The 68,797-nt window shown below is 40.3% G+C and overlaps 3 protein-coding genes and 2 long non-coding RNA genes across 8 annotated transcripts in view; 3 read left to right on the top strand and 2 right to left on the bottom strand.

Annotated features, from left to right (window-relative positions):
• The window catches only part of LOC108244633 (probable E3 ubiquitin-protein ligase HERC6), a 13,306-nt gene extending 9,319 nt beyond the window's left edge, over positions 1–3,987 (top strand). The window contains exons 18-23 of the mRNA XM_037974541.1: positions 756–922; positions 1,107–1,173; positions 1,299–1,369; positions 1,593–1,776; positions 2,639–2,741; positions 2,852–3,987. Coding sequence (XP_037830469.1) covers positions 756–922; positions 1,107–1,173; positions 1,299–1,369; positions 1,593–1,776; positions 2,639–2,741; positions 2,852–3,072 — 813 coding nt within the window. The 3' untranslated portion in view covers positions 3,073–3,987. The remainder of the gene's footprint in view (positions 1–755; positions 923–1,106; positions 1,174–1,298; positions 1,370–1,592; positions 1,777–2,638; positions 2,742–2,851) is intronic.
• A 92-nt stretch (positions 3,988–4,079) lies between these two features.
• yif1b (Yip1 interacting factor homolog B (S. cerevisiae)) lies at positions 4,080–9,193 on the bottom strand. Of its 2 annotated transcripts, none has more exons than XM_017439099.3 (8): positions 9,048–9,193; positions 7,642–7,744; positions 7,350–7,479; positions 7,097–7,201; positions 6,635–6,771; positions 6,064–6,219; positions 5,877–5,970; positions 4,080–5,160 (listed from the first exon to the last, which is right to left on the bottom strand). In XM_017439099.3, the coding sequence occupies exons 1-8, from the start codon at positions 9,091–9,093 to the stop codon at positions 5,005–5,007; spliced, it is 927 nt and encodes a 308-aa protein (XP_017294588.1). In that variant the 5' UTR covers positions 9,094–9,193; the 3' UTR covers positions 4,080–5,004. The 2 variants fall into 2 exon arrangements, with proteins under 2 accessions (XP_017294588.1, XP_017294589.1); XM_017439100.3 differs by having other exon boundaries at positions 9,057–9,193.
• A 10,249-nt stretch (positions 9,194–19,442) lies between these two features.
• LOC119616792 lies at positions 19,443–25,256 on the top strand. Its single transcript, XR_005232833.1, has 2 exons — positions 19,443–19,536; positions 24,698–25,256. It is a non-coding gene; the product is annotated as an uncharacterized LOC119616792 (long non-coding RNA).
• A 3,776-nt stretch (positions 25,257–29,032) lies between these two features.
• On the bottom strand, positions 29,033–59,555 carry LOC112449784. Of its 2 annotated transcripts, XR_003038323.2 has the most exons (4): positions 59,439–59,555; positions 44,213–44,363; positions 30,760–30,933; positions 29,033–29,727 (listed from the first exon to the last, which is right to left on the bottom strand). It is a non-coding gene; the product is annotated as an uncharacterized LOC112449784 (long non-coding RNA). The 2 variants fall into 2 exon arrangements; XR_005232832.1 differs by lacking the exons at positions 44,213–44,363; positions 59,439–59,555 and adding an exon at positions 31,531–31,609.
• On the top strand, positions 37,049–57,550 carry si:ch211-136a13.1 (HHIP-like protein 1). Of its 2 annotated transcripts, none has more exons than XM_037974277.1 (16): positions 37,049–37,278; positions 37,426–37,620; positions 38,935–39,348; positions 44,189–44,453; positions 45,748–46,027; positions 46,155–46,280; positions 46,366–46,509; positions 48,298–48,410; positions 48,668–48,808; positions 49,635–49,709; positions 49,919–50,045; positions 50,778–50,923; positions 51,392–51,473; positions 52,535–52,617; positions 52,849–53,154; positions 55,765–57,550. In XM_037974277.1, exons 3-16 carry the CDS (start codon positions 39,037–39,039, stop codon positions 56,511–56,513), a joined length of 2,949 nt encoding a protein of 982 aa, XP_037830205.1. In that variant the 5' UTR covers positions 37,049–37,278; positions 37,426–37,620; positions 38,935–39,036; the 3' UTR covers positions 56,514–57,550. The 2 variants fall into 2 exon arrangements, with proteins under 2 accessions (XP_037830205.1, XP_017294587.1); XM_017439098.3 differs by having other exon boundaries at positions 37,426–37,624.
• Positions 59,556–68,797: the final 9,242 nt, after the last annotated feature.

Here is a 68,797-nt window from a genome sequence, read left to right as displayed (position 1 = left end):
ACCCTAACCCTAGCCCAGAGCCAAAAAGCCCTGACCAGTCAAATCCTGAGGAGACCCTAACCCTAGCCCAGGGCCAAAAAGCCCTGAACCCTCACATCCTGAGGAGACCGTAACCCTAGCCCAGGGCCAAAAAGCCCTGACCCCTCACATCCTGAGGAGACCCTAACCCTAGCCCTGAGTCAAAAGGCCCCTGGCGCTAAAACCCTGAGGAGAACCTAACCCTAGCCCTGAGCCAAAAGGCCCTAACCCTCCTAACGAAAGAAGCTATATGACTTTACTGTACGTCTCCACAGGAGGCTATATGACTCTGTAAACAGGTGCTGAGTTTGGGTTTTACGTCCTCACCCATCCCCTGACCCTGCTTCCTATTTATCTTTAATCATTGTAGTTTTTACCCCTAAAGGCTGTTCAGCTCTTAATTGATTTTTCTGATTTTTTTTTAACCCTCCGTTCATCAGCTCATAAACCCAGAAGATCCCACTTTCTTTTTCTCTACTGTGTGTTAGTTTCACATTTATTAAAATTGTACCGTATTTTTTCTGTCGCTTTCATTGTTGGGTTTGTGTAGTTGTGATGCAAACCATGTTTTTTAATGCAGATGGTCATTTAGGGTTGTGCCGTGCATCCATTCAAGACAAAAACAAAACAGGCTTCAGATTTTATATATTTTATTTAATTTCTCTTGTGCTCACTTTTAGTGTTCTGTACCTTTTTTCTGTACTTAATCAGAGTTTGATTTTTTTTTTCCTAAAAAGCCAAAAGTGGAGGAGAAGAAGTACTTCCTGTTTGGTGTCCTGTGTGGCCTGGCTCTTTATAACCACAACATTATACACCTGCCTTTCCCTCTGGCTCTCTTCAAGAAGCTGCTCCGAGTCAAACCTTCACTGGATGACCTGAAAGAGTTCGAGCCTGTTCTGGCAGAGTAAGGCCAATTTCAAAATATATAACTGAGCAACTCTCGAAGTACGCTAAACACTTACAAAAGGTTGCATCTGATTAAATGTATATTATGTGGTTTTAAATATAAGAATAAGAAATTTAAAAAAGGCTATTTGTTCGAGCATTGCAAGTGAAATAATCTTTATCGATGTTTACGGTGTGTTCAGGTCTTGGAGGTGCATATTGGAGGACTACAGTCCTGATCAAGTTGAAGACCTGGAGCTTCCTTTTACTGTAGGTTTACAAAATCAGACCGGTTCCCTTCCTGTTTTCCTTCCATGTTTAAATAACAAGCACCTACAAGTGTGGGGAGCGGTATCTGAAACGTAACGTAAATGTTGTCTGTCATGGTATTACAGATGCCTTGGGGTGGTGAGGACATCGAACTAGATCCAAATGAAGCTGGAAAATGTGTCACGTGGTCAAACAGGTGTGTTTGAAACATTAAATCTCAGTGTAACAATCTTCCTCAGTGTTTAAAAGATCTGGAGCATTGCTTTTCGGTCCATTTGGGTTCAATTTCTGTGCGAGTTCAGCTCAGAAAGCGCAGCTCCTTCTTCTAGAAGCTGTTCAGGATATTTTGCTACTGATATAAAATCTACGTCACACTAGGCACCAACTAGTCCAACTGATGAGCTTGTTTTTGTCGACAGGCATGAGTTTGTTGCCGCCTGTGTCAACCACATCTTCAACAAGTCAGTGGAGGGACCGTTTGAACTGTTCAAGTCGGGTTTTTTCAAAGTGTGCAACATAGACGTGGTGGAGTTCTTCCAGCCGGAGGAGCTGCAGTCAGTGGTGGTGGGCCATGAAGACTACAACTGGGAGGTCTTCAAGCAGGTGAGCTGAGAGCCACGCAGACAAAAAACACCTTCCCCTTTAACAATGTCATACATTTTGTTTGTCTTGTCTCATGACAGTGAACTGTGTATATAAAATATTCGACTTCAGGCACACCGTTGAGTCGTTCTATGCATTTTAATCCCGTCTGTCATTTTACAATGAGTTGCCGAATGCGACGCAGAGCAGGCTGTCCCCCTTGCACAAATTGTGAAATAACAAAAACCTCAACAACAACATTAGTGGCACCAACACCTGACGTGATCTTAACTACGTCATTTCATCGCACTGAGTCACAGCAACAACCTGAACATCTATTACAACTTTAGGGTTTGTCCTGTTTTAGCTGAGTTCTAATTTCACAGGTCAGTACTCTTTGGTAGCGTTGTTCACAGCATCACAGGACAACTAGATGTTATTGAACACTTTTACAACTGTGATATGACATCAAACAGAAAACCCAATGTTGTTGGTTACATCTTCATGCATGTTGGGTTAATTGGTGACTCTAAATTGACCCTGGATGTGTGTGTTAACGGTTGTCTCCATGTGGCCACGTGATGAGCTGGCAAATTGTCCAGGGCGAACCCTTCTCCCCCCCAACGACTGCTGGAGTCACCTCCATGTATTCTTGTTTTTAAATGTATCCTCCAGCTCCCTGCAGCCCTGAATGGGCTCGAGTGGGTAAAGAAAATGGATAGATATGACTAACAAATCAACACTGCAGACTTGGAAAGAATATTTTACATAAATCACTCTGATGTGAAGCCTATATAAACTCAAGCGAAGCACTGAGGCAAATAAGCTTGTTTTTCATTTGGAGTCGCTAAAAATGTGACGGTGCTTCTTTTTTTTGTTACAGAACACGGTTTATGAAGGAGACTACCATGCCAGCCATCCGAACATCATTACCTTTTGGGAGGTGTTTGAGAACCTGACAGCAGAGGAGAAGAAAAAGTTTCTTTGTAAGTTAAACATGCTTTTTACGACACGACACGATCACTTCTGGACTCGGTTGCTTTTGTTCTGTTACGTCACATTCCACACTTTCTCCGTGCGCCGTTTTCGCCTCCAGTGTTCCTCACAGGTAGCGACCGAGTGCCCTTCCTGGGAATGGAGTACGTCAAGATGAAGGTGGCCGTGCTGCCCGACGCCACCGAGCGCCATCTGCCAGAATCGCTCACCTGCCACGCTTTGTTGCTGCTCCCCATCTACAAGAGATACCCGGTGGAGAGGACGATGGAGGCCAGGCTTCGTCAGGCCATCAATCACAACAGAGGCTTCTGGAGGAAGTAGATGTTAGCGGCCGGAGCTATGAGGGCTTTCCTAAAAGTTGTTCTTAGTTTGTGCAGCCAGGAGAAAAAACTCAACCTGCCTGTTTTCTTTTCAGTACAAACACGTCACCTTAATCGTTTTAAAACCCATACCCATGTTATCATTTAGTATTTGCTCAGAGCACCGCTGCATATTCTTGTTTTTAAATGTATCCTAATGTTAGCTGATGCTGCTTGCACATATTTAAGACTAATCATGTTTGATCACATTTCTCAGTTATTATGTAGCACTGAGGAAGCGCAGTTTAAGGTTTTAATGACATTTAAGACATTTTCTACACAGACGATGTGTTTTCAAAACTTACAAACTAAGTTTGATTTTTTTTAAAAATCTGACCAGTTACTCGTGTAGATTTGCTACATGTCAAAATCTCTCATGGAGGAAATTCACCTTAATGTTTGGAAACAAATGTTACAAGTTTGGATCTTTGGCAAAGATTTACAAAAACAAATTCTTTGAAATCACTTTGTCATTTATGCATTATCAATCAACCGAATAAATGTTCTTGTCTTTCAGCTGCTAAGTCTGTTCATCTGTGAAGCACAGAGTCAAATAAACAAAAATATATTTACATCAAGTTGTCTATAAAAACACAAAACTGTCTTCATGGTTTTACTATTTATTGGGTTTTGTAAATTCACAATTTTTTTTCTCCTAGGGAAACTTGATCTCTGCTGCGTTCAAGGACGTCTTACCCATGGTGGAACAGAAATTTAGCTGCAAACATCGGGGATATGAAAAACAAATCTTGTGGACACGTAGCAAGTTTGTTTTTTTTAGCCACTATGATGCTTAATTTGTACTTGGTGTCAAAGATGATTGAAAGCTGAAGTGAAGCTGTGACTGATTATTAAAAAACTACTTTCTAAAATGTTAGTCTTTAAGGTCGTGTGTCCTCTTTAAAGAAGGACTTCCTGTATCAAAAGTAGCTTCAGCTCCATCGAGTTGAAGCTAAAGGTTCATCCTTTTCAGATAAAATGCAAAACTTCTGTTTTTAATTTTCCGAAATAATTTATGTGAATTATGAAAAAAAACAAACATGTATTAGCAGAAGATTACAAACACAAAGCTACATCAAATTACAGTGTTTCCAATTTCCAAAGACTAAAACCATCTTTACTCCTTCTGACTTTCAACCTGAGCAGCAAATAAACTTCATTTCTAAAAAAAACAAACAAAAAAAATATTGAAACCAACTGGTTGGATCTTTTGAGGTTTCCAACTAACGTCTCCATAAAAGTGATCTCTCTGTTCGAAAGACGCCAGGCAGAAAAAACTTACACGAATGACGACAAAGGATTAAATATTTAAAACTGTGGTTTCACGCCTCCGCTCGAAAACCCTTTTTCCTCCCGGTCAAACTGTGACAGGAAGAGCGATTCGCTTTAGTTCGCACATTACGGTCGAGCTAAACATTCAGGCCAAGCCAGCTGATCAGTTTTTAGCCCAGATCAGAGTTCCTTCACGGCCTCAAAAGTCCTGTTTGTGGGAGGTTAATGTGCTTTCTTCCTGTTGGCTCAAAAACATCAGCTGTGACGATCGGACCGAAAACAAAACCTGCCACGATAGTTTAACTATCCATAAACGCACATAAATATTTATATAAAAAAAACAACATAATTAACATTTAATTACAGTTTAGAAACAAACTTAAAGCAACTTGCTACAAACGTTGAAGACATTAAATATAAAAAAAAGGCAAAGGCTAACAGGGCTGTGCTGTGCGACAGAAGGTAGTAAAGTTTCACCTCTTCTCTGCCGTCTTGTTGCTCGGCTCCATGAGGGACTCAGTCTGTGTGTGTGGAGTGGTTTTTTTTTTGTTTTTTTGTTTTAAAACTGGCTGATATGACGTGCAGACAGCCGAGTCCATCCTCCGCACGAGGGCCGTAGCTCTTATCTGACGAGATGGTAGGTGAGCCAGTACATGAAGACGGGCTGCGCTGCCGCGATGGACATGGTGAGGTACATCCTCAGCTGGTTCCTGGCTCCTCGCACCAGCTTCCCTTCAGCCGCCGCCTCGGACAGCAGCTTCAGACGCAGAGTGCGGATCTGGCGAGAAACATCAGAGGAGCTTAAAGCCACCGAGGCGTCATGTGGGCAGGACTGACTCATGTGCCGCTTGTGCAACAATTGACTTCTTGTGTTTGGAAGGTCAAAAAAAAGACACAAGTTCAAACATATTGTTGGTAAGAAACTTTGTGTCTGCGTTTATCCCTTGTCCTTCAAGCTCCAAACATCGTCACACAACGAGAAGTAAGCTCACGAACCCCTGGACGGGTTCTCCAACTAATCAATTCCCAACACAAAATGGCTATAACTCAGTTGATTTAGCTAAAGCTCATATTAGCTGCACACACATTCTGAGCGTGACGTTTCACAATATCGCATGAAGCAAACCTATTTGGGTCAAGTTCTTTTTATGGCACCCTGTAAGGTCGAGAGCGACGCAGGAGAACTCTGCAAGACCTGACCCAAAAATCTGAAGGAGCAAACTGACTGAAAATAAGACAGCAGGTCTTGCTCTGGAATCTATAAAAATAGGTTTACTTATAATTATTTATACCGTATTTTCCGCACTGTAGGTCAAACTGGATTATAAGACGCACTGTCGTTTTTTGAGAAAATTCAAGGCTTTTAGGTGCGCCTTATAGTCTGGAAAATACTCATCAGAAATTCCACATCAGCAACGATCACTCAATCTACAGACGAATGTGATAACATCATTCCCTGCATTTATTACCAGAACAGAAAACGCACGCACTCACCATAAAGACAAAGATGGCTGCACAGCACCACAGCAGTGCGAGGTAATACGCTGGCCTCCCAAACAAAAGACCCGCTACGACACCGACGATCATTCTGTCGGCACAAAGAGAGAGAGAGAGAGAGGCAGTCGTAAGTCAACAGAGTAAAAACCCTAAGAGGCTAACGTTGGCAGAGACGTGTACATACCCAACGTATTTGTACCCAGAAAAGGCTAAAAGGTCTATGGTGGTGAGGTCTGTGTTCACAGTGACGAGGTAAAGGGACAACAGGACTGCCAGGACCTCCATGATCAACCACACCAAGGCTGAGCTGGCCTGAACTCCCAGCAGCTCCGGAGAAAACCTGGCCGATGCAAGCATGAGGAGGTCAGAAGTCTACACACCAGGAACTTTAATGTAATCATTAAACTATAAAAACTACCATAGTCCTGATGAACCATTTGTCTTTGGCTAGAATAAACGTACAAAATGACACCCAAGACAAACAAATGATCACATAACTGATTTTTTTGCTCATCTATACAGTTTCTGACGTAGTTGAGTTGTACTGCAATTTCTTCAGGTGTACAATTCATCTGAGCACCTTTCTGTGGCCCCGTTGGTCCTCGCTTTTTAAATTCAACACATGCTAAAAATCACTCTATCCGCTACTGAAAACAAAACAAAATGGCTGCTACTTGAAAGAGCTCGATCATTCGTCAGATTTGTAGGAGGCGTATCGCTCAGCCCAGACGTCCGGAGCGCAGATTTGCGCGTACCTGTTCTGTGTGCCGAGAGCCAGCCCAGCCACCAGGATGTATGTGATGAAGCCCATGGTGGGAATGTAAAGATCCGGGGCGTTGACGTCAAAACGTGGGGCGACGGGCGTGTCCTGCTGGTAACTCACCTCCCAGTTCTACGAACAAACACACACACACACACAAAAAACAATCAACCCTTTAACGAATCTGCGCCACCAAAACTGAACATTTTATAGTGAGATGTGCTGAGTTTGGGCATAAAAAGGAGTTCAAGACAGAGAGAAAGAGGTGTATCCCAAGGAGAAAAAACGCAACATTAGAAAACATTTATGTAAGAGGTTGTTTGCTTTTCCTGACACAACTGGAAGGACGTAGTTTATTTCAGTCTGAACCTATTTTTTAAAACTTCTCCTGACTTGTACTTCTACAATTCAATCAGCCTAACAAGGAGATTTAAACGGCACAGACAAACAAGCTTACCTTGTGCATGTAAGGAAAAACCAACAGGCCAAGCTTCTTCCCGACGTACATCGTGTCAACAGCGAAGTAGTATTTCAGTTTGGAAATGGGGATGAAGCGGTCCAACTGTAACAAGCACACGCACAGACGTACAGACGTACGGGTGTTATCTGGTGCTGTTCAGGCTGCTTTCAATGCAAGGTTCATCATGACAGCAATACTTTACAGGAGCCTTTTCCTAGTAAGTGGAATTGAATTTATGAGCCAGGCTTACATTCTTATCCACCATTTCCCTCCCCTGAGATGCCAGTGAGCTGCCGTATGCCATGGCCAGGTTGGACATGGGGTCTGACAGGAAGGACTGACCGGATAATCCTGGGGCCTGAGCGCCGGCATGCTGGTTCCTGCCAACAGGAAGTCAGATTCATTGGTAAAAGATACAAGTATGTGATGCAAATTAAGCAAGAAGCAAGGCTGATGTTGGAAAATACTGTATTTCTTCACAATTGACACAGAAGTTTTTTAATAATCAGCCAGGTTTCAACCTGGACGGGGACGGCTCTCACCTATAGGTGCCCTGAGACGCAGGCCCAGCTCCACTTGTGTCCTCAAACAGCTGGCTGCCATCGGGACCATCCACAGAACTGTTCCTCAGACGCATACTTGGCTCTGGTGGAAAAAAAAAAAGTTTAGAGAAAGAGATCCGACAACCCAAGAGGCAGTGAAGTGTTTTTTCTTTCTACCTTCAGACGATCCATAAAAACAGACAAAAACACAAACAGAAAGCCAAAAATAAAGAAAAATCCTATGAACGAGCATGCATATCTTTGTTTTTCTATCCTAAAAAGTCACCTAAACAGTTTTTTTTCCCTCCACACCTGATATTTTGTTGAATTTGTAATAAACTTAATAAATAAAATCACTTCTACATTCTATTTTTAAGGTTCTTCACTAATAACAACAAAGGTTAACAGGTTGTGACAGACTGCTTTACATCTGCAGCAGACGGCTTATTATACAAATGTGAGTATGACAATGACTCTGATTTGTCTGATTAATGTGCCCTCATTCATGAGCTGCGCTCTCTAAGAAGAAAGAGCTCTTCAATGTGTTTCCCAGAAACAAAGAGCGATCACATCATCACCCTCATCATCGCACCCTCATCACAAGATCACATCAGCTGCAACTTGTTGTTTGTTTACCATGTACGGTAAACGCACAAAGTTTTGAAATCAAACTGTTAATTGCAGCTGTGTGACTCTTTCATTAATGTTTTTTTAAAATCGCATAATGAATATTAGCACTTTTTAATGCCAGTCAAAATCTGGTGGAGCTGTGCAGTAAACTAATATGACAATAACATTAAACTGTAATAATAATGATAATAATAAAAGAAATAATAATGGTGTCAACCTAAATTAGAATTAGAACACCTTAAGTATAAAATACAATATGAACCACACAAGCTTGGTGTTGTGTATGACTTCGTACCCTCGTCTAGGTTTCCTCTCGGTATGTCGGCCGTTAGGAGATTGTACTTTAAGTAAAAGACGAAATATATATATTCGTCCTCCCTTGTTCCCTTTTTCTCTATAGTAGCAGCAAACACACCCCGATGGCTAAACACTGACTATAGTCTACTACGGCTGTCGAGGAAACGGATCTCAATTGCCGGGATAACAAAGCTCAACACAACACCGGATTCCACGTTCAATTAGCCAACTAGCACTGTTAGCATACCCGTACATTAAGTTCGTACAGAAGCTACGAGCCCCGTTTGCGCACCACATAACTTACTACATAGGTTTTGTAAGGTGTTTGAGTAATTGTAAGCAGTTTATTTCTTATTCATTCGCCTTAACCGGTTAAGCACAACAAGCTAGCCTTACAATACAGTAAACGCCGGACTCCAGACAGCTGCCAGGACACGCTACGTTCGATCTAACGCTAGTTTCACGGCAGATTCACGTACGTAACTTACGCTGTCTGAAGCCGCTTTGATTCGCGGTGTAATCCATGTGAAAGCAGCAGCTGTCAGCGACCCAACTCTGATGGGTTGAAGTTAAGACAAGTTGTCGGGCTACACGGCGAAGCGGAACTCATTCATACAAGGTCACACGGAAGTGAAACGCGTTTGTTTTCCTGTCGCTTTGACAGGAGCCGAGAGAAATGATACGAACAGGCAACAGCGCCGCCTACCTGCGTGGAGGGTCCATCGTGCTCATTCTCAACATAAAACATGGCGCAGGAATTAAAAATATATGTTTAAAGCCCAGTTACTTTATTTCTCAAACGTAAACACTTTAACGTCCTAATAAAGTTTCGTTCAACATTTTCTCCATCACATATTACAACCCTAGTTATCTGATAGCTTCATTTTTCCTAGTAAGCAGGTACATTTAATCAAATACACATTTTCTTTTATGAACAATAAATGACAAACTGGTTTTATGGATTCCGTGTGAGAAGCTTGGCTTTCTGCTATAAGTATACTTATTAGCAATGCCACTAAATGTGATACATTTACCTGTATTTTATTTTTACTTTAAATCTATATGATATGCTTGATGAACACACTTACATACTGTAGATGTAGTAAAGGTATAGTTTTTTTGTTTGTTTTTTTTTTACCACAGAGGGTTTTTAACAGTTCACAATATGCCTCTGAATTTAGGCTCACCCATAAAGCTAAAGTAGGAGTTGCATGATTTCCAGAAACAAAAAAATGTCACTTCATGATTTCCTCTAGTCTCATATCGCCCTTAAGGCTATAACTAAATAATAAAGGCAGCTTAATGAAATGAACTATTTAGGTCACTGCATAACCAGTCAGCTACCAGTGGATGATGACATCACCTGAGGATGGTGGACGTTTGGCTCATACCTTCAGTGTGTAGCCGGAGAAGGAGAAGCTCTTTTGAAGACCCCACACAGATCGCTCAGACCCACACTGAGTTTTTATAACGATGTGAGGCTGCTGCTGGAATCCCCTGGAGGCTGGAGGGCAAGCCAGATGTTTGTAAATAGGACAGAGTTACAGATGTGTTTAATTAAATAGAAAAAAAGGGGGGGGGGGGATGGGGGATGAATCATCGATGTATAAATGTTAATATTGGGTAAACTTTTAAAGCAAAGGAACAAAATCTGAGCAAAAGGAAACAGAGCTTTAAACTGAGGCACTCTTTAAAGTTAGAATATCTTTATTTAAACTGATCTTCCACTTGTTTTTTTTTTATATAAAAAACAAAACAAAACAAGCAACAACACGAGAGTCCTGAATCAGCATCATATTTCTGAGCTCAGTGATGGTGGTGGGAAAGGAGCACCAAGTGCATCCACAGATCAGCACAGCAGCACCACAGAGACGTGGATGCAGGCCGGGGTAATGCAGGCCATCTAGTCTGTACGTCACAGACTAGATGGCTTCATGAGATGTTACACATGCTGTTCCCACTCCATGAAATGCTGTTTTGTTCCAAAATAATATAAACAAATTGTAATAAATATAAATTCTTCATATACAGCTTGTGAAATGAGAGATAAGATGACTTGTTACTCACCTACCGTGCACAAAATACGATGAAAATGTATTTAGATGTTTTTCTGCACAGAAAACTTACATTTTAGCGAGACAAAAACATAATGTTTGAGTTACTAAACCATCAAGGAGCATCTCCAACAATATTTACTGCATTATTCACCGACTGGAAGTCACAAAAAAAGAGCTTGAAATGTTGTATCATATCAGAGTGTTCATTCGTTCATTATAACCAGTTACAGGGGCTGAAAATAAAAAAGGCAGAGGGGCACTTTCTGTTCCCGAGAAGGTGGACAGAACACAGCGAGATACAGAAAACAACCATCATCTCTGTTGTTGCGGTTCGTTTGCTGACAGGTGGGGTAATTATGGGGCTTCTCACAAACAGAAGACACAGAAGTGTCTCAGTGCTCAGCAGTGAAGGTGCTAAAGAGAAGTTGGAAATGGAAAAACAAACAATACCAAAATACAACAGTAAAAAGCTGATCTCATGGCAGCAACTTAAAGGCTTTAGACAAGTTGATGCATCGAAGACGGCTTGTTGAAGTTGTAACCGGATGTCAGAACGGGGGAAGAGATCTATGATCTGGTTATCTCCCAGGTGTGACAAAATATACAATTCAGACTCATTTTAAAGTTGAATTCAGTTACTGGAGATTATCCCAGCACTGGAGAGGCCCATTTGTGTTGACAGGCAACAGAAACAACTTAAGCAACCAATTTGAAACCGGATCTTCTTTGTCACAAAGAAACAAGCCCGCAGCATCACACAGCTGCCTGTCCTGCACGCCAAAAACCATTTAACGGTGAAAAAGAAGAAACTTTCCACGAGAGGTGAGAGTTAAGCATCTATACCGGAGGTTAAAATCTTCGCCTGTGTCGAAGTGTCTGCCCTGTGAAGACACTCAAGGTGAGCAGTTGGGTAATGCTTTGCATCGAGAGGTGCAGCACGTCTGCTCCCGACACGAACCCTGTCCAGCTGAAGGCCTTTGATGGAGAGCCTCATCTGACGGCCATCTGCTCTCAGACAGTTCATCAGATACGCTCGGCGTCTGCTCCTTAATCACCCCCCCCTCCTGCACAAACTGCCTCGGAGGAATCTGCAGCCAGCGCTGAAAGAAAACAGGAACCTGTGTTGGGAATCTTCTTTGGCTTTGGCTTCTCTCCCTCTGAAGCTGAGACGCTCTGGGGTCATCCTGGAGCTGAGGAGGGATGTCACGTCTTCACGCCATTAAATGAGGCGTAAAACAGTCAGAAACCTGAAAGAAGTGGAGTTTTGAGACGAGCAGATGCTTTGAATTTGAATTTCTGTGTGTGTGTGTTGACGGTCAGATGATGCAGATGCTCACTTTGGAGCTGATAAGAGAGCTGCAGCTTCTCAGGGCCTGATGTTATCTCTGCGACTTGGTTCTTTTTTTTTCAAACTTGAACCTTTCGTCAATCTGAGGCTGATCAGCTGAAGGGTGTGTGAAACCTCGCTCAGAGTTCTCCCTGATAAAGAGTTTATTGAGTGCCTCTGAGGTCACCTGCTGGACACCAGACTGAATGAATCACGAGCACCCCTTTCTTTTAGTCGTTTAGCATATCCAAAAAAGTATTTTCTTACAAATTTAAGCTGAAACTGAGTCACAATATCTATAAAATCTCCTTGAAAAAAAAGAAATCAAAATACAAGCAATGTCTGAGAGTTTCATTGCTATAACTTTGTTGTTTTTTTATTGAAGCTTGTCACATATTTATCTGCGTGTTTCTTGGTCGGTCTGTTAGCAAAATATTTCATGGCCCACTGGATAGATTTTAGTGAAACTTTCAGAAAGTAATTACTGGATGTACGTCGACAACTGATTACCTTCTGGAGTCGGTACAGTTTAAGATGGCTGCCGCAGCTAATGGACCATAGCAGACACAAAAACTGCTGTAACTCAGTCACTTTTACAGCTATTGAGCTTGAATTTGGTGTGGTAGTAGCTGAGAGTCATTCCCAGGACATACATCAAATGCTTACAGATCACACGAGTTATTGCAATAAATAGTGAGATTGAGCAAAACAATATTTTCAAGGTTCGCCATATAACTGTCATTATTAACATCAGATGATCTTAGTTTAAAACTCCGGCATGAAAGCAGATCAGATGTTCAGAGGTACCTGACAGAAAGCAACTACAAAATATAAAACGCAACAATTCCAGTCAAACTTTAATCTGTTCTGGTCTAAATGACAAAAAAAAAGCACCAAAAAAACTGAAGCCAGTGAGCAGACTTTGTTTCAGGACGTTTTGTTCACTGGTGTTTTAGTTTCCTCATATGGCTCAATAATTTGAAAAGTATCTATATATATAAAAAAACAACAACATTTGAATGCGTCACTATGTTCTGTTTAATTTGCATGGTGCTCATTATTTCAGGGAAAACACTCAGCTAATGAGAGTGAGAGGAAAGTTAGACCTCAACACAAAACCCCACTGAAAGCAAGAGGGCTGGATGTTAAAAAAAGACATCGTTATTACATTAATTTACACAAAGAGACTTTAAATATTTAACTGAAATTGGCGACGTCGAATCAGATTAAATGACTGAAGCTTCACAGATTTAAACAAAATAAATCCAGATGGTTGGATTTATTTGTAAAGCAAGTTCTTGATTTTGACTTTTAATTGCATTTCTCTGGCACACTGCTGTGTTTTTTTTTTATTTTCAATTTTTTAAGATGAGCTCATCAGTTTTGTGGATCGCTCAAGGCTCCTGGTCCAGTTGTGCTGAGGCAGAACGAACATATTTGTCACAGGTCATGATGTGTCACGCTGGCTCTTGTTGGGAACTTCTGTTGGCCTTGTTAGCGACGTCGCTTCTTGCTCAGAAACGTTGGCTGACAAGCCATCCTGGTCGAGAACAAATGTCTGATTAAAATCTGAATGGATCGCTGTGAAACGCTACATATCTGTAGTTCAAAAACAGTTACTCGCCCATGAAGAGCCAACAGGCATTTAAACATGTTTAAAGTGTAAATAGTGATGGTTAAAGCTCATTTACTGTGACTCAGTTGGATGCTCTCTGCCTGACAGGAAGTGCAGACAGTTCAGGTTTAACAAACATATTTATATATATAAACTAATAAAGCTCAGATGCAAACACAGCATACTCTGTGTATTCATCATCTCTCCAGCTTCACCTTTTCATGCACTTGAATCTGCTCCTTCCTGTCTTGTCTGTATTTGCTTTCACCTATGTTCTCGCTCACGAGTTTCCACTTTTATGACTCGTACGTCTGACAAAGAAGCAGAACAGCTGGCTGCTGGGAGGCTGTTCATTCACCCTTTCGTTTCTCTCGTTTCTGTCATTCTCGACTCCCCCCCCCCACCTCATCTTTGCTCAGTTAATGCGGTCACAGATGGAGACCCGCAGAGACTTAAACGCCGCAGCATGGAAACAAAGAATCTTGACCTCAGCTGCATCTAATCAGAAAATGTTTTTATTCTGTAAATACAGATTTTTTTAATGATAATAATATTAACAGGCCTATCAGTCTTTGAAAGAATGTGTATTTCCTGCCACCTTTCATGCCAGAGTTTAAGACTAAGATCATCTTATGTTGAGAAAAGGCAGACTTATAAATGTTTTGGTCCAATCGATCTTTTGCAGTGCTGTGAGACTGAGTGTGACCTGTTAGCACCTAGACTGTGTGTTAGGAATGACACCAAAGTTCAGCTCAATATCTGCAAAAAGTGGCCGCGTCGGACCCATTTTTGTGTTAGCTAAGGTTGATCCGCTGTGGCAGCCATCTTCAATCCAGTTGGCCCCAGAAGATAATCAGCTGTACGTGCACACACGGTGACTACTTTCTAAGAGTGTCAATGAAATACATGCATGGGTGTTTGAAAAAGTGTAAATACTTGGAAGATAACAGGGATAAACAGGTGATTTGGAGTAAAAACAGTCTGTATGGAAATGTGAAACAAAAACAAACAAAAAAAATTGATGAAGATGGACTGAGTCTGTGTGCTTGTTTCTAAAAGGATGCAAACAGATCTACAGATATAACCAAGACCCAGAACTGCACGGAGCAGACTTTGACCCAGAAGTTAAAAAGGGGGGATTCCAAAATACAGTAAAATAATAAACTTTCTGCTGTTTAGCATTTACTTCGAGAGCAGTGGCTTTCAGTTAAAATTCTGTGACATCTGTGACGTTCTTCTCTAGCAAAGGTCCAGGATATATTTCAGTTCTCTCTTAGCGTCAGCCATGCTGGCTTTCCTCACTCACCGTGTTGTCCTTTCAGGCCTGCACCTCTTTGTGGGCTGGCGGCAGAGCGACGCAGAGGGAAACTCTAGAAAAGCTGCGCCGCATAAAATGAGTTCCCGTAAACGCTAGAAAAGCTGCGCTGCGTGAAATAAATGACCTTCAGTGGGGGCAAAGGCTGCGAAGCAGGAAATGAATAAATGAAAATCCCATTCAAGGCTTTCAATAAACGTTTTACACATGTCCACCAGGATGCACGGCTCATTTTGACATGTGGTAGAAACTGCAGCTAAGTAATAAGCAGTAAGTTCTGCCTCCTTCTTACTCCCCCTCCATCTTGAAGCACACACATATATATAGTTTAGCCCAGTCAAACTTCCTTATTATGCTAAGTTTTCCCTCATTTCAAACAACCCGCAGCCTCCAGCATGTGGTGCTGCATGTTTCAGTGATTGATGATTGCTTGTTTTGCAGCAAATTGATTTGTGTTTGGTGCATGCGTGTGAAGGGAAACACCAGAGGCAGTTTCTTCAACTCCTGCCAACTTAAGAGAACGTTATATAATTTTCTAAGCCTTTACTTTCCTCGGCACACACACACACACACACACACACACTTTCTCGTAACCACATGGAATAATCCTTTAAATACATACAGGAAATAAACGCGGCCATGGGCTTACGAGCGCTACAGTCACATGTATGCTTGTATACGTGTTCATAGATGCGAGAAACTACGTAACGTACCTTAATATATCAAAATGTTTCAAGATTTTTAAGATGGAGCTGTGGTTAGAGCTCACAGGAAAAGTCTAGAGATTTTATTTTTGAGGATGGCAAAGGTGGGCCATGAGGTTCCAGCAGGGAGACAGAGTTTACTGTTGCAGAAAAAAATAACTTTTAAACCTTATTTTATGAATTCAGATTATCGGACCACATCTGAATTATGCAAATGACATAAAACCAAGTGCTGTTTGACAGCAACCTAATTCACAGTCAGTTGTTTTTTCTTAAACATTTGTATCAATACACACAGTCCTGAATTTCATTTTTAACATTTTCCCTAATGTTTGAGATGCATTTGAGATGAAACAGTCTCAACGAAAGAGGTACAAAGTGTATAATTAAGGCGTCAAACTCATTTTCACAAGAAGATGAAATTAAAAATCTGATGCTGTTCCATGGCCAACCTCAGTCAATATGTTTTTGAAAAAGGAATAAATTAATAAATTTGATGTCAAAATGTCCTGAAGACTCTCCAGACTGACTAGAGCTGTGCCTCGGGGGTAGAAGAGCACCAGTTAGTTAGTTGCCACTGAAATTTCCCTGTTTCAGTTGTTGGGTGAAAGCATTTTGAAATTTAAGGGGTGTGTGGACTCTAAACTGGTGAGCTAGAGTTGACTCTCAGCATTGTACAATCTGTACAAAATTATGCAAACCAAAGAAATGACAAATACTTTCATTCCTTTTTCTATAGGAGCCCAAAACTCCTATAATTTAAAGCAGTGGTCTCCAGTCCTGGTCCTCGAGGGCCACCATCCTGCATGTTTTACTTGTTTCTCTGCTCCAACACACCTGATTTAAATCAGTGGGTGATTAACAGGCTTCTGCAGAACATGAAGAGGTGATTTAACCTCTGAATCAAGTGTGTTGGAGCAGGGAAACAAGGTAAACATGCAGGATAGTGACTCTCGAGGACCAGGGTTGGAGACCACTGCTTTAAAGATGCTGTGCTGCATATAAGCAAGACACTTCAACTAATGTCTGATGTTCTTTTGACAAGAAAAGTCTTAAAACCTGACTACGAGGAAAAGTTATTTATTGACAGATATTTCAGGATTGTTCACACGTTTGCATCTGCATTCATGCACACAAACTAATTCGTCCCATTCATTTCTGTAAAGAAACACACAAGAACATTAAAAGTCTCTTGAGAATGGGAGCCCATCTCTCTGTGAGAATACCTGAATGACTACAGGTGAAATGAAAACACGTGTGCATTCAAGAGGTCCCGTTTTAACTGAACTACTCGCCGATACCTGCAGGTCTCACATGCAGGTCTCACATGCAGATGAAGAAAGTCGTATCATGCTTTTGCCCAGTGTTTAAATTTGCACGTCCACTCTCTGATGTCACCACAAATCATTCAGTCTCACAAAAGAAGCACGTTCAGCAGTGTGCATGCTGTGACTCGTAGTGACTCACAGCATCACTGCGAGTGACCAGACAGCTCACCCTCGTCTTATGCAAGTGTGCTCGACGACTCTTTCATAAGACCACAACAAACACGATCACACGCCGACATTAACTCCTTCGGAAATGGGACCAATTACAGAATCAAACTGAATAATTCATCCATAATTTAAGGCTTTCCAAGCTGGATGGAATGATCTCACGGGTGTCTCCAATTGATGGTCGGACGAGGGCTTCAGGGTCAAAAGGTGACGTCCGAAGCCATTTTTCAGACAGCTGAGGCCCCTTATAGCCAACGCTGAACTCCTCCTTCAAGCTGCCACTGCTTGTTCACATTAAAACAACCAAACGGGTCTGTCCTTGACCCCGAAAGAGATTTCACAAAGCATCCTGCTGCTGCGCGTTCAGAAGAAGGATAACATAAACTGCGGCACCACGCGAGCGTTGCAGTAACACTTCATGCCATCAAAGTCAAGCTCTGAGCCTGAGTCAGACATGACCCTGGTATCAGTGTGTTTCCTCCAGACGTGCTCGCTCTGTTGTCTGCGGGACTGTGACTTTGACTAAGTTCTTATGACTCGCGCGTGTCGGTGATGCCGAAACCTGTGGCAACTCCGGCCCACGAAGACAATTGAGAGCACAGCGCGTGGCTCGTAGGACGAACATCCTCAGCATGTCGCTGTCACTGCAGCAACGTCTTGCATCGTTTTGGCTCCACTCAGTCAGGATCTAAGAGGAGAAGCTGCAGCAGCGTTGAGCTCACACGGGTGGATGTCAGAAAACAGTTTAGAAATTCATTTGCTTCTGACTTCCTCTTTTCTTTTTTATCACCATACACACGTATCAAGAAGTTTGAAAGCACAGGCGATGAATTTTACTTCTTCTCATGGGAGTTTTGTCACACAGCGCAGCACTTATGGAATCAGGGTTTTAGTGGAACAGCAGCCTACAAATTATTTAACAGTGGCGCAAATTGTTTCCTGAAAATCTCAGCTGTTTTGCTGTTATAGAAGAAAAAAAAAAAAGGTAAAAAACCAGCAACATTATTGTCAGCTACACCGACGTTAGTATAGGTAAGGCTTCCTTCATATTAAACAACAACCCCATGTACTGCAAACACAATGGGCTCCCCATTATATATGATAGAGCGGGATAGTTTGTGAATGGGTTTTTGAGCATGCACGAAGCCTATGTAGCGAGCTTGATATGGCAGCATATCAAGATGGAGTGTGATGGCAGCAGTGGCAGAGTATCCATGACGTGGGGCCAACACACGCCGGTGTGGCTTGGTCATGGAGGAGTCGAAGCAGAACTGGCCACGCTGGCCTCGTGTCTCGGCTACGACCAGGACTGTGACAAGGCCGTGGAAACAACCACATTACAGGCGTGATGCCTTTGACAGTAATGTTCTGCTTCTGTGGCTTGAGCTTCTAGTGCATCAGTCTGAGAGAATCGTACCAAGGTGGGGCCCGGGGTGTGGCGTACATGGTATCATCTTCATGAAGGGTCGGCACAAAGCAGAATGTAAAAACTACACAGTGACATTAAAAGTATGCTAATTAGCATTTTTAACAATATCTAATTACATTATATTTAAAAGACTTAAGTAAAAAGAAGAAGAGGGCACATATCTGCTGATGGTTCATCAAAACCAAACTAACTTTTACCTATTTATTAAACATATTTACTTATTTCCTTGTTTTTTTTCATTTAATATTTGCTGACATTCTATTGTTTTATTTGCATTTCATTGTATTCAATATTTACCTGCTTACATTCTTGTTCAATTAGCAAAACTTTGACAGCATGAGCTCTGTGGGCTGTAGGGCCGATCGGACCTCCTGTCCGGTGGTTCACGAGATATTTTACTAACACACGAACAAGCACACGTACACACAGGCAGTTACGCTGAGTTACACGGAGGATGGTGATACGACAGAGCATGCTAATTGCCATCTTTTTACAAGAGCAAAAATTAGAACGAATGGAACAGACGGGTCCAAATAATCTGAACCGGGGCTCTCAGCTCAGACAGGTCCTGAAGCAACTGTTGTTGATCATCTCTGCTTTCTAATAATGAGTTTTGAAAACAAAACATGCTTAGAATTCAGTAAGAACAGATCAGCTTTTAGGTGTCATTTTCTCTAACCAAAAAAGTTCAGTAAAAAGGCTGATTTTACAAAATGACAGATAGAAGTTAGTGGAGCGTGTTCTGCGCCATTCCTCATCAACACAGCAGCATCCTGACAGTGAGTTCTGTCACACCCACGGACACACACACACACACACACACACACAGATGATCTCACCCAGCACGCTCCGGCTCTAACTAGGAGCGATGTCTCTCCCTCTCTGTGGATTCTCCCACTTTCTCCCTCTGCCTCCCAGATGGAGTTAAGCCTCTCACTCCCAGGAAGCGCTGCTCCGGATGCTGCAGGACGAGACGCGCTGCAGAGCATCAACTCATCCGTTTCCTCACACACAGTCAGAAAAAGGTACAAGTCTCTTTCTTCTTGCTGTTTTCCAATTTTGTCTCTGTTTCATTAGGCACTGTGCTCTCGAAATTAAACTGGAATGAATGTAAAAGAAAAGGGAAAAAAATGCTTTTAAGCTGAAATTATTTTGCATGGTTAAGAGGTCCTTTTTCTGAGCTTCAGTGGGGAAAAAAGAAACATTCAGAAGCTTTAAATGACACGAATGAATAGACTGAAGTTCCTGATATCTTGGTGCTTCGAATAAAAATTGAATTCAGACACGGGTTTAGTCAGAGCTTCCTCCTGGGTTTTAACTTTCAGTCCACCTACAGAGAGCCTATTGGCACATGGCTGAACAGCAGTCAAATGGACTAAAAATTAAATTACAGTGGCTGCAACTCTGCAATGCAATGATTACTTTTGTAAAGTTGTGATGTTTGAAAGGGATTTAAGTTTAGCTGAAGAAGAGCCAGTCTCTTGTTTTTAGGGGGTTTAAGGCACCACTTTTAGATATTTCTGAATAAAATCTATTTTGAAGCAATTGTTCAATGTAGATTACTTTTTGTTTTTTGAAAACTCACCTTAGTTCACTTTACTTTTGATCAGTTCTGTATTTTTTTTGCATGACTTGCCTTGGCTGGCACCTTTCCTCTCTCATTCTGGGTTGATTAATATACTGAGTTTCATCACTTCGGTCATCATTTCATTGATGATACATTCATGAGCATAATAGATTGTTCTCAATTACTACGTCACGTGCATCCAAACTTACGAACATACACAAAAAAATGACATTATTAGAGCAATGTGATATACTAAATGGTGCACTAAAGATAAAAACATAAATTCTTTCAGTGACGTCTTGGCATTGTTATCCACAGTAATAGTCGGTCTTAAAACAAGGACTGAAAAGTATCTATTCAGTGCACAATTAAAGGAAACACCTTTAGGTAGTGAGTTTTGTTGTTTAGAATTATAAGTAAATATGTTTGAGTCAGTCTCCTGAATAAATAGGATTTTCACTGCGCTCACGCATTTTTTAAGTCACGTGAATCAAAGGTGCACAGAAAACAATGACCTTTATTTTGAAGGCGTAGAATTAAGAATCGAGCATGAACTTTTTCTAAACAAAAGGAATACAGCGTGACGAGATCCGGTGAAACTGGGAAGCTGGGGTCGCTGTGAAAGAGGGCAGTGAGTTACGTAACGGATGCAGGTCTGAGCGAACAGATTGCTCGATGTTGACACTCAGAGTGGTGAACATGAACATGTTTTAATTTTTGTCTAAGTGCTCCTGTTCCCACCACTTATACTGTGTGAGGATGGCTCAGCTTTGGCTTTTATATTTTTTACCCATTTCAATAACAACAAAAATGAAAGTTGCTAACAGGATGAATAGGTAGGATGCCGTGGGAATTTAACAGCTGTGAAAACATCTGGAGGCCGATGGCCGTTTATTTGCAATCCTGAAGCTTTTTTCTTTCTTTGATGTTTCAAGTTCATCCATTAATCTGAAATCATTTGTCATCATCTCCCCCTTGCTCCTAAATCAGATCATCTTGCTCAAAACTTTACACTCCCCCCCACAATCTTGTATTCTCAGATGTCAGCAAAATAAAAATTAAAAATAGCTGAGACAGAAATGAAATACGATGAATAACTTTTTTGTTATAGAAACTCAAGAGACGCCCCATTTAGGGTTAAATAAAGATATGAAAACACTCACTGCGGTTATCTCTTACTGAGACAGTTGTTCAAGCGTAATGACGGATAATCATAATCATGATGCTTGCTGTACATCAGTGGGATTTAATGCAGCATGAGGAGTCTGGAATCCTCTTAGCTGGGTTATACAGACGTAAGTCTGGTTCGTTCTCATGCTTTTTGTAATTTTGGTGTCACAATCTGCTTTATATGAAGTAATGCTTTGTAATAGTAGATTTATACTTAATGCAGTTCTTCTGGAGCTTCTTTATGCAACCTAGCTTGGTATTCTGTGTGCACATATCAGAAGCCAGTTTTGTTATTGATTTAAAAACAACACATCTAAAATTTTACAGTAACCCTACGCATATAAGATGGTGTAAGATTTGATTGTGGAGGTCATTTTGACCAAAAACTGATCAGTCTAGACATTTTGAATGCTGCCTTGATAACGCACTGCTTTTAGTTTTTTTGTGAGAAAAACAAAAAGGTTGGAAACCTTCAGATTAATACTGAACAGCCTGTTGCATTTTTACACAAGCTTGATAAGTCATCCATTCTGTCAAATCAGGCCACCACAACGTCAGACTTTAACCTGCAGAAAATCAGATTGTCCTGATATAATAAAATGTTGCTGGAAGGTTATTTCATTTTTTATTACAATCACCTTTACTGTCTTCCTGAATCTGTAAGAAAGAAAGATGCAAAGGTGGATGATGTTCGGTTTATTGCCTCCCTCGGATGATATTTGTTAATTTGCACTTTTTCACTCGAAACTAAAAACTACAAACATGTCACTGTTGTCCATTAATTGCCTTAACATGATTTACTAAAGACAGCAACGGAGCATAAACTGCTGAATCTTCTCTTCTCTTGTTTTGTATGAAGGGTGTAAGGCAAAAATACTCCAACATTATTCTATGTAGCATGTTTACGTGTCAGCCAGGAAGTATTGCCATCATTTATTATTAAGAACGTGTTAATAGAGTTGCAAGTAGAATATATCTGAAATGAGGAGGAACGGAAACATAAAGTAGCAAAACATGAAAATAGTTACAGTGCTTTCCATCCCTGGGCCAGAAGATTCAAACAGCCTTTTTACACCTTTAATAAAAGCTTCTAATTAATTTTTATAAGTTTTTTTTAAGCCTTTACATGAAAATGTCAAATCCCCAAATAAATCTTTTATGCAGTAAGTACTACATGACAGTTTGGACTGAAAATCCAACAGTGAGTTTCTCTTCAAATATTCAGTGATGATAAAAATGACAGGTTTATGAAATTCTAACTTTTATGAAGATTTCCTGAGGGAGAGTTTGCCTTCAAGTCCTACCTGGTGTCTGGGTGCAGCAATAAGGTAGATGAGGGCACAAAGAGGAACATTTGGAGACAAACTGGACACGATGCTTAAATCCTGGCTCTGGAAGAGAAAAAGAAATGCTGGTTTATGATCACTGTGGTCTGATCTCACCTGCTGTCCCAGAGAAACCTGCAGAGTTAGGATTTGGCTTAGTGGAAGTTATTTTCTACATGTCAGAAATAAAATGCTCAGTTTTTCATTTCAATAGATTTTAGAAAACAAGATCAAATAAAATATGTTGCAGAAATGAGATAGAATTAGATAAATCATTAGGAAAAATAACTGTTGCAGTTTCATGTTTTCTTGCTTACGGTGTCTACGTTCTTCATAAATTATCTGCATTTAAAAAAAATCTATTTTGTTATTGTTTTCTGACACATTATATGCACCTATGTACTGGTGACACAACAGTTTTGTTTTGTGAGAAAAGCAGGTTTTGTCAGTGCTTTATACAATGTATATATCACCTCATAATGTCACTTTAGAATTTGAACTTAAGAATTTAAGAATTTTAGAATTGAAGAATTTGACATTAAACTTTCTAAACTTAACTAGATGTTTTATTTCCTAACCACAACTAAGTATTTTATTTTGTAAAGCTAACACATGGTTACGTAACCTGCTGAGTTCCTGTTTTCTTCACTTGTCTGAATGTCTGTATTTTAATAGAAGTTAGGATCATAGAAGCTGGGCTGGAAGGGCTGCAGGGACTTCAGTTCAGCAGCTTTCTAATACAGAAACAAATATAGATATAGGATTTCTGAGTAATGCTCCACGTATAGCCGACAGCAGCAGCATTAGAAAACAGGAGCAGAATCAGCCATATGTAGCAAAGGTTAGTCAGGTGTAAAAGAGAAGCTGATGTAAGATCATATTGTTGGACAAGAGAATGCTTTGCTTATTTCTATCCTGTTCAACCCGAGTGCCCACCTCTCCTGATCTTGTTTGAATCTGAAGAATCGCCTTTAAATAACCAATGAAACGAACATTTCTCGAAGGAATGCGTATCAGCCGCTGCTTTGCACGTCAACATATTAAACAAAGCGCTTGTGTGATCTGTTAGCGCTCAGCGTATGTGTTGGGGATGACTTTCAGCTACTACCACGCTGAATTTTATCCTAATATGTGCACAATTAAAAGAGCGATAGCTATCTTTGTGTTTAATGAGGTTGATTAGCTGTGGCGGCCAGCTTGAATCAGGTGGACTCCAAAACTTAATCAGTTGTAGATTTCTGTTCAATAAATAATTTTTTGAGCGTTTCGTTAAAATTCACCCAGTGGCTCATGGGATGTTTTTCCAACAGAAAGACAAACCAACAAACACACACTATAAACTCTATAACAGAATTTGAATGACGGGATGGACTTCTGTATTCACCGATTAGAGCTTTAACGTCCTAAAATGAATTTGAATTTGAATCTTCCAGGTGTCCAGCCTAATGCTGCAAATCTTTAACATCAGTGAACGTCCAGTTGTATCGCAGCCTGTGTAGACCCTTTATTTGCGTCTCCGTGCGTGTACGTGTGTTTGTGTGTTGAAGTCATTCTTTCGGGAACGAACACCTGAGACAGAAAGTTGGGATTTTTAAAGTGCCTCATTTGAAATATATTCTGTATCATTTTTGGTTTGATGGTCCCTGTAGTTTTTAAATACTGTATGTAAAGCATGCAACAGACTGTTTATCTATCTGAGAATTAATCCCCTGGATATGTTTGTCCTCTATCCTTTCACTGTAGAGAACAGCTGACCTGGGAGCAGACACAGCTGCCTTGTAGCCCCCTGAACACTAAATGTTAATATCCAGCCACTCTACTTTTTACCTAAAGTTGAGTTTTTGTCCTTTGAGACTAAACAGATATGTTATATGTAAAATTAACAGAGTTTTAGCCATTTCTGTGTTTGCTAAGGTCGAGTAGCTGTGGCTGTCATCTTGAATTGGGTAAACTACCAAATTTTTATTAGTTGTAGACATACATATGTATTTTCTAACTTTTCTAACAGACAAACACATGCACACACACGCACAAAAGGTCAGGTAATGAATATTTAATTAAAAAAAAATATCAGACTGAACATGAATTCATCTCACTGTCTTCCTCCTTTCCTCTCTTGGGCAGCATTTTTCCAGCTGTGAGTGGGGCCTTCATGGATTCTCCGTACAACGGCAATGCGTCCTTGCAGACGTCCACGTCCAACCTCAACGCCAGCTATTCACGACCTTCAGAAGCTGAGGATGATGGGAAAGTGTCCAGTGACACCATCTGGCTGTGGATCGCTGTGCTGGCAACCATTGGCAACATAGTGGTGGTGGCTGTGGTCTGCGCCTGCGCCTTCTGACACAGCAGGGCGGAAAAAACTTCAGGCGTCAAAGATGAAAGTATTGTACATCGTGAAAATGTAAATAGCCTCACGTTTGAAGTGAGACACAAAAATTAGTTTCGATGTGTAAGTGGTAGAGTTTTGTAGGGATGTTTGCATGTGGTTCAACTTTTATGAAACAAACTGAAAAAAAGTCAATCAGAAAAGCACAAAACCTTTAATTAAAACAGCTAAAAAGAATAAAATATCACCTCAGTTATACCATGCAAGAAGTTGAAGACAAAAAAAACCTACTAGATTTATATGGGCAATAACAACAGCAACATAAAATACTGTAAAAGATTATTCTAAAAAAGTTAAAAAACAAAAACAGAAGAGCAGAAAAAATACGCCTGAAAGCTCCAAACAAGCTGCTTAGTGAGAGAATAAGACCGATCCACTTCACTGCTGAAGCTCTCTGACACAAAAATGATTATAGAGAGCATGTAAAAGATGACAATGACCAAATTTAAGCCACAAATAAACAAATGCTGCATAGTTTACTACACAATACATTCAATTAAACAGCAAAAATAAATGAGCATTTTTGTTTTCAAGGTATCACCTAGAATACTTGGCCAAAGGAAACAAACAAAGGTTTTCAAACAATGACACCTGAATCTGGAAGCAAAAGTCCTTCATAACTTTACAGCACTGTCAGATGTAAAGTTATGTCATAAATAAGCATTTATGTGTTGCTTTGTGTATAAAGTCATTAAAACCATGACTCAGAGGAGAGCTCGTTTTGTTCTCTGTAAATGTCAGAGGCCACTGGGATGGTTGTCCTTTGGTTTGCCCTTTAAAGCTTAAAAAACTCAGTCACACTTTCTATTTTAGGCTCCATGTGAACTGTGATCTAACATTTTTCTAATGAGCACAGATCCTACGGCTAAAATTTAACTTTTCTTTTTTTTTTTGGATTACAGCCTTTGCCTCAGAATAATAGTGCGATGGCTGCTACTGGTCAGCAGGTTGTAGATGCCAGGACTGAGTTACATAAACCCAGTCGGTGCTGGTTTCACCACAGGCTCAGCCGAGATGGTCAGGATTAGACCAGATCATATCGGGAGCTCTGAAACCAGGATGAGATCCCCCCTCTGTGGTTGTTCGTAAAGATACTGAAGCCTGGTCTGCTCTGTTAGCACAGACTGAGCATTCATCATGCTTCTGTTTGCTCCATGTCAGTCACTTCACTTCACCTGATCTTCCTGCTGCTGTTTAGTCTGCTGCTCTAACTCCCCCTACAGGACAGGAGAAGAATAGTTTATTATATGTGGGCAAGCATGCAGTTGCCTTTGTCTGTGTGTGAATGTATTTGATGGTCTGTCTGTTAGCAAAATATCTCATGAACCAATTAACAGATTTTATTGAAACGCTCAGAAAGCGACCACTGGGTGTTCATCTACAGCTAATTAGCTTTAGGAATCAACTCAATTCAAGATGGCCACCAGAACCAATCAACCTTAGCAGACACAAAAATGACTACAACTCAGTCAGTTTTATAAACATTGAGCCAGAATTTTGTGTGGTAGTAGCTGAGTGTCATTCACAACATATATGTTGAGCACTACAGATTACGCAACAGCTTTGCTTAAAACGTTTGCATTGGCCATGTTTGTTTGTTATCAAAATATCTCACGCAAAATATCTCACGAACCACAAGTAGGGATTTTCTTTAGACTCACAGACAATACTTATTGGATAAACATCTACAGCTGATTAACTTTTGGAGTCTACCTATATCAAGACGGCTGCCGCAGCTACTCAACCTTAGCGAAGACAAAAATGGCTACACCCCGGCCGGTTTGACAGAATTTGGTGCGGTAGTAGCTGAGACTGATCCACAACACACACTCTGAGCGCTAACAGATCACACAGGAGCTTTGTTTAAAACGTTGGCATGCAATATTCGTGACGTTCATTCCTTCAGGGATTGATAGTTTCATTTGAAGGAGTGCTGCCTCACTTTGGTTTGAAAATGATGGCGGGCATGCATTTCCTGTGTGTCTGCGTCGGTCGTTAGTAGGAGAGCAGAGGAACATGAACCTGTTGTTTAAAATATTGGCTCAAACACTTATGTTAAAAAACAGCGTTGGATTTTTCCCATATTCCTAAAAAGTGAACTCTCCTTTGTTACTGATAATGTAACAATAGGTGTGAGGAGGTCAGTAAAGAGCAAATTGGCTATAATCTCCCAGATTACTTTAAAAGCACAAGTTCAGCCGAGGCGCACATTCTGCCTTTGAGAAAACTGGACTCTGTTAAAGCACCCAAAGAGTCGTTTGATAAAAATGTTAGACTCAATTGACATGTTGAAAATGAACACACACACAAGAGGTCTTTCTTTTCCCTCTCTCTGTCAGGGCTTCTTTCCCCCTCATTAAAATCAACGCACCAATAAAACGTGCGCTGCAATTGGCTTTCAGCTCTGTTCAGATCATTGGGATTATTAGAGAGGGCATTAAGTGTTCATAAAGCCGATAGGGAAGAATGAAATGAGGAAGACAATGAAGCGGAGGGAGGAGATGGAGATGCAGTATGTACGTGGCGCATGATTAGGTCAGAGTAGGTTAAGAAAAATGAGAAACAAACTGAAAATGATCTGAAGTTCCAAGTATATCGGTGAGAACTTTGAAGGCCTCTGGTCTGTCTGAGACAAACAACTGCTTCCTGTGAGGCAAACGTTGTTATATCATTTGGTGAGAAATGTTCAGAAGGACCTAATGGTGGTCACACCAGACACTGACTGGTTTTCTGACCCCCCATACAGTAAATATAAACTGCACATTGTAGAGCAGGGGTCTCCAATCCTGCTCCTCGAGGGCCACCATCCTGCATGTTTTACTTGTTCCTCTGCTCCAACAGACTTGATTTGAATCAATGGGTGATTAACAGGCTTCTGCAAGAGGTAATGTAACCACTGAATCAGGTGTGTTGGAGCAGGGAAACAAGTAACACATGCAGGATAGTGGCTCTCCAGGACCAGGATTGGAGACCCCTGTTGTAGAGTGTGGGATTTTATGGTGGCCAGCCTGTGCAGCAATCATGCTGTCTAATCAGCACCTTGATATGTCACACCTGTGAGGTGGATGGATCATCTCGGCAAAGGTGGAGTGCTCAGTAACACAGATTTACACAAATTTGTGAACAATATTTGAGAGAAAAAGGCTTATCGTGTACAAAGAAAAAGTCTAAGATCTTTGAGTTCAGCTCATGAGAAACGTGAGCAAAAAACAAGTGTTGCGTTTAGATGTTTTTTCTAACTGGGGGAAACTGTCTCTGACACCGACACTTATTAGTTCTGCCAAATTCTCAACATTATTTCATATCATTTTAGAGTAAAAAAAAAAAAGGATAACTTTGTATATTATTTCTAGTATGGGTGACTGTGAATAAAGTAAAATCCTTGAAATGATTACAGACCGATGCCATGAGGCCAATTTTCTTGTCATCACAGTATATAATTATGCAGTTTTTCAGCACACCCTTCTCATTTATGTAGCTTTAATTTAGAGTCTAGGCAAAACAGACTGTCAGCGTCTTATCTGTGTGTTTTGCCGCACGTGTGTTTGTTTCATGTGCGATGCATGCGTTATGCATTCAGCCTCTGAACTGCATCGTCATCATCATCTGTTCTCAGCAGAGTAATGAGCTGTAAGGCACCTCCTGAGAATCCTATCCTTTTTTTTAAATTTTTGATGCACTTGCATGACACCCCACAGGACAGAGAGTATAGAAACGTGTAGACTCACCACAGTTAACTTTATTTGAGGATTATAGATTTTTCAGTTGCGAGAGTCCAACATGAACTATAAAGGAGTAGGCTTGAAGCAATGAGGATGTTCGTGGACCGAGGCAAAGGGGTAACGATAACTGAAGTAAAAGAGAAACATTTAGTTCTTATTTTTGCCATCAGCACAATAAAACAGGATGACAAGAGACACCGGGTGAACGAGAGAAGACAGAAGAGGAATGAAAGAGGTGACGTGAGGAGGACAATGTTCAAATAAAGGGAGAGTTGTCATTACTGGATGTCAGGATGAGAGGGAAACAAGAATTATTTAAACTTCAAAGAGAATATAAGGAAAGTAGAAGTACAAGTACAAGCAGAAAGGAAAAGGAAATAAAGTGGATTAATACATCTGGCAAATAAGACTTTTGTTTTAGCAAACCCAAGCACATTTACATCTAATTTATTTATGTTTCGATAAATGTAGACGACCAAAATCTTTGTTTTGGTTCGTGCAGCTCCTTTTTATGCCAAATAAAAAATAAGAAAATACATTGGAAGGCCCATATTTCAGAATAAATAAATACAAAAATGCAATTATGCAAACATCTAAACCCTATTAAAAAGCATCATAAAGCCTCATGTTTCTACTCAATAATAGTTTTATGCATTTATTTATTTAGATCACATTATTTAGATATAAAACATGTTCACCAGTAATTATGATGTCTTGACATTTCTTACTTCGTTTGGCAGAAAAGAATTAAAAAACAATTGTTTTTGTCCTGAATGCTTCTTACCTGCAACCACACAGTTTTCGACCCTCACATAGCTGTGATCTTTGGTTGGTTGAGGCTCAGGTGACCACCGCTCATCACCGCTTGTTGTTTGCCTGAACGATCATCCCCGCTGTCCGAGGAGCAAACAGCTTTGTCCTGAAGAATTAGACTTTTGTGTTCCTTTTTTTTTGGTGCATCAGACACTGTTACAGTGGCTTCACAAACCTGGAAACCTTTCTTTAAACGCCTCCGTGTTGCTTCAGACTGCAGTCCGGTCACACTAAGGAGCAAAGGACGTCTTCTCAGTTCACTGATCAGCTCAGAAACACAAGTGACTCAACTACGAGGTGATCCTAAAGCAGGTAATAATTGCATGCTGTGCAGGGACTTTATGTAAGTTTACTTTTTATTTGTTCAAGGAAAAGAATCATGTTAAACTCTGAGCAATTTGACTTGTTTCTGATAGTTTTCTATCTTAGGAACTGATCATTTCTGTTTGTTTTAGTGAAAAAAAACTGATAAAGTAGAGACTACATGTTAAAATTAACCATAGTCTGTAACTATAAGCTTTTTGCAAAGCCAAGTCTTTGCATTAAATTCTTCCATCACATACACTAATTTATTTAATTTTATTTCTTTCATTCTGTATGTTTCCTGTACAGGCTCGCTTCACTGATCTTCTCTATAGGATTTCTAGATTTTTGAGTTAAGGCAGTAAAACTGTTCATCTTCTATTTAAAACAAAAGTACTGAAAACAGTGTAGCACTTAAAAACAGACTGGATCCAGTTCTGCTGGACGAAGAAGTAAAAAAAATAAATAAATAAACACAAAGGATAATCATGTTCCACATCTTGAAAGAGGTTTGTGTCAGAAATCTTACTTTTGGAGAAAAATGGAAAAAAACAAAAAACAAACTGCTGTTGTATAATTAAAGAAAATGTGCAGTTTGAGACCGAGGAGGGATCTGGGAAAACAACGTGTCGCTGATGATCCACGGGTAAATAACAAATGTCAGGACAACATATGGAAATGAGAAGACAAAGTTGTTCTGTGTGGACATGCTTGCTGTGGGATATTATAGTACAGACAAGATATTCACCCCTTAATACAAACCTTATTTATTTTTCCTGTTTTAAGGAAAATAAAACCTTACAATTTTTTGCTTCTTGACATGTATTTGTAGCATGATTAAAAAAAAAAGAAACAGCAAATGTACAACAGAAACGAGTACTTTCCTCCACTTCATTTCACTGACCTATAAGGCTGAACGGTGCTTCTCACTGAAGACGGGACAAACCGTTTCGACTCACCACAGGATCACCGGAGCAAGTCTCCGTCACATCTCTGCACAGGTTCTGAGCCGACTGCAGCAGGGACGAGCCGCTCGGCGCTTGGATGCAGACAGGAGGAGGAACACACAGCGGGCTGATGAACGTCGGTCGTTTCATTACTGGACATCAGTCAGCAATACAACAAACGCCAGCCTGGGTCAGACAGAAGTGAACACCACCGGTCAGGATCAGTAAAGTTGTCTCGTTTTGCAAATCATCATAAGTTAAAACCTTGAATCTGGGTTTTGTTTTTTGGTTTACAGCACTCCATGCTGCTGTGTGTGAACAAACAGTCTGTAGACTTAATGTAGACCTTATATGGACCTTACTCTGCTGACAGATTCTCTGTCCCTTAACTCTCCTCTTCAAAGAGTAAAACATTTACCTTTTCACAAAGGATTTCTCTTCTAATTTCATGCATTTATACATGAAGATTTGGCATCAGACTTGTGTTATTTAACGTTACGTTTATTTGTGTTTTTACAGTCAAGTCCCACCATATTTGTCGTGAGGAGTTTTGTAACGTTTGCTCTTTTTACGCCACAGTTTTCAGTCGTCTTGTATGCAGTTTTAAATAAATCATTGCAAATGTGAGACGGCACGCTGCATCGGATTCTTTTATTCATTTAAAACCTTTCAAAAAAGAAGAACTGAATCATTGTGTGATGTACTTGTATCGAATGTAACATGTTTTAATAACTCCACTGATTGTTATTTTTGTAAGAGATCTCAGATTTTAAAATTACTCACATTTGTTTGGAACTGCAGGGACGGTCAGTACGCCGCTCAAAGTGTCCTGTCCACTGAAGAGACACCGGGGTAAACTGTACAAGACAAGCCAGCCTGATGGTGAATTATTGCTGCTCATTATTTCCTCGTTACTAAAGATCCGTTTAATTGGTCTTTTGCTTTGCAAGAATGAAACCTAATTCAAAGTGGCCACTCCTCCTCCTCCTCCTCCTCCTCGTTTCTTGGTGTGAATCATAATTGATAGGAGTTCATTCTGGAGCTTCCTGAATGTAAAAATTATGTTCAAATGTGACTCGTGCATTTGTAACGCAGAATTTTTAAAGATTTTTAAACAGTGCTCATGCATGCTTTTTTTAAAACAGAATATTTTAATGAAATAAAATGACATGTTCATTTCAAGAGACTGCATTAGAAATAATATACCTTCCCACACTAATTATAAACCATTTAATTTTTCTTTAGCAGACTGTTTCTAAAGTATCCCTAGTTTAATGAAGCCAGTTTGTCTCTCGAGTTCAAATAACTGCAGGAAATATACTCTACTTTTCCTTTGAGTTTTGCATATTCTTAGGACTAAAATGTGTTGGCACTGTGGGAACTTATCTTTCTTATTCTTGCTCACTTTTGCACATTTGCCATCTGCTTTTTGTCCAAAGCGTCTGCTAAAACGGGCAAGTGAAATTTGGATAATGAGGCGTTCAGTGTCTTATCAGAGGACGCTTTGATACTTGGTCAGGACAAGCCAGAGATCATTTATCGATTGTCTGATTGATGGGCAGAAAGTCGGAGCCTCCTAAGCTCTTTTTGCATTAGCCTTGTCTGTACGGGGGTGAAAATAAACACCTCCAATAAATCAATAAGCTAATTTACTGGTTCAGGATGTCAGTGTGGTTAGAAAAATATCTCTTTGCAGCAAGAGCCCATTTTAATCCTCTGCCACTGTGAATGTGGGCCACGTTTGGAGGTTTGGAATGAGGAGTGGGTATGTGCAAAAAGCACTCTTAAATGAGTGTAAGGTCCTCTGAAGTCACGTGATCTGTGTGAGTGTTAGCGCCTCGGGCTGTCCCAGACACTCCATCTGCAGTCCTGCGAGGCACAACCATCTTTCAGGAGATGGAGGCTTCTCAGACACACAGATGAACGAGTCGCCCCAACACGCCGAGACAAAGCAGCCCCGTGCGCATGTGCACAAACCCACCAGCGTTCTTTTTATTTAACAGTGTACTGTGTGAGTTTAAACATGCTTTTAAATGTCTAACCTCAACAAGAAACTTGGTTCTCTTGAGGTTTTAAGGAAGACAAGATCTGAACCCTCTTACAGTCTAAGCTGTTGTTCCTGGATCAGGACATTTTACACACATACAGCAAAAGATTTGAGATTATGGGTTCAAAATTTTCACATTCGCAAAACTACTGAAGGCCAGCACATCCTCTGCAATTTAAAAAAAATATAACAGACCTCTACATGTCCTGCTGCACAGGCTCATTAAGGTATTACACACTGTACAGCTTATGATTTAATAAATGTTTGACTTCTTTTCACAGTGCAATATGCCACAAACATCCGACATGGATTTTTGTCCAACAGCAAATAAAAAAAAACAAGCAGTGGTATTACTGCTCTTGTTGTTAAATTCGGACTTTAAAAAAGGGGGAGGAGGATGAGGAATTAACAGCGGAAAATAAATCAGTTCTATCAGGAGTGACACTGCACAGTTTTTAACTTTTTTCTTTTTTGACCACGTCTGTCATTAGTTATAGCAGGATAGTCTTTGGTCGTGAGAGTAATAAAATAGCTGTCGATAATCCTGTCACAATAAATGACCACAGACTGTTTCCTTTCAAGCTTAGGCCAAAGATTTTTGATGAAGGATTTTGTTCATGACAGCCAGAACTCTTGAGGCAAATGTCCAAGTCTAAAACCCAGATATAATAAATAGTTATAAATGAAGTGGTCCAAATCTGTGCGCTCCAGCAGATTACAGCGTAAATGTAGGAGCAGCTGCCGACGTGGAAAAATGAGCCAAGGTGGGCAATGAAATAATCTACACAGCCAAGAATGCAAACACAGAAAACCCCCAAAACCAGCATCATGGCTAACTGGTGGCAAACACTCTGAATTCAGAGACTGCAATGATAAACTGACATATTTTCTCTCAATTTTAGGCAATCAACTCGTCTCCCTACAGTCTCAGCCCAGTGAGACGCCACCTGAAAGGATTCTGTTGTTGGAAAACACACTCAGGTTTTTGTGGAGTAAAACAATAGGCACAAACTTCAAAAAACACAAAGCTTAACTAAGTTCTAATGGTGGCTGCTGATTGATTGTTTCTCTGCAAAAATGACCAGTCAGCCTGATTGGTGGTATATTTATTCTATAAAGGAGGGAAGATTCACTTAATGATCAGAAACAACTAAATGGACAAATTACAATTTAAAAAATAGATTGTTTTTTTTAATAAATATTGTGGGTTACATGTCACACAGTGACTTCGCAGGAGAGCGTGACCTAAGTTGCCAATAATAATAACTTGAAGAATAAAACGTCACACTCCGATTCGGTTCATAAACTGTTCAAGTCTTTTTTTCACAGAAATAAAAAAACACAAAACAATCCAGCTAAACTCCTTCGTACACAAAGAAACAAATAGAATTATGTAAGGTTTATGAAACTTTAAAGTGTAAAAATCAATTATTTACCAATTTGCTCAAAACAAATTTATTTTTAAACAACAAAAAGCAGAGGTTAGTCAACTTTTCCTGAATAAAATCCTCATTATACATTTATGAAATGCATTTTTTAAGTAGATCAACAAAAAAAAAAAAAAATCAAGGGGGCATTTTTTGTCGACTGCCTGCAAAAAGAAATGTGTCTCATCTTATCTGTATGTTTATGTAACACACACACACACACACTGAAAAATGTATATGACACCGAAAAAGCATTTATGTTTGTGTGCAAATGATCATCTTAGGAGTATTTTGAGAGTCAAGCAAAAACAAGATGTGCTGCAACTTTACTGTGTGTGTGTGTGTGTGTGTGTGTGTGTTTTTAGCTTTCTCTTCCAGTAAGGAATGACTCACTCTTAGTCATTATAAAGATTAGCGCACTTTACAAGCAAAGTTTAAATGCTGTCTGCAGAAAATGCCTTTGTTTCGTGGCCCTGGTCTGTTCATGTCTGCAGATGTAACTGTTCAGAGTTTTACAGTTATGATTTTAGAAAAAATAAAACTAACAACAAATACCTCAGTGGAACAGGACCTCCATCACAACATGAACTCAACCTTATAGCTTTCGTTGTGATTTTCTTTCTTTGGTCTTCAACTGGTTTAAAATCCAGGTAAAGCCTAAATAAAAACCCTCTCTGAGTTTGTTACAATCACCAGGTATTTAGAATTCAAAAATATTCAAACAGTAATCAGGTCCAATTGTCTAATTAATATAACATTTCCTTATAAATATCTGCTTTACTCACTTTATCAGAATACTCTTAACTCATTAGTGGCACAGTAGCTAATATTCAGAGCCCTGTTTTGCTCTAATTAATAATGTCAAACTTTGATGAAGTGCCCAATGATCTGTTTAATAAAGAGCGTCTGGCTCCAGATGATGTCTCTACCTGGGAGTGCCGAGTGATAAAGTATCTGCCAGCCTGACTGAAGCCACTCGGACCTGAAAGGTAGCGTGATAATAATGAGACACAGATGGTGTTTATGTACACACTAAAAACTAGTCATATTTAAAAGCAGATTGGTGCTCCAGTGTTCATCAAGGTTTAAAATGAGTAAAGGTCAGTGGATGAGTGCCTGTTGTTAATGGGGGGGTTCTTGTTCCTTAATTGTTTCAGTGGAATGGGCTAAACTGAGCTCGGTTCGTTCTTCTGTGCGTCCAAAGTAAAGCCGTTCTGGTTAAATGTGACATTGAGCAGCCATCAAGGGGCTTTGGGTTTATTTAGATTTACAAATGCAACATACTGAACATGCAGCATTCTATCCGACCACTAAGGTTATTGCTAAAACTGCATAGAAACATCAGTTTTGGTAAACAACATTCAGAGATTCATTAAAAAAAGATCAAAAATTGATATCATGGTGTGACTTTAAACAACTGTCTAAAAAGGGAAAGTTTTCACTAAACCCAACATCATTTATTACACCTCAGATTTCTACTAAAAAGCCTCTTGTTTTTAGTTGAAGCATCATTGTTTTTTTTTATTTGCACAATCCAACGTACAATGAAGCTAATACGTAAACTTTTAACTTTTTCATGTTAAATCTATCATTTCCAAACTGATTGAGCTACATTATTTCAATCTAAATGAGCACAGTAAATAATTAAAGGAAGGTCCAACGCTCTGGATTGAATATTGTCCACCTTTTGTGACATATTTTTAAAAACTAATATCATGTTATGTTAAGAAAGGATGAAGTTACTGTTATATTTCGGTCAAACCCTGAAAATATTGGTCTTTTAGATCTTTGAGGACGTCATGTGGACAACTCTCAGCTACTACCACACTAAGTTTTAGCACAATATTTGTAAACCTGACTAAGTTAGTCATTTGTGTTTGCTAAGATTGAGCAGCTGTGGCAGCCATTTTGAATTGGGTTGACTCCAAAAGTTCAATTTAACCAAATTTGGTGTAACTAATCTGGATTGTCCGATTTAATGTAAACACTTTCAAATAAAACTGATCCAACAAAGCCAGAAGATTGTGCTTTTAGCATCTGTAAATTTCTAATGCTTTAATGTGAAAATAAGCCAGTTAGGTTTATTTCTAATGGATCCGATTGGTTTCTTTTGTGTGTGTGTGTTACAGATTGTAAAATTAGTTGTTTTTGCTGTAAACCTGAGCAACGCAGAAGCTCTGGTGATTCAATTCAAGATAAAATAATAATAAAAAAAGTTTTTACATGTTGCATTTTTTTCATTCGGCCAATTTCAGAGGTTGTTGCTCTAACAATGTTGGAAGTCAGCCTCAACAAAGGCTCAAAAGTGAACAAATATTCATGAAACCTTAAACGAACTTTGCTCTAACGTGTGTTTTTCTGGATGCAGAGGCGCTCAGGCAGGACTACAATTAGATGCAAATGTTGGCTCGTGTTGCTCCTCAACATAAGATCCGGGTTTGGACTGGAGCCTGGAGGATCCATTGGCCTTCTCTTCCAGCACACGTCCTGATTCATCTGACCACACACACACACACAGATGTGCTCCCCTACACACACACACACACACACAAGCGTACAGCAGTGTGAGTCTGTCTGGAGGCGGCAGAGACAGAGAGGAGGTGTGGGAATGCTAAAAGGTTGGTGGTGGGGGGGAGCTCAGGGGGAGGAGAGTTTGGAAAGTAGCAACTCTGGGGCAAAATGTGCCACATGCTACAGGAAGGAATGCTGTGTGTTCTTAGAAGAGTTTAAAAGCAAATGAAAAGAAGAAAGGAGGAGAAGGAGGAGGAGGAGGAGGAGGAGGAGGGAAGACACAGTGGGAGGGATCTGCAGCGTGGCTGATCGTCTAAATGAAAGAACCTCTCAGACCTTTTCCCTGCTGTCTGTCTGCCCGTCTGCCTGCCTGCCTGCCTGCCTGCCTGTCTGTCTGTCTGCATGGCTTATACCCACTTCAGCTGAGGGAGCCCGGCCAGAGCAAACACAGGGAGAGGCTCAAACGTGACTTCAGCCTGGAAGTAAATATTTTTCACAAACCCTGGATGAAGGTGGAACTTTTTATTCTCTAATGCCTTTTAGAAGGTTTGTCCCCTTTTTAAAAATTCTGCTTTAATTTGTAGTCTTTGTGTGTGTAAAAAAAAAAAAAAAGATCCTGTTTCTTACAAACTTAATTGAGATAAAAAAAAACAACTGAACTGTTTCTTTCTGGCTTCCTGTTGTGATCCACAGGTGTTTTTGCTCATGTAAACAGGAGCAGGACTGAACTGGACTGAGCGACTTTTCTACTCCGGATCAGAAGAACTCCCTGCATCTGAACCAGTTTTATCTGTGCTCACAGAGCGTTACGCATGCGAGTGGTGTGTGTGTGTGGGGAGATGATGTAACCCATCCTTAGCACTCTGAAGGTCTCCGGTCAGCTTGCAGGCAGGTGTGATGCTGCGCGAGTGCGTTAAATACACACACATACCGCATCTACACTTGGTGATACAACCAGTGGTGTACAGGTTTAAATGTCAGAAGAGCTGCTTCTAAAATCCGTTCACACAGATAGTTTTTTTTGTTCGTAGCTCACCATTTGAGATTTGGGACTGGGCATAGAGTTTTGAACACAATTTGGTTTATTTCTTGTAAATTTATCCTCTTCGTACCTACGGTCAGCTTGAAAACAAAAGGCTGAAATTTTATATCAACTAGTTTGCTAATAAGCATTTTGATGATGTCATCACATCATATTTGGGATTAGTTTTGCATTTAGCATCTATTTTATGCCTCCCATTCTCCTATCTGTACCTTAAAGTGATAGTTCAGATCTTTTGAAGTACAGCTCTGTGGAAACTTCATGAGCAACTACTATCTTACCTGCTGTAGACGGCTCTTTGGACAATCTCAGCATAGAGAAATTCAGAGCGGATTTATGAGCTAAAGGCTCGTTCAATTGGGTCAAGACCCAAGTGGAATGGTGCAGCCTTAAAGTAACAAGTCTGAAAAATTTCCAAGAGGTTTTTGAAAATGCCATTTTATAAACTTTTACACTGTTGTCAGTTTTGCATCACATACTTATTCTGGCACAAAAATGACAATATTCCTGCTGGAAGTGCCCCATGTTGCACGAGGGAAGCTTTAGCTCGCTGCTGTTGCTGCTTTCACAAATAACCACAGAAATCACTGTAAAAAACTATGTGATGCAAAACTGATTGTGATGCAAGAGTTTACTACCAGCGTTTGGATGAACTGCTGTGAAATCTTTGCTTTGGAGTTGTTTTAAGATGGCAGCTACCTACTTTGGTCCCAGCCCCGCTCAGACTAGCTGTTAGCTTATTATTATGGTCAGAGGAGGTACTTTATGCTAGCTAAAAGCTAAAAGATAGCAAAACGACAGCATGAGAGGACAAAAAAGAGCAAGTATGTTGAAGCAAGTTTCCAAGAAAGCAATGTTTCTGAAGGAATTGAACATATTACGTATTTCCAGGGAGAGAATATTTATAAAGTTAAATATTTTGAAAAATATAAAAGTCACAGAAGTCATAGCACCCATTTCCTGAATGAGCGGAACGATTTGATGTGTGATTGGCTAAAATAGGAAAGTATGCAGAAGTTGTTAGATTGCAAAAAAAAAAAACCAAAACATTAATTAATTGATTAAAAATCAGAAAAACAAACGAGTGAATGCCGAATATGTCAAATCATACAAAATGAAGTGACTAATTTGAATTTGAATGTTATATTTGTGTTTCTTAGACCCTGCTGGAGAATTGTGAAACTTTCCCCACGAGCTGCTTTTATTTCATCCTTGGTCCGAGGGATAGACGACCCTGAAGCCGGAGACAGATTATTTACACCATGACTCCACAGGCCAGTGTTCTGGTTCCCCCTAACATCTCTTGGCCCGCTCTTTTCTCCAAACTGCTTCCACTAGTCCTGCTGTTGCTCCTCCAGGCCAGATGGGGGTGCTGTCACCCACAGTGTTTGGACTACAAGCCTCCCTTTGGGCCTCAGCAGCCACTGGTTTTCTGTAAAGAGTACACCAAGTTTGGATGCTGTGATCTGAGCAAGGACGAAGAAATATCAAGCAGGTTTTACACCATCATGGACAACTTTGACCATTCAGGTTTTACAACGTGTGGGAAATACATCCGCAGCATCCTCTGCCAGGTAAGATACTGACCTCTCTCTGCCTCTTTGTCGTCACTTTGCAAGTCCTTGTGGCTGTTTACAGGCTCTTTTGCATCACCTTTTATTTAGCATTTATGGTACAGGTACAACTATTTAACTTTTGAAGTGAAGCCCAATTCAAGATGGCTGCCACAGCTAAACGTACTTAGCAAAAATGGGTACAACTCAGTCCGTTTAACAGATATTGGGCAAAAATTTGGTGTGGTAGTAGCTGAGAGTCATCCTTGACACATATTCAAATCACTTCTCATTGCATGAAACCTTTGCTTAAACTTTAATAATTGTTGAAGTCAACTTTGTTTGTCTGTTAGCAAAATATCAAACAAACCACTTGACAGATTTTACTGAAACTTTCAGAAAGCTATTATTAGATGTACATCTACAACTGATTACCTTTAGGAAACAATCCAATTCAAGATGGCGGACACAGCTAATCAAATTTAGCCAGCACGAAGTTGGCTGTAACTCTGCCAGTTTTACAGATATTGAGCTAAAATTCAAATCTCAAGAAAAGAAACAAACAAAATTATTATGACATTTTCTTGGTTATGTCTGACCAGTCTGATGCTAAAATCCAAATCTTGCAAGATTTACTTTAAAATTGGAGATAGTTCATTACAAAGTCGTTTAAAACTTAAGCACAATTCCCGCATTCATGCTGCTTGCGTTTTCTTTCACAGCAACAGCCTGGAAATTCTCTCTAAGTTTAGAAGATATTTTTGTCATCTCAAAATTACTGCAGTCTTTGTTTGGAAAATGATCTAATTTAAAACTTTTTTTTTTCTATTCCTGCCTGTTCTGGTTTCTTTTTTGGAGCTCTTTAATCCTAAACAGATCCCTGCACTGAGGTCCAACCTCTGCATCACTGGAATGAGCCCTGAAGTCAGCCCCGCTCACTGATTACATAATTACGTGCTGACTTTGCAGCCCCGGCGCTGACTACGTGCAGCATGCGAGTGCAAATTGAACTGTAGGTGCGGCACAAATTTGGCGTGGTCCGTGTAGTCGGGGTAAAATCTGCAAGAGCAAAACTGCACAGACTCATTACTGGACCACAAATACAATGAATAACAATAATAAAGGCTTGTTAATTTTACAGGCAACCACATTACCAACAGGTTTAATACATCAGATTCTTTGTAAAGATGGTGACAAATCACTGGATCTCAAAGTATAGGCTCTATCACGGTGGTAATTACAGGTCTTGGCAGTTCTTTCCGTGCTATGCAGGCTGAGTTTTGAGGATAATAATAGAGCTGCAGAATGTCTAAGATTCGCTGCTTTCAGTGAAGTTTGACTGTTGGCTGACTTCAGAGCAATGTAAACATGTGAGGTTGAGAAATGTTTATTCTTTATTATTACACACAGACAAAATACAGAGTTAAATACCTCGAAAAGAGCGGGAAAAAGAAGCTTTGTAACAACTTCCATCCCTTGGGGATGACTCTCAGCTACAACCACACCAAATTCTAGCTCAATATCTGTAAAGTCGGCTGAATAAGAACCGTTTTTGTGGTATCTTAGGTCTTAGGATGTGGCAGCCACCTTGAATGGTGATGGCTCCAAAAGTCAGTCAGTTGTGGATCATTTCCTGGAAGATGCATTAAATTCTGCAAAGTGGTTCATCCACACACAGACAGACGGTCAAAAACATTAACTTTTAAGCAGCGAGCAATAATAAGGCACTGACATATTTATGTTTTGTTATTAAATTAATTTTGAAATATATTCAATTTCATAAACAATTTGCTTTAACACTTTTAAAATTGACTAACAATCTCCCTTTCAGCGGTTTCCTGCTTCGAGGTTGGTGGTTTGAGATAAATCGAGGACCTGAAGGTAGTCAGGTTACCCCAAATCCAGGGGGCTTACGTTGGGTAGAGCCACCACACAGAAGCCGTTCTGTGTGGTGGGTTCACTCCGGGAGCTTCCTGACTCTGAGATCAGACGCACTGCAAGACACAGAGTCAAAGGCAACGGGAAAGAGACAGAGTGGAAAACGTGGCCGTGTGTGTGTGTGTTCACGTGAGTGTGTGTTTGTCAAAGAAACAGAAGGGGGACTGTCGCTGTCCTCGAACTTGACTAAGCAAACAAACAGCAGCTTCCGCCTCAGGCCGCAGGACATTTCACGGTCCTGCAGGAAATGGGCCGACACAGGAGGTTAGCAAAGCAGGACGTGGAGAAAATTTGTAAAAGGAGTAATAATTTTTACCTCAAGCATTAATTTAAAACATGGCAAAGAAAATTATGAAAAAGTACCATACTTCGTGAAAAAGAAACTGAAGGAGACCATCAGAATCTAAAAATCTAAAATTTTCCTCTGGGGAACAATGAAACAAATGAATTATTTCCCCTTTATCTAAATGTAAGTTTGTGTTAATTCTCAGTCATCCAGGACATGACAACTCCTTAGAGTTTCAAGGTTGGTATCCAGCTGCCTTGTTTTTGAAACTCTTGGTTTCAGAAACCATCACCTCCCATTGCCCAGACTTGTTTGGAGATTGGTGATAAAAACAAGAAACGTGACTATATCAGGACGAGAAATCATAAAGGAGGTGTGTCTGTTGCCCATGTCTCTGTGTGTCTCTGCATATGTTTGTATTTGACTGTCTGTTGTTTTGGCAAATTAGCTGATTTTAAGGAAACGCTCAGAAAGTAAGCATCAGGTGTACTTCTATAACAAACTAACCTTTGGAGTCAGCCCCATTCAAGATGGCCACCACAGCCAACTAAGCATTGGAAACACAAGAACGGCTACAACTCATTTAGTTTTACAGAAACTGAACCAGGATTTGGTGTGGCGGTAGCTGAGACTCCCCCCCCAATGTGTTCCTTCAGGGACTGCTAGTTTCACATAGCTTAGTTTTACTTTGTCAATAAAAAAAGAGAAAATTATGCTATAAATAATAAAGATCCGTCTCTTGTCAAAAATGTTTAGTCAACACAAAAACTTAAATGAGACATTAAATACTTTGCTTCCCTCTTTGCTTTCTATGAGTACTTTTTGACAAGTATAATTACTATAATTACAACTACTACTAATGATAATAATACTGCTTTAATTTATTTTCTAAATATATACACAAAAGGCTTCAAACAAGTAGCCATTAAAATTTAAATAAATCCAGCCAACCCATTTAAAAAAAAAATCAAAACTCCTCTTTAGTAATTAGAAAAAGAACAACACAAAACAAAACATTACCAAATAGTAAAGCAACGTTTCTGGTCAGAATGCATTTTTTCCCTGATAAAAAATACATCAGTGGAATCCCATCATGCAATGACTTTAATAAAATATAAATAAAGGCTTTGTTAAAAAAAACATCCTTCATGGTTATGCTAAACCCTTTAAGGTCTTAGTGTTGGGAAACAAATAGAAACTGAAATCTAATTGTGGGTCTAGTTTTTGTTTCTGTTTGCCATAACTTGTGTGTCTGTCGCAGCTGTAACTACATACAGGTTTCTGGATCCCTCCGTGCTGAGGAAGGACAGATGAAAACAGTAAATTATAGTGGTCTGGGATGACTCTATTGTTAGAGAGCAGCTGTTTGTAGTCGCATGCATTTATGCAGCTCTGTGATAAAAAAGACTTCAAAGTAGTTTGTCTCAACAAGAACGGTTACACTCAGCATCTGGGGATTGAATAAAAGAGGAAAATGTGGACTACAGTAACTTCAAATCAACGTCTCCCACTTTCCCCCAAGGTCTCAGCAAAACGTCTTCATCCTGCCTCCTAATGCAGTTTCATGCTGCAAAATGCAGAGGAAAAATGAAAATGTGGAAAGTGCCACAGAATTTACTTAATTACATACAGCAGCAAAGTAGGAACTATGTGAATCAATAAAAATCAACACCTGGAAAAAAAAATCTGAAATGTGTTTTGATTTTTAAGTCAGGAAAATGTCCCATTTGTTTACATACAGGAGCAGGACTTAAAACCTATACTGCAGCCAGCCATTAGAGGGCGCTCACCCTTTATGGCTTCAACTTCTGGCTTCCAGTTCTGTCTCTTGTTATCATATATCTTAATGCAGGGGTGGCCAATCCTGGTCCTTGAAGGCAACTATCCTGCATGTTTTCCTTGTTTCCCTGCTCCAACACACCTGATTCAGTGGTTAAATTACCTCTTCATGTTCTGCAGAAGCCTGATAATGACACATTGATTCAAATCAAGTCTGTTGGAGCAGAGGAACAAGTAAAACACACAGGATAGTGGCCCTCGAGGACCAGGATTGGCCTCCTCTGTCTTAACGGTTTAAACTTGTTCTTTCTTGCTCTCCAGTCCGTTCCTAGCCTGCATTTGTGACGTCTGCTTGTCTAGATTTGGTCTCTTACTTCCAGGAAGAAATACCATTGTATGGAGGGCTTGTGTTAATATGCTGTTTGATGCCTGTTTTTGTTGTTCGTCTTTGGCTCTGGTCCCCATGATGGTTTCACAGTCAGAGAAACTGCCCAAGTTGACCACATGATGGTGTGGGTGTTGTGCTTCCTTCTGCCTAAAGCTCACCATTCTGGGTGTGGACAGTGCGGTTGTGCTTTAATAATGGAGTGGACCTGCTTTGGATCCATTTTTACTTAGCTGTATATAATCCCGGCCTGACCCGTTAAAATAAAGTCGTAAAGGAGAAGTGAAAGTATTCATACACAAGTCCTTCTTCTGTTTATGTGATTGCTTCATCTTCTTATTTCTACTTGTGAGATACACAAATCAGTATTTGACACCAAACGTTAGATTGAAAACAAAAAATCCAAGATGATGTATTTTTCACACTAGACTCTAAAAATGTTGCCTGTACGTATTTATTTATTTTCTTTCCAGGAGTGTTCTCCGTATGCTGCCCACCTGTATGATGCTGAAGATGCCAACACTCCGATGAGGGTCCTGCCCGGTCTGTGTAGGGATTACTGCTCCGACTACTGGTGGGAGTGTCGATACACGCTCAGCCTTCTCCTAGAGGACCTGGGGAACCCACCGCAGTTTGCTAACCTGACTTCTGCAATAGAAGAAGACCACAAACGGTTTTGTGACGTTCTGGAGCTCAAGGACAAACAGTACTGCTACCCCAACGTCCTGACAAATGCAGGTATGGGTTCACCAGAACGCCCCGTAAAATAATCTAAACGCAGATGGCATGAGGCAAAAAGACCTTCGATAGCAACACAAATTAAGGTTTTGCTGTGTTGTCAGACTCATCGGCTGAATTAGCTAAATGCTAATGCTAATATAAAGATGCCAACACGTTTTACACCATCCACTGTTTAATGAGAGTTGTGCTCAGAGACACCAGCTCTAGTTTCAACAGCATATTACAGTTGATCCACAATACTGCAGTTTCTAATTCCCAGCTTTAATACATCCTAAATAAAATCACTTTAAGTGTTCCTAAACTTCTTCCCTGGTGGGATAAATGGTAAGCTTTGAATAGAGCGGGAGTGTCAAACTCCAGGCCTGGAGGGCCGCTGTCCTGGAAGCTTTAGGTTTTTCTGCTCCATCACACCAGATTCAAACGGTTTAATTACCTCCTCCCTGAATCATCAAGTTCTCCAGAAGCATGTCCACAAGTCATTTAAACCAGGTGTTTTAAATTAAGAACACGTCTAAAACTTGCAGGAGAGCGGCCCCCGAGGAACAGAGTTCACCACGTATGGACTAGAGTATGATTCTTGGACATAAAGAGGAGCTTTATGCTTTATATAATCTAACAGACTAAGGAAAGCTGACCTTATATGAGAGCAATCATGGTGGTATCAAAGCACGCACAACATGCTGATGTTTAGCAGGATAAAGTTTGTTTTAAACTTCTTAATTTGGTTTCCAAGAGTCGGAAAGTGCACGAAATGCGAGACAAATTGTGACAGAATGGAGATAGCAAAAGGAAAATAAGTTATGAATTATGATGAAATTAAGACAAAGAAATCATGCCTGCATATTCATCCTCTGAAATGTCCAAACACATTAAAGAATGACCCAAAGGTTTGTCCAGCGGTGGCACTCTTTAGTCATTCACCAAATTCATGCCAACACAACCATATCAGTTTCCTTCTGTCAATTTCAAGATGATTTAAATCTCGATTTAAATGTGATGATAAGCTCCATAAGTTCATCTCAATGTAAAAAAGCAAGAGAGAAAAACAGGAGAATAAATATCACAGCCTAAATAGTTTTATTTCATTGTAATTTAGTTTAAGAAGGACAACTACAACAGTGTCAGTTTTAATATTATTCTGGCAGCTGTGTTTTTGAATTTGTTGACATGAGCAAACTGTGTGGTTTGATTACAAATATGACTTTCATTTCCCGTTTTGTTGATAAAATTAAAACTGTGCTCTAATAACTTTTGACTTGCTTTTCATTTCCTGCATTTTTAATGTCCCCAGAACTGAACGCTAACCTGGGCTTGGTTCGCGAGGATCCCAAAGGCTGTCTGGAGTTGTGTCTGCAGGAAGTCGCCAATGGTCTCCGTAACCCCGTGGCCATGATCCACGCAGACGACGGGAGCCATCGCTTCTTTGTGGCGGAGCAGCTGGGTTATGTGTGGGTTTATTTGGCCAACGGCTCCAGGATTGACCGCCCCTTCCTCAACCTCACGCAGGCTGTGCTCACATCGCCGTGGGCCGGGGACGAGAGGGGATTCCTCTGCATAGCCCTGCACCCGAGGTAGGCCTATAGAGGCTCCAGTTCTTTATGAGGGGTTAGACCCAGGAATAAGAAGCAAACTTGTTTGCACTGAGCCAAGATGAGAGGTGAACTTCAGATGCATGATAAGCATTTTGTCTGCGTTTAGGATCACCACAGTCAGAAAAGCCTACGTGTACTACTCTGTGTCAGTCAAGAAGGAGGAGAGGATACGAATCAGTGAGTTCACACTGTCTGCACACGATGACAACCAGCTGGACCATTCCTCTGAGAGGTACAGACTCAACTACGTGCCGTCACACTAAGTCAGGCTTTTGTCGAGTGACTCGAGCTGATTTATCGACACGTTCCCGCCGTAGAACCATCCTGGAGGTGGTGGAGCCAGCATCAAACCATAACGGGGGGCAGCTGCTCTTCGGTCACGACGGATATCTGTACATCTTCATAGGAGACGGAGGGCGAGCTGGAGACCCATTTGGGAAATTTGGAAATGCGCAGAACAAGTCAGTAAATCTTCTAATGCATTTCACTTTTAGGTTCATAACGAACGGCCAGCTGTCTGAACAATTTAGGGCTTGGGACAGGTCAAATCTTTTCAGGTGGTGTTCTGTGGGAAGGTTATGGGCAGGTGTTATCTTACTTATTATAAGTAGCTTTTTGACCTCAGTTTAGAGAAATAGAGCTCACTTCTCACAGAACGTGAAGCTCATGGATAGTCTGATCAGAGCCAAAGTGGATTTTTATCATCTTAAAACAACTTCAATATCCAAACTTGCATGTTGACATGAATGCTATTTTTAAAAAGTATTTACCACTTTATATAATAACTTTAAAACTAAACGGTTATTTTAGCATGATTTGCTTTGCGAATAATCATACATTTCTGTGCAATTCATTGTGTGATTTTTTTGTCATGTGAAATTAACAACAGTGTGAAGGATTATAAAAGAGTGGGCACCTAAAGTGCTACTAAAGTTGGGATTGGAGTTGTTTTAAGATAAACTATAAGTTTACTGAATGTTTAAAAGAAGGGAAATGTTTAAGTTACAAGCTGGAATCAGAAACTGAGCCTGATCATGTTGATTGTCCTGTTAATATATTGTAATTTGAGTTGTTCATTAGTTTCTTGTTTTGCCTTCTACAAGGTGTTTTCTAAATAATTTACAGAGAAGCTTATTAGAAAACTTCATTTAAGTTCTAAGTTTTCTTGTCTGTCTCGCTTTTAAAAAAATCAGGCAATTTCCTGGAAACATTTTTTTACCAAAGAAAAGAAAAATCATGTATCCTAGGCATCTCATTCTTTTCTTTTTTTAAAAAAATCAGCACATACGCTGCAATTTTTTATTAAAGTGTGCACCTTTCCAAAGATATGTCTCCTCCACAATCCTAATTTTGGTTTGATTCTACAGAGCTCAGTCAGCTCTGAGAAAAAGTTCACGTTGTTGAAATGACATCTACTTCATTAGCAATATAAAGTAACTAACAGAGATTATTTCTTTATGTTTACAAATAATTGTTGACCTTTTTAGGCTTGTAATTTTGTCACAAAAGCTGCATTATCTAAACTATTGACACCATTTCCCTCAGTTATATTGTTTTCTCCTGAGGTTTTTTTTTTAGGATTGCTTTGAAAGCTCTTCTGGGAATGGGGAATAATACATCCTGCCAAGTCTAATGTTGACACTCCATATTTTAGACCATTACTCACTGCTATGTAGAGGTAAGAAAGAAAGAGAGGCCGACTGGCCGACAGGAGAGGAATGAGAGTCCAAGACAGGAGTGAAAAGACTGGAAAGCTGCTATCAGTCAGTTTTATGGAAGACAAGAAGAAAAAAATACGGGTTTATAAAAATTAGTAAGGTGCAACTTAGTAAGAAGGATTATTTCGGATTGGGGAAAAGATCGACAAAAGGAGGGGACAGTAGCAGAAGCAGAGGGAAGTTAAAAAAAAGTCCAGGGACGTTACCATAATGTCTAGTAAAGCTGCGCCACTTGAAATTAATTATCATAATTGCGAGCAGAAATGCACAGGTAAAATAAAATGAATTAATGCCATAGAAAGTTAACAATCAGTCTGGGTCCTTGGGTTGCATTTTTGCCATTTGGGCACCCCTACAATAGAATCAAAAAAGGTGGCATGATAAGTTTCACCAAACTCAAAGATTCATGTCAAGCATTTGTGTTTATAAAATTAAAGGCGTTCAATGCAGCCTAATGTGGCACTGTCAGTCTTTAAGACTCTGTAAGCCTCTCATTCTGTTGTGTACTCTTTTTTTTTTTTTGTTGAACAGGTCAGCACTTCTTGGCAAAGTGCTGCGGATCGATGTGGACAACAATGATGATGGTGCTCCATACAGCATCCCCTCTGACAACCCGTTCATCGGGGAATCAGGGGCATGGCCTGGTAAATCGCATCAATTCTTCAATCTGTGGAATAATCTGATGACATATGATTATTTTGAATATGTAGAGAAAAACTCATGGTCCATGGTTTATTTTAGCTCAAAGACACACACAAAAAAAAATGCAACAGCAGGAGCTTCCTGCTTGAGTTTTTTTTTTCTTAATTGTTTTGTTAATATGACTCCTGTAGATTTTCCCCTCCATCTTAAAGAGTGCAAGTGCCTTGTCATCTTCCTCATCTCTTTTTTTAAATCGCAGAGATTTATGCTTTTGGCGTTCGCAACATGTGGCGGTGCTCCATCGACCGCGGCGACCCGGCTACAGGCGCAGGCAGAGGCAGGATGTTTTGTGGCGACGTGGGCCAGAACAAATATGAAGAGATAGACCTCATTGTTAAAGGTAGGATGAAGTGGGAGAGTCAACTTTTTTTTTTCTTTTCTTTTTTAGCTTGAATTTCTCTGACCTCACCTATCAGAGGCTTGGAACAGCCACGCTTGCTCACAATTCTTTTCTGCTTTTATTTGTGTAAAATCTGATGATTAGGTTTGTGAAAAGAAAAGAAAACCTCCCCTGATGTCATCAGGAATGCCAACTGCAGCTAAAGAATTAGGCTAAAATCATAAAAACGCTGTTCAGAAAATAGTAAAACTCTTACCTTTATTAGCAATATATTGTCCGTTTAAATACAAAACTAAGCTGCAGCAAACTAAACTAACAACATACAGTATGTCTTCCCTTGTGTTCAGTTAGGGATCCTGGACAAACATCTTGAGAGCTAAAACTGACTCTTATCAATGTCAGTTTTGGTATATGATCTTTTAAAATCTCAAGATGCCAAATTAATCTTTTCACAATGCTGAAAAAAATGACATATTTGCAGAAAAGGCTCTCTTCTCCTCCTGTGATTATTACACTGAAAACTATCCCCCCCATGATAATTTTTCATGTCAAGAAAAGACCTCCCAGAGACACCGAGTCTGCTCCCTGACAATTACAGTAAATAAGATCTGGTCCTGTAGAGTTCTGAGGAGAGCATAAAATAAACACCAAATTACAGCTTGTAAAAAACAAAGTCCACGTTTCCTTTTCCAACCATATAATGACTCTGCGTGTCCAAAACTATGTTTATAGCGTATTTACAGCTTTATGAAGTTAGAGAAAAAAATGAACAATGATTTTTTTTTTTTTCTCCTGATTATCTTATTTTATGTGTTTTCATTTAAAGGAGGAAACTATGGCTGGAGGGCCAAAGAAGGCTTCAGCTGCTACGATCGCAAGCTCTGCCAAAACTCCTCTCTAGGTGAGTCAAGAGTCAGGGTTTCCGCTGATGAACGCTGAGCCACTTCTGTTCATCTGAATTACTGGATTGGGAAATTACAGTATGAGTCGTCTTATTAATTTGATCTACTCTGAGAAACTCGTTGATCATTTCCTATATGCTGTGATATAGTTTGATAAGTGAAATGAAAGGATAAAGTGTGGTGGTGTTCTGTTGTTGTGCATCCTCAGATGACGTCTTGCCCATCTTTGCTTACCCCCACAAGTTGGGCAAATCTGTGACGGGAGGATACGTCTACAGAGGCTGTCAGATGCCCAACCTCAACGGACTTTACATCTTTGGGGACTTCATGAGCGGGTGGGTATAGGCATTTTAAAAAAAACAACAACAACTAAATACTGCATCTGTTTTATGGTGTTGACAGGTGCCTGCAGAAATGAAGGGTTGGCGATTATGTAATTGTCTTCATCTGTGTGTGTGCGTTTTTTTGACTGACTTTAATGAAAACGATTTAATGATTTTAATGAAACTATCTGAAAATAACCATTGGGTGCACATCTACGAGTGATTACCTTTTGGAGTCAACCTGGTTCAAGATGGCCGCCACAGCCAACTGAACGCTGGAAACACAAAAATGGCTACAATGCAACTAATTTAGTAACAGAGTTATTCACAACACACACTGAGTGCTACACATTACCTGACATCTTTCTTAAAACTTTGGAATCAACCGTTGGCATCGGCACTGCTCGTCTGTTAGCAAAATATCCCACGAACCAGTGGGAAGACTTCAATGAAACACTCAGAAATGAATCACTGAATGAACATCCAAGACTGACTGACTTTTGGAGTCAACCTGATTCAAGATGGCTGCCACAGCTAATCAATCTCAGCAAACACACTAATGGCTACAACTGTGTCAGTTTTACAGATATTGCATTAAGATTTGGCGTGGTAGGAGCTGAGAGTAATCAAACTTTGAAAAAAATACCTGGAATTTTAATGATAGTACTAATGTACAGTTTATTAGTATAAGAATTTAAGGGGATATTTGTGCTGTAGTTTATATGTTTACTTCTTTCTGTTCAGGCGTCTGATGTCTCTGAAGGAGGATGTGGCAACAGGTGAATGGCAGTATAACGAGATCTGCATGGGAAGAGACCAGACCTGCAGATTTCCTAAACTCATCAACAGTTATTACAGATACATCATCTCTTTTGCTGAGGATGAAGCAGGTAATGACTGCGAGTGTTCGTATATTCATCTCCTCGCCAAATATCGCGCCGCTTGTTTAGATACGTATTGTGTGAGGCAGAGGGAAACATCTTCAACCCTGCACGCTGTTCGGTACACGGTGTACTCTTTTGGCCCCCCGTTTCTGATGAGCTGGGAAAGTTTTACTGCAAAAATCTGGTCTGAATTATCAGCAGCTGATTTACAAGCTCACAAGCGATGCGCATAACGCTTCTAGTCTTTCCAGCTTTCCTTTTTTATTGAGCTGTCTGAAGGCGTCAAAGCACAAATACCTTATCTTAAGACACATTCCTTTATTTTTAACATTAGTCAGGATGTGTTTCTTCCATGTCTATCGCTCTGTTTTACTCTCATTCACCATGTCCTGTCTGATCTTAATATTGCCTCCTCTTGTTATTTACCATGCTGTCTCTCTTCCCACCCTCTTATCTTTGTAAACCTTTTTTTAGGTGAACTGTATTTCTTAGCCACGAGAGTCGCGAGTGCCACAGCCAGAGCTGGAGTCATCTACAAGATAGTGGATCCTTCCAGGTAGCAAACGTCTGCGCAGCTTCACTTCAGCGACTCAAATGATCTCATCATGTTTCTTGTAACTCGTTATGTTGTGCATCACTTTAGACACTGCTGATGGAATATGAAAGAGCTTTCTACAACACATTGTGAACAGCCTAAGATGGGAACAACAAAGTGAAAACTACTTCTTGTTCAATTATTCAAAACAATACACATTTTAATGGGGGTGCAAAGTTAATACCATGTCTTAAACATAGTTAAACAATGCAAACTAGATCAAGAAGTATCAATAGGGTGATTGTATTTCTACTCATAGTGGGTAAAGATCAATGTCCCTTTAGGAAAATGGAAACTCTTCATAACATCACAGCTTCACAGTCAGAGCAGAAGTTCTTTTAAAAAACATAAAAGGAAAACCCAAGAAAACTAAAATATGTTTGTACTGATTGTTGACTTCAAGTCAGAAAAGTAATTAAAATAATTTTCTTTCCAAAAGCTCTCATTGTTTTAGTAATAGTTTAATACAATACATTAAAATGTAATAAAAACTGGAAACAGCTATATTAAATTTGATCATAAAAATTGAATTAGTTAATATATTTTTCCTTTGTGCAACAGTGCTCATATAAAATATACATGCATATTTTAACATGGGCATAAATTAGTTTAACCCCTACATTACCTCCAAAAGAGGTAATGTAGGGGTTAAACCAATATGGACATACCTCATAGCTCTGACTGTAATAGCCGATGAGATTTTCTTGCTATTGTGGTTGAATTAGGCTACAGTAAATATGAAGTACACCATAGTTATGATTTAAGTAGAAATAACTCTTTCTCCTAAAAGAGCAACAACAGTAATAACCCCAGTTAAAGAACTGATAATCCATCTATTTCTGTAAAAGCTGCTGCCTCCAAAGTAACGCTTTATCAAAGTAATTAATATCAGGGAGTAAATTTTCCTTTGCAGCTCTAGCTTCATTACCTGTGTCAGTACTGATATAAAATTAATTTATAGTTTGTCTGGATGTGCACGTATTACATAATGGATGTGCATTTTGTCTTTTTCTCCTGTGCAGACGAGCGCCACCAGGAAAATGCAGCATCAAGCCTCTACCTGTTAAGATTAAAGGAAAACTCATTCATTTCTACCCCAAAGAAGGTAAGGAAAACACTTACTGTTGCTTATTAAACAAAAAAGAAAAGGGGAAAAGTCATCACATGGATCTGTCTGCATTTAATCTATGCGATCAAATCTCCTCCATTCTGGTGTTTTAGAGAATAATTGTAATAGAAGTAAATATTGTAGAAGTATTGACACTGTAAGGGTCTGGGCATTGTGGGAAAAGAAAGTTGTTTTTTTTTTTTTTTATCTGTATTTTCCTGTTTGCAGAGTTTGTCATCAACAAGAAACCAACCACGACGCCCATTCCCACAACAACTCCAAAAACTACAACTAAAGCTACAACAATAAAAAAACCTCCAGTAAGAAAACCCATAATAATAATAAAACCACCAATGCCAACGAGGCAAACGAGTAAGAGGCCGCCGGCGTCGCCAACGAAAGCAGCAAGAAGACCAACGATCAAGACAACAGGTTCAGCTATTAAAGCAACAATAAAAACAACCGCAGCCACAGCCGTAAAACCCACAGCTGTCCAGATGGGCGCTGCGAATCCCGCCACAACTGCGTCGACCGGTAGGCCCACTGGTGCACCTGCTTATCATACTCGCTCTACTGACCTCCCAAACTCTGCTCCCAGCACAAACACTGACGGGTCCGATCGAACTAACACACGTAGGCCGTCACACACTTTCGTACGAGGAGAGGGCACCAGCATCCACACTGGCGGCTTGGCTTTCTGCACGCTGTTCTTGCTTCACACTATAACACTTTATTCATCGGCGTCCTTGTACGAGTTTGAAAACAGAACGGGGTGGAATGGCTAGGACAACTGCTGTGTTACAGACAACTGGAGCTATAGTTGGTATTTATTTCAGCTGGCTGAAAATCTTGACGTTTTTATGCTAAATTAACATTAGACCAAGTAGGGATTCATGTAGGTTAGTATCAGGGTACTGTACTGTATATACATTTGTGGTTGGGGCGTTTTCTTTGTGCGGTTAAGAAGTTTTGTATTTTATTTAAATGATAAGGACTTCACTAATCAGGCAACAGGCATGGCAGATATTGTACAAAGAGAGAGATTTATAAATTCCAATGAAAGTTTTAAATAAGACATTAAGGTAAACAATAATTGGGGTCAAATGAATATGAATCGTTTTTCATTCAAAAATAAACAAATATTGTCTCGATGTTGAAGCTTATTTTTTAATTTTTAGGTTCATTTGCACAGGTTAAAAAAAAATCTTTAGATGAGCCAGTTTTACAATCTTTCTTTATTTTATTATTATTAATTCAGGTTAAGTGAAAAGTAATGTGGACATCAGTCCTTTTTTCAAACCTGCTAACATGCTATTCCTTGGCTGAAACAAAAGTGTCCAGCAGGACAATTAGTGCTTTTCTTATGTCAGGTATTTGCACTACTTTAATTTAAAGCAAAGGTTATTTATTTTGAATAAATGTTTCTTTCTGCATCAGTTTCAGCTCGGACAATCGTCCTTGTGTGTCTGTGTCTGTGTCTATGTCCTTTCTGTTCAGTTCTTGACAAAAACATTGCGTAAAGTGCTGTCAAACACACTTAAAAATCAAATAAATCTGTTTTGATTTATTAGTTGAAGCAATAATTCAACATTTTGGGAGACAAGCCTATTCACCTTCTTGCAATTACAAATGCTGGCTTTACAACACGTCAAATACTGCTGTTTTTTTCTTTGCAGGACACCCTTGACATCAGGCTGTAACATCCTGTCTGATGTCAAACAAAAGCACATTTGAACAAAACCAGAATCTCTTCCTAATTACTCATTTTGTCACACAATTCATTAACTCCTTTGAGTCTTTGATAGGGATGTAAAAATCAACTCTGTTAACGTTAAACATCACTTAGAAACTTGATTTTTGTATTTACTCAGCCAACATTCACATAATGAGAAGCTGTGTAAAATACAGACTTCAGCCATCCGTTAATGTCTCCCATAAAACTGACTGCACAGCAAGCAGACTAACTTTGTAACATGTTTTTCTCTTGCATAACTGCTGGTAGCACCTTGTCGAGGTGACTCAATGAGCATGTTTTAGTAAACTAGACAGTGGGAAACAGCTAAAATTAAAGGACCAGCATTCCCCTAATACAGGGGTGGACAACCCTGGTCCAAAAGAGCCACTATCCTGCATGTTTTACTTGTTTCTCTGCTCTAACACACCTGATTTGAATCAATGGATGATCAGTAGGCTTCTGCAGAACATGAAGAGGTAATTTAACCACTGAATCAGGTGTGTTGGAGCAGAGAAACAAGGTAAACATGCAGGATAGTGGCCCTCCAGGACCAGGATTGTCCACCCCTGCCCTAAAGGAATGCATTTCACTCGCTGCCTTTCACGCCAGAGTTTGAGACCAACATCATTTTATGATAAGAAATGAGAGAGTTATAGTCATTTTGGTCAAATCTTAAAAAAAAAAAAAAAAGATGGCAGACATGTTAGGCATAATTTTGTTAACTTTGACATAGTCAACCTAGCTCTTTCGGTCCTTTTAGCCTGCAGACAAGAGTAGCTTTTCATATTGTAGTATTTTACGGGTATAGTCTTAGTTACAAAATAAGTGCTATTCCAGAAAACTATCCTTTTATTTAAAGAGAAATCTCCTCCAGCAATTTTAAAGGATAGTCTGGTCATTTTTAAAGTGGCGTTCTGTCAAATAGTTATCAATGATGGATCATGTGTATGCTGATGGTGCTGGGGCTGCGATCTGTCTGCCAGGAGTTGAGTAAACTTTTGGATGGACTAGACGCACTAATCGGCCGAACTGATAGATTCAGCAGCCTCAGCCCCGTCAGAATACAACGGTTGATGTTTAGCACATGTATAATAGCGTAGTAGCACGGACTCTGTTTGGTTGAGAAAAAAGTGACAAACGAAACAAAGGTGTCACGCAAAAGTGTAGAGGTTTAATATTAGCTAATATAATGTTCTTTCACACCGCTTTGCCGTTTTTGAAAAACCTGAAAACAGTTTAAAACGGATCCTCATAACCTAGCTTAGACTAAGTCTTCTGCCCTTTTCTCTATACTCAGTGCTCTCTGACTACTGATAACTTCTTGACAGAACATCACTTTAAAAATGTCTGGTTATTTAAGATTAAATTGATAAATTCATATAAAGAGGGTGATTCTGTCTCCCCCTCAGGTTACCGTGCTACCGTCCTGACTGCAGCCTTCTCTAGGATCGCTCAGACCTCAGTCTCCCCCACACCTGCGACAAAGAAAAACACTGGTTCCCCCTCCCTACCTTTAAACCTTCCACAGCCCCCTCCTCCAACTCCCCCCACATCTCTGAAACGGCCTCAGACTGCTGGGATTTCTCCAGCCCGCCGTAAACACCCTGCAGCGTTGACCACAACATGGGCCCCATATTCGAGCCAGAAGCCCACTGTAACACCCACGCAGAAACAGAAAACGCCAGCCAGCACCACAGCTCCCGGAGCACGGGACGACAAGCCGTCGCCCGGAAAAAAGCTGGCAAGTGCCGCTGAGGGCAACCAAGTACACAAGAGGCCCAGAGGTCGGGGGGGTCACGGCTCCAAGAAGAGAAGAGGAGGGAAAAGGCGGCCAGCCGGCACAGTGCGACTTGTAAGCGCTGATGGCTCGTCGGATCGAGGCAGGGTGGAGATCTTCATCCGAGGGGAGTGGGGAACGGTGTGCGACGACCTCTTCACCGGCAAAGCGGGTTCGGTCGTGTGTCGACAGCTGGGCTTCACCACGGCTCTGGCTGTGATGAAGAGGGCTGTGCTGGGAGCGGCCGACAGAAGAGTCAGGATCCTGCTGGACGACGTGGAGTGCGACGGCGGGGAGAGATCCCTGCTGGACTGCAAGAGGTCCCGGGTGGGGAAACACAACTGTTCACACGAGGAAGATGTTGGGGTGATTTGTGCTTAACAGAAGTGAAAGGAACAGATCAAGGCTGTTTGGATGTACTGAATTAATTTCAATAACATGTGGGACTTTTTGTCTTGGCCTGTCCTGAATGCAGATTTATCTTTTCCTTTTTTTTTACTCCTCATTTCTAATTTTTTTGTCATAGACAAACTGGAATCTTCTGATTTATTAGAAGATTTTTATTTTACATTGTATCCGTTCAGTATTATCTATAGTTACAAACTATAGAAGCACCTAAATTTAAATAATAATAGAATTCTTAAACTGAAGTTTAACCTGAAAATGCTGGACATTTTATACAAGGATGAGATAAAAACACATAAAACCTCTTCTATTGCATCAGATTCTTTTGAAGTGGGGTTCTGTCAAAAGGTTATGCACAATTATTATTTTACCTGTTGTAGATAGCTCTTTGAACGACATCAGTTTGGAAAAACAGAGTTTAATTCTGACCGGAATGATGAGCCAACAATTAATCCGAGTGGAGCCAAAACCAAAGTTTTCCAATCATAAAAGTTTCAGCAATTCACGTTTGTCTTTGCCCTGCTCGGACTAGACGTTAGCTTGTCATTTGGATCAGAACTAAACTCTATTTCCCTGATCTGAGCTTTCCACAACAGCTCAAATATTTATTGTTCATAACGTTTCACAAAACCTCACTGCAAAAGATCTGAATGATCGTTTTAAGAGCATTGAGGGCGCAGGATGCCTCTGATATGAATAAAGTTTATTGCAAATTTTTGTTTTCTTCTTTTCTTTTAATCTTTGTCATGTGCTGTAATAAGATGAAGAATGATGGTTGACATTTAGTTTTTTGTCTTTCACACACAGTTCACATTCAGTACATCTATACAGGCCCCTTTTCTCAGTCACAACAGGAAGTAAAATAAATGTTTCCATGAACCATAATACGTGGATTACCAATATGGTTTCCAGATGTAGCTAACAAGTTCAGCCCCCAACTCAAATCATAACAATCTAATCCAAACATTATGTTGCTCAACAACAGTGACAAAGAAATGGCTTTAGATGATAAAAATATAGCATCATGGCAGTGTCAAGAAATGACATTAAGGCCAACATTAAATTTGTCAATAATTTTCTTTTATCACTAAACTGTGTTTGTTTTTCAATATTCAATCCATTTTAAAATTTCAGACTTAAACTCTTTACTTGAGGTTACTTACAGTTTTTATATGATTTGGTTTTACCACTTTATCAGCAATAAATACATGTTTAATTAGGTGTGAAATGATGAGAGTTTAAGATCTGGTTAGAAATTTAAAAAAAAAAAGGGTAAAACCTTGTGTAAAACCCTGTGTTCTTCAGAGCAGTACTGTTACCTGAACTCATGAACTCCTGCTAAAAGAAAATATATGCATCTTCTCTTTCCAGCCACAGGGAGGCAGTCATGTGTTTTCTTATGACCCCTGAAAGCTGAGTTGAGGACACTGATGTAAAAATTTTGAGCATTTGTTTCGTTAGTTTGCAAAGTTCACACATGTTAAAACTGATTCCGGGCCCGTCGTTGGCTTTAGGCTCACTTCCAGCTTTACAAGAGCATTTCCTCTTAAAGTGACATATTAATTCAAAACAAAATAAAGCCATGAAATTGGACATTAGGTGCAGTTTCTCTAACTACTTTTGTCTGCCCCTTAAATATCAAATCCATACTGTCATCCAGCCTCTGCTGGTAAAAACTGTGCACATCATCAATGGTATAGAGCTCATTATGATGTCAATTCACTATCTAATCTATAGGCAATACATAAAAAGTCACAATAATATTAAAGGGTGTCTTAAGATTATAAAAATTCACAACACAGGTAAAAAAAAGAATATAAAGGGAAGGCTGAATCATGGACGAGCTGAAAGTGATCGTTTTGCTGTTTCTTTGTGAGTTTCTGCCCTTTTGCCAGCTTCTAATTAAATCTTGATCCCTCTGCGTGCAATGTTCTCCTCTGCGCTAAAGCTGCAGAGAAAACACTGTGTGCTTCTGTTTACCCAAGAAACATTAATGTGCACGCTTTCATCCCGTGACCACAAGACGGACTTCCTGTGAAGCACAAGTCGTACAAAACCTGCCAAAGCTTCATTCATCTTTATCCACTGAGCTCAGTAATGCTCTGCTTATGCCTCCTGGATCTTTCAGGTTTAAATACTAACCTCTGACACAAACCTCAGTGGACAAATTGAGTAAACACATTACACCGCTCAGTCTCTTGTGGAAATATGTTGATCAAATACAGCATCCTCCATCTACAAGTAGATCTATGATGATAGGAAAAGTCATGGACCGTCAACAATGGCGCCCCTCAGAGTTGCATTCTCTCTCCTCTCATGACTGAACCTCCTCACACCCAGCTGTTAACCTCCTGAAGATTTCCAACAGTCATCAGATTCATCCAAGATGATGACGGGTCTGCAAACATAAGAAAGGCTAAGCAGAACAACCTGGAGCTGAACACCCTCAAGACATTGGACCCCCACTTATTTCTTCAACTTTTTGGTGACCACCATCTCCTGAGACTTGCAGTGGGAGAACATCTCCTCCACCATCAAAAAGGCCCTGCAGAGGACAGGCTTACTGCAGCAACTCAGGAAGTCTGGAGGTGCTGATCCATTTCTACACAGTGGTCACTGAATCGACTGCTTGTTCAGAGTGGTAATCAGGAAACGGGCAGGAAAAAGCTCACCTCTGACCCCTCACTCTCTGGATACTGTCTCTTTGAACCTTCTGGTCAGAGATATAAATGTCTGCAGACCAAATGTGGAGAACAGTTTTTTTTTCTTCTTTTTTCTCCTCAAGCAATCAACCCTCTAAACAACTGACCTGTATCTGTTTTTACATATTGCTTTTTTCAGCAATATTGCACTGGACTAAACACTTAAGCCTACATATTTTTCTGTCCTTTATAGACGTACCTTGTGTTCAAAGTTTGGCAGTGTCTGGTTATAAGATTCTGTTCTGTCGTAGTACTTGAGAGACACCGTCACCTGGAGCCTTGTGTGGGTTACACACCTGGCTCATTGCTCACATTCTGATTGTCATGCATTTCCAAGCATCAACACACGGGGGCGCTACAGAGCCTCGTGAGGTTCCTCCACAGCCTTATCCGCTGACCCAGATTCACAGAAGGAGTGCACCTGTGTTTCTAATTAAATACAAGTGTAAACATTTATTTTCTATTGTTGTTGTTTTTACATATTTTTACTTTTACCATAATGATCCCCTGTTATCTTTAGCTCGGTCAGGAAGGGGCAGGCAGAATCCTCTAACTGCAGCTCTGACTTTAGCTCGAGTTCACTGATGTCAGAACTGCCAAATTATAAAACAGGAAACCAATTTAAGGCAGACACTGAATAAAACAGACAACAGCAGAGAACAAGAAGAGGAAGAGCAGCCAAGGGCGGTAAAATAATCTTTGCCAGCAGACGATTTAACTGTGACATTAATTATCTCTAATGGATCTATTTCTGCTGAAGACGATAGATATTCCTGATAAATATTAGACTGAAAATGAATTGATGGGATGTCTTCATCGATCTACACTTAATCACCTCTACGGGAAAGGAGAAATAGGATTGTGGAGACTTTATTCCACTAATGTATTGATTTGTCTTTGTATTCTACTTTTAACTGACTTTACATCTCAGAAAAAAAACTGGACAGGCAAACTTATGTTTACAATAAAGGTTTTTGTTTTTTGTATTATTCATATGCCATTTACAGAAAGCTGATACGTCATCCTTCAGTTTTCTTTTCCTACATGTAAAATCCTCCTGACCACCAGGAGGTCAGGAGGATTTCTTTTAAATTAAACGTCTTTGTAAGGTAATCAGCCCCACCCCTTCACATTTAGTATCACTGAAAAGCCCAAAATGTCCTCTGTAGATCGCAAAAGGAGTTAATTCAGCAGTATGTAGTGGGTGGGAGATATTGAGGTTTACAAATGTCCTCCACAGAGGTCAAATTTGAACTACTGGCAGTCAGAAGGATGTAGTGCTTTAAATATAGTTGCATGCAATCCTTACATCCCAGAACATCCTGAAAGACAACAGAAAAAAAAATCTGAGAAAGTTGAAGACAGAACTGGAAAAACTGCATAAAGCAGCCTGCCGTTTTTCTACAGGGGGATTTAAAGCTCAGCATATACACAGAAACATGCAAGCACACACATGCATGCATGCATGAGCAGATACAAACACACAGACACACACACACACACACAAGGCTGTATAGTTATCTAATTGTATGAGGGCATGAAACGACATTCAGCACTCTTAAGCAACTTCGACTCCATCACTACAAAGTGCCTAATCATAATCAAAACCTCATTCTACGAGTTACTCTAAAACCAAGTTCTAAATTTAGAAATCATGTTCCTATGGCTTTAAACACCTGTTCAAAATTTGAACTCAAGCTAGGTGCTCAGACAGGGACACAGACACATGCAGCCTGTTTCATTTTTCCTTCCTAATTTAGCTTGTTTTCTCTCCTACTTGTCCTGCTGTTTGAAGGAGATCCATGTTATAGAGTCAGGGTTGGGTTTGTATACTGAGTGTGGAAAGAAAGAGAACCAACAAAAGGCCTAGCTTTCTTTGAAGGAATGCATATCAGCCATCTTTTTTCATACCAGAGCTTTGAAACTACGATCATCGTATGATAAGTAGAGTTATAGTTAGAGCAGTTTTGCGCAAAATCTTGTGAGATGTGTCAGCTACTACCACACCAAGTTTTACCTTCATATCTGTAACATTTACTGAGTTATAGCAATGTGTTTCCAAACATCAATTGACCAAGGCAGCCATCTTAAATTAAGTTGACCCCAAAGGTTAAGCAGGTGTAGACGTATGTCTAATGATTACTTTCTTAAAGAATAATCATAATCCTTATTAATTAACCAGTCCAATTTGAAATGGTGTTAGAAAACCAAAAAATAGCCACACTTCAGTCAGTTTTACGTATCTTGTGCTAAAATTGGGTGTGGTTGTAGGTTAGACCCAATCACATTACAGTCTTCAAAAGCTACTCACTGACTGAGATCTTTGCTTTAAACTTTAGCTTTAACTCTTGGTTTCAACCCTGTTTGTTTGTTGGCGAAATTTCTCACAAACCCATGGATGGATGTGAAAGAAATCATTTCAAGCAGATCTACAACTAATTAACTTTTGGTGTCAACCTAATTCAAGTTGGTTGCCACAGCTAATCGGCATTAGCCAAAACAAAAATGGTTATAACTCAGTCGATTTCACAGATATTAAGTTAAGATTTGGTGTAGTCATTGCATAATCTGAGCGTGACAACTTACCGCATTGCACAAGATTTCACATAACATTATTTTCAAGGTTTAAACAGGACAGATACAGCTCTCTGACATGAAAGTTCAAGGAATGCCAGGCCTTTAATTTAGCAATAATTTAATACTTTGCGGGCCAGATGCGATAAACATGTGGACCAAAAATTGCCCAGGGTCCACCAGTTGATGATCACTGGTTTGAGTCATCTTTTCTGTCACGAGTTCATAATTTCCCAACGTTGACCTATAAATTGTTTCCTAAAATTTACAAGAAAATGGCAAGGCAGCATTTTGGGAGCTGAAGCTTAAAGGTGTATAGTGTAGGAGTATAGTACAGCAAAAACCTGAAGTATACAATTAAACCAACTGAATACCTTTTTTTAAAAAAGAAAACTCAACTTTTGTGATGAATAAATCACAACCTAAGAGCTGTACAACTAAAACATTTCAGGAAGATTAACAAATAGAAACCATTTTGTGTGACGGGATGGTCCAAATGCTTTTTAATTAATACTGAAATAATAAGCAGCAACAAAAATATATGTTGGAGAAGGATGGATTGAGTTCACGACTTAATTTACTTTCTCCAAGACAAACTGTGGGGAATTACAATGAATGTTTAATGAAGTCCTAAAAAAACAGCGTCTCTTAGTGTTATTTGAAAAAAAAAGGAGAGAATGAGACTAAATTTAGAAGAAATCAGCACAGAATCCCTGGAAATGTATGTGTGTCATAGTTCTGCAGTCATGTGAATGTGTGCTAAATTTATTTTCTGTTCAATATTTCATAGACTGAACTCTTTCGTTGCTGTGTTAAAGCATGTGTGGCTGCCTTACAGATGTTACCCAGGTACATCGAACCATCGCAAACCCCCTGCTACATCTTTCATCAGGATGTCCTGGTTTTTTTTCCCAGCCAGATGGATGGAGAGAGAGCCTGTGCACGAGCTGTCTCCACATGCACACACGTTTGGGTGAGATATGAACGTACCCGTGTGTGCATAATCTGCGTTTTACGAATGGCTTTCACATGTCCTGGGAGTTTCTCTCTCCACGAATCCGTCCACCGTGTTCTGGAAGCTTCTCTCCAAGAGGGATGTATAGGACGACAAATATGAAGGAGGTGGAGAGGTGCTGATGAAATAAGGGGGGAAAGCTGAGACAGAAAGTGTGTGTGTGGAGGGCTGGGGTGGGGGCTGGGGGGGAGAAGAGAACTGAGTTTCAGACAGAGACAGAGGCAGAGGAGGACAAATATAGAGAAGGAAAAGGAGCACGGCGGGTAAAGAAGGGAGGGAAATGAGGGAAACAGACTGGGAGAGACAGAGAGGAGGTGAGGCGGAGGGAGGGAAATGAGGGACGCTGTGTTTCAGTGATAGCAGACGCTGAGGCTGCAGCAGCAGACAGAGAGCTATGAGAGAGGTAGAAATTGAAAGGGAGGAGCACCTCATTCTCACAAGGATTACAGCACAGACAAAACACCACGAATGACACACTTGAGGAGGATCGTTTGAATACTTTTGATGAAAAGAGACTCTGAGAGGCCTGGCGTTTCATGGAAGCTGCATGAAACATCTGGAGAAGAGAGCAGTCGACCTGCCGAGCCACTCATCCATCCGTAAACCCGTGCATATGCTTCCTCTCCTCCCATCCATCCCTTTGTACGGCCATGTGCTCACCCCTTCCCTCATTACCCAGCAGCAAGCTCTCACTTTTCCCCAGCTCAACATCCATCCCACAATCTTCTCCCCATTCTACCTACACACAAGCTCCCTCCTCCTCCCTGCCTCCTCTCTCCATTAGTATCTCCTTTGCTGTCACTTCCACACTTCCTGAGGGCATCTGTTTTTTTTTTTCCATGCACAACTTTCTTGTCTGGTTCCTCTGTTTTCCTTCCAGAGAACATTGCTAATGACACTGAACTGTGTTTTTGTTTGCCCACAGATTGTCTCAAGTTGACGAAGCAACAGCAGGATTTAATGGGAGCTGAGTCGGAGATGGCGACACGTGGAAAGATCTTTCTTCACTCACAGGTGGAGAGAATAAGTCACCTGTAACCAAACTAAGACTATCAGAAACAAGGCAACTTCTTGCCTCTGTTGGATAAAAAAAAATAATAATAAAAAGTGACTCTCTTTCTGCTTGACTGTCTGTCCACAGGCAACCCTTCTGTTTGTCTCAGCAGGATGCAGAGGCATTCCTCTGGATGGGAAGAAATGCTGAATGAATCCTGACGAGTTGCTGGAGAGGCGAGGAGGCACCAAAAAAAGAAAGAGAAAAAAAAAAAAGAGGAACATTTGCAAGCTTCTGGAAGGAAAAGGGAGGAGAGAGGGAGCAGTATGACTCAGAGCACGGCAGTGAGAAGAGCCACTGTATTCTGCCTGCGAGAGGGGCAGCAGCAGAGAGGCAGCTAGAGGAGCACCGAGGAGAACATGGAGAAAAGCCAGAGAGGACTTGACCAGACCCGAGCTCGTCTTTGGCCAGACGAAAGAACGGGATGAGGACGGTGGCTGCGGAACAGGCAGGCAGTTAGTGAGAACTGGGCCGAGTGAATCAGCCTGCTGGGGGGGAGAGGGAGAAAGGAAGAGGGTGAGTTTGAAAGTTAAGCGTTTTGGGATGACTGAAGCTGGCCGAGGGGAGGTTGAATGAAGGTTCGCTGCAGGGACGAGGACTGTGGACGCCGAGCTGCAAAGGTCACGAGGGTCGGCTTAATGAACAATTTCTCGAGCTCATATTTGAGTCCTAAGTGACGGTCCCCTGCTACAAGGGGGAGGAAGCATGACTGAGGTCTGCGTGTGGAAGGCTGACCGAAGGAGACGATGAAGGGAAGGGAGAGACTCCAGAAATGTGGGATAAATGTGTGGAACAAATGATGGCAGATCAGAGCAACGTTTAAAAAGCCAAACACAAAGAGAACAGAAGAGGGGGACGAAAAAACAACAACAATGGGGACGCGGAAACCTTAACAGTGACAGAAACACACCAAGAGGATCCGGTTAAATATTGATGCTGACAGGTCCTCTCTGGAAGGAGCTTGGACAGCTGATTTTTTATTCTAAAGTTGTTTTTTTTCACAGCTGAATCAACCAAAGGGATGCTCACAGCAAAATTACCACGACACTTTAAAAAAAGCCAGGCTTGGCTTCCTGGAGTACTTTTTGGACAGCTGTGTCCCCTTAGGAACATTTGAAAAGCCGGCCTTTTTATATGGAACACAAAGATGAGCGGGAGATTGATATTTAGGAACTCATTGAGACGTCCCTTTCTTCTTCTAGTCCAACACAGATTTGTAAATTGGCCTGACATGTTTCTTCCGCACTGACAGCCTCTCTGCATCAGTGCCTGGTGAGACTGTATCTGTTTCGTCCTTGGCTGATTTCTGTTTTTTCATGACAGAGATTAAACTGTGGCGAACTTTGACCAACTTCAGTTTGAAGGATCTCTGAACTGGGGGGAGGCAAGATGCATTGATTGGTTTTGCTTCCATGACTGAATAAAGTTGCAGGGAGATGTAATGTCATCATGGCACTTGGTTGAAAACCGCCTTCTCGCTGACTTAAATCACTAATATCTCAAAACGGCTACGACTAAGTGCTACAGCTTTCATCCAGCTTTAAACAGACCAGCTGTGGGTCCATGTGTGCTGGTGTGGGGGGGTACGTGAGCACTGCCGAAGATGTCAGCTGTATTTCCTTGTATTGATTTACATTACAGACTTTGGAGCCAGTTATTTTCTGGGTGTATTTTCAGAGCTCTTTGTGTGTCTTGCCTGGATTCTTACCCCCAGTACCAAAGCTGGGCCTGAACAGCCGTGGTAAAGCAGGGGAAAGGGACTGTGAAGAGGAAGAGGAGAAAAGGAAAAAGAAGAAGGTGAAAGAAACAAGCTGGACGTAGGAGGAAAAAAAACCCCACTAAAAAACATGCACGGATAAAAGGAAGAACCGAGAGTCCTTGGCTGCCCCCCTGGTGCAATGTGTGGTGAGTGAGTGCACATTACTGTGTTTTATGGTCCATCTCTGTATTGGTGTCCTTGTGTAGGTGTCAGTGTACATCATTGCCCCTCAGGAGGTTGGCCAAAAGGCCAGTAAGAGGTCAGGGGTATGGTTCAGGTTATTGGATGCAGGTCACGTGATCGGACATGATGTTGAGGTCGAGTGTGACACATCCACCCAATGATTCAAACTAGGAAATCTAGGTCACATGATAATGGTGTCCGTGGGTCACATGACAAACAGCCCGGGAGCAAAATAAAGACTGGACCACGTTTCATGACATAGTGTCACTAACAGAGGACTCCTGGAAACATAATTACTGCAGGAATAAATTCTGTAGACACTTTCCATGTCTGGTAAATATGTACCAGCATCATTTGAAGGTCTGAAGTGAATGAATAGCGTTCACTGTTTGGAACAAACTAAAATAGAATTAAAACCCAACAGTTAAGCTAAAGTTTTGAGATTAATGAGGGTAATTATGAGAACACTTTGCTGCAAAGACTTGTTGAATGGCTGAAAATCAGCACTGCCCTCTCTGTTTCTGTGTTCTTCACACAGATGCCCCGTCGCTCTTCTCATGCACTCGTCTCTGCTTCTTCCTGACACACAGCTTCACACACAAACTATAAAAAAAAAAAAATGCACTAACAAAGAGAAAGCAGGGCTGCGGCTGAGGCGAAGTGACAGTTGGTTGATGGCCGCTGGCCTTAAAATCCGAGCAGAGCCGGCCAGCCGAGCTCGTAATGAGGCAGTGGAACATTCTAGTGTCATAAGGATCTGGCTCCCACACCATCACCATGCAAATCCTTTGGAGTGTGTGTTTGTGTGTGAGAGAGAAAATGCGACAACTAAAGATGCTGCCTCTTTGCAGTAGATGCTGAGGGTCTTTGCAGCTCAGATGTTGTCCATTTTACCCACATGTGTGTGTGTTCGTCACAGATTTTTTTATTTTTTTGTTTGAAAGATTAGAGAGTTGTTGTTGAGACAGTTCTTCCTGTATTTCTCTGATTCCTACTGGTTGCAGAGGTTGTTAATACAACTCGTTGATTATGTCGTATTTCACCTTGCGTGTTCTCTTGATAAACTGTGATCGCGCTGTGCACCTTGGAGCACAATCAGGGTTAAAGCGGTCAGATTTTCTGACCTTAAAAAGTCAGTGTGTGCTCACAGTGACGCTGAGAACAGATCCACAGGGTAAGGAACTTTTATATATTTGAATATAACCAAGTAGGCAGATAATTATTGTAGAGTGTCCATTAGATTCAGTGTTGGTGTTGCTGAGATTATTGATATAATTATATGAATTAGTTGCTAGGAAATAAAGTTTCCTCTGGCAAAGAGTGAAATCCTTTCAGTGATATCCTAAAAACTCTTAGCCGTGTAAATATACGACTGGCATAGGAATAACTTACTATTCTGTACTGAATTCGCTTACAACCTTCCTTCTAAAAGTGGGTTTCCCATCCATTTGTACTGGAAAGGCAGCTATATACTCGCTCTTCACTAAATCTACAATCCAATTACATTTACACAGCACTTTGAAAAAACATTAAAAAACAAATGATAAAAAATTAAACTTTTTAAAACATTTACAAGGCTGCAATCAATGATTCAGTTCATCCCAAACCTCATCAAAAAGCTGCTATTTTTATAGAAACACATTGAAACCTGTTTCTCCCCCCCTGAGGCAGACTTCTCATGTCACTCTTACTGTACTTCTGTAAATGTGCCTCAAGAAGGTCCACGATCATAAATCTCATTAAAACGGCCGTTCATAATGCATAAATCTGACTGCAATATTTATGAAGCTTTTTGAGCTCATTACACAACCTGAGAAGAAGGAACCTCCACACCTGCAACACAGCCGTTTACGAAATCTTAAACTCCTACTTCACCCCCTTTCTTTTTTGCCTTTTTCAGCATGGTTAACAAAATCAAAGAATAATTTCACTTACTCGACATGGAAACAAAAGATTTTAAAACATCGGACAGGATTCCACTGCCGTTCAGAGCATTTACAGTTTCACAACCCAGACAGGCACAGTGTGGAAATTCAGACCACAAATGAACTAATCTGACAGTAAAAGAAGCAGAGTGGCTATCTGCTCTAACTATGATGAACAACATGCATGCCTCACTTTGCTCGGTCAATGGGGAAGCCATAAATTCCCCATTGCAGCCGCGAAATTATGCAGCATGAGCTCCTTCATGTTTAGCTCAAAACAACTTTAAAATACTCAACTACTACCACACTAAATTTGATCTCCAAGGCTTTAAAACCAAATGAGTTGTAGCTATTTTGCATTCACTGAAGGTCAGTTAGCTGTGGCAGCCATCTTGAATTGGGCTCCAAATGTTAATCAGTTGTAGATGTTCATCCAATGGTTACTTAAAGAGAGTTTCATTAAGTAACCATTGGCAGGGCAGCAAAACAAACCATAACAAAATTCAAAGGCACCACAAAAAGGCGAGGTAAGACAAGGGGAGCGAAACAGACGGCATGCACAAGAGACAACGGACCAGCGAGGAAGTGGAGACCATGACCAGGTTTTAAAGGCAAGGGTAATCAGGGGAAGTGAGCACAGGTGAGTGATTACAAAACTTGGCTCAGGTGGAGATGGGCGTGGCAGGCAAACAAGCCGATAAACTGAGGAGACTTGAACGATGACTGGAGAACAAAAACACAAGCAGCAAAAACAGAACTAAGACCAAACTAAACATAAAGACGACTAAATAAAAAGAAACGATAAACCCAAACTGAACCATGAACGTAAAAACATAACCTCTGAAACAGAAAAACAAGGAACCAAGAACCAAAGCCAAAAATAAACATAAAACTACTTAAATCCATGACAGAGTTAAATTTTTTTTTGCTTTTTTTTAGTTTACAATGGTGGGTTAACTCAGGTGGCCATTTTAAACAAAGTTGTGTTTACGTATCAAATCTAGAGGTGTTAAAATGGAATCAATAACTCTTTACTTCTTAACTCTGA

Source organism: Kryptolebias marmoratus, linkage group LG2 (assembly GCF_001649575.2).
Source record: "Kryptolebias marmoratus isolate JLee-2015 linkage group LG2, ASM164957v2, whole genome shotgun sequence".
Classification (NCBI taxonomy): Eukaryota; Metazoa; Chordata; class Actinopteri; order Cyprinodontiformes; family Rivulidae; genus Kryptolebias; species Kryptolebias marmoratus.
This window is presented reverse-complemented; position numbering and strand designations above follow the sequence as displayed.

What these genes read in the sequence shown, in the direction of transcription:
- yif1b (XM_017439099.3), bottom strand. Translation starts at nt 9,093, where the DNA reads ATGGATTACACCGCGAATCAAAGCGGCTTCAGACAGCGTAAGTTAC. An exon ending in CTTCAGACAGCGTAAGTTAC is followed by an intron (nt 7,745 to 9,047) that starts GTACGTGAATCT and finishes TTTTTCCACCAG; the next exon opens with AGCCAAGTATGCGTCTGAGG. An exon ending in GCGTCTCAGGGCACCTATAG is followed by an intron (nt 7,480 to 7,641) that starts GTGAGAGCCGTC and finishes TCCTGTTGGCAG; the next exon opens with GAACCAGCATGCCGGCGCTC.
- si:ch211-136a13.1 (XM_037974277.1), top strand. Translation starts at nt 39,037, where the DNA reads ATGACTCCACAGGCCAGTGTTCTGGTTCCCCCTAACATCTCTTGGCCC. An exon ending in CTGGACCATTCCTCTGAGAG is followed by an intron (nt 46,281 to 46,365) that starts GTACAGACTCAA and finishes TTCCCGCCGTAG; the next exon opens with AACCATCCTGGAGGTGGTGG. An exon ending in TTTGGGGACTTCATGAGCGG is followed by an intron (nt 50,046 to 50,777) that starts GTGGGTATAGGC and finishes CTTTCTGTTCAG; the next exon opens with GCGTCTGATGTCTCTGAAGG.